The 72089-nt window shown below is 37.6% G+C and overlaps 2 long non-coding RNA genes across 2 annotated transcripts in view; both read left to right on the plus strand.

Moving 5' to 3' along the window:
• Positions 1 to 1943, plus strand: part of LOC118166696 — a 17242-nt gene extending 15299 nt beyond the window's left edge. Inside the window, exons 3-4 of the long non-coding RNA XR_004750672.1 lie at positions 348 to 525; positions 1739 to 1943. This is a non-coding gene — a long non-coding RNA (uncharacterized LOC118166696). The remainder of the gene's footprint in view (positions 1 to 347; positions 526 to 1738) is intronic.
• Positions 1944 to 13278: 11335 nt separating this feature from the next.
• LOC118166695 lies at positions 13279 to 43150 on the plus strand. Its single transcript, XR_004750671.1, has 4 exons — positions 13279 to 13334; positions 21057 to 21145; positions 30244 to 30339; positions 39904 to 43150. It is a non-coding gene; the product is annotated as an uncharacterized LOC118166695 (long non-coding RNA).
• Positions 43151 to 72089: the final 28939 nt, after the last annotated feature.

Below are 72089 nucleotides of genomic sequence, written 5' to 3' on the forward strand. Positions count from 1 at the left end.
AAGGCTTGAGAGGCATTAAGAATTCAGTTGGGCCATTTCCCAGATTCTTCTTTTAGGATGCCTAAATAGGCACCTAAATAGGCGCCCTGAAAGAAGGTGCAGCAAAACCTATGAAATAAATGTTCTACAGTCTGCAGTGTTCTGGTCCTCCTCTGGACGTGGACTCATGGCAGGTCCTCAAGCCCCCAGTGGAGATGAAGTCTATTTTATGTGTGGGCTCTGAGAACTGATAAACCAAGATTTAGGGAAAACACCTTATCCCCTGATCAATTACTCTTCCCTTACACAGCTCATCTTCCTGGTTGCAGTTTCCCTTCGTAGACAGTAATATTTGTCATTTGTTTCAGCAATGCTAATGGAAACTAAAGGAGACATACAGTGAGATAAATGCTGATAGCAGAGGTTCTCTGGATTTACAAAGACCTGTCCCAGACGTGCTCCTAACCCCCTCCCAAGAAATGTTTATAAATGTGTACCTTTGGAATGGGCTCAGACTCACATTTACAGCTACCAGCAGTGAGATAGGTGAGATACACTCCTTTCTTTTATATTTGTGCTTGTCCTTCCAGCCTTTGGGATGTACTATATTTGTTGGAGAATGGGCTTGCCCTTCTGGACTCAGCAAGGGCATTTTTGATCCCTTTCAGAATCAGGGATATTTGGCAGTACTTTTTATCTCTTTGTCATATGGAGGTGATCAAAATCTATAAAAAAGGAGACAAAACCAATTCCTCCAGACTGGGCAGCATATCAGAACCACTTATTGCACTTTATTGTGTCTGAGAAGAATGCTTCAAATCATAATCAAAATGACTCTCAGAAGAGTGAAAATAGCTTGGTTCATCTTTACACAGGAAAAATAAAAACAAGTAAATGATAAGTGTTAAACATAACACTGTAATTGCCTGTCTAGTAGCCTATATTCAGTCTGAACTCCCACTGTCTTAGCTTCATTTGTCATGCAATTTATTTAACAGGTCCATCACCACAGAAATGCTTTAGATACTAGGAAAGACAAGTCAAGAGATAGTGGTGGCCTTTTAAAAAGATTGTATAAAAACATGGCGAAGCCCCAAAAGAAATGAGTAATTTCAAGCAAAATCAAGAGTGGTATTTGCCTGACACTATAATTAATTATAAGTAAAATGGAATGCAAACAACATAAATGAATCCAGATTTCCTAAGCATAGAGCTCAGAGAGTTCGTTAAATGCATAAATATACTGTATCTTTATTTTGTGTACTTGGATCAGTAAGTATGAAAAGTATACTGTAGCTGGAAATTAATAGAGCAGCTGCTTGAATAGTAATACCTTTATTTTATTAATTTTTTTGAACAGTCACCATTCACCAGTCGAGTCACCATTCAAGTCAACACTTTTTTAACACTTTGCAGCTATGAGGCAATCTTTGAAACACTGATGTTGCTTATTTCTTGGGCTGGTCCTAAAGTAGCACCTCTGATATTGTAGTAAATTGTGGAACACATGAAGAGCCTCCTAAGGCTATATCCCCAAGGAAATTGAAGTTCTGGGAGATCTTCCATTGATTTAAAGGGGAATAAACCAGAATATTAATACCATTGATACTGAGAAATAATAGAAAGAAATAAGCAGTAATACTTCTGCAGGATTACTTAGTATAATTTAGTAGCTCACCTATATAGGGTTATGTTTTCTGTTTCTTGAACTATACTAATTACTAGTTATTGATTACTTATGTTCACCTTGTTATTGCAGGTCTGTGACAGTAGGGACAACAAATTAGAGTCCTTGAACACTGCTTTCAGAGGACCACTGCATCCTGCTACGAGAGGTTAAGCTACTGTAAGGAGCATCATTTCAGGGCCTCACAATGCATTTTTATAAATGTAGGTACACTTATATATGCACTTCATGCAGAGAACAAAACATTTCTCTTTTACAGGAAAACTCAAACTTTGTGAGGTCAAAATGCTGTTAGATAGCTCTACCCCCTAGCAAATGCATGTTGTTCTGGAAATGTTTCCAAAGCAAAATCCTGCATCCAGAAAGAAATCAGCCCTTGCCTTGGCCAGAAGAACAAAAAGCCATTCCCTGGACTGCTGAGCAGGGGGAGTCAATTGTTCCAACCCAAAAGAGTGAAGATGAGAAAAGGGAGAGCTACAGGCTGGTTGACTTGCAAGAAATATGTGCCCAGCCTATGGTATGTGACATTGAAAAGCTGCCTCTGAAGAGGATTATGATCTTTAAATTGTCATTCCATTTGCTAATCCTAATGGTGACCTCTATCATTTTCATTTTAGGCATACTGCATTGAGCCACAAATCTAAAGGTTTGATTGTCCCTCTGTGAAGAGTGAATGATCCATCTGCCTTTAGCAGTCTGCAATACAGGAAAAACTCTGCTTGCAGTTATTATATGGATTTATATAAGCTTGCAGTTATTCTTCATGGCAAGGAATCTGTATTTAGGGATTCAGATTTATAGTTCTTCCAAATGTTAGAGTAATTTGAGAGGTTATCATCTCCAGCTGCCTGTCCTTTCTCTCTGCCAGAGGTTATTGCTCCTACAGCAGAGACAACTGAAAGGCTGGCACATTATGTGCACTGCTCATTGCCTGGCACATTGATTTCAGCTTACATAATCAGCGGGCTGGGCTATGAGTGTAGGTGGCAGTAAGCTTTAATTTGTCATCCTTACTGGGCCTAGCAGCAGTAAAGTACTTATCAGCTTCTACAGGTGATAGCCAAATGTTACAGGTATTGAGGACAAAGCCCTAAATGCCCACCATGCAGGGTGCTGAGCATTGCTACAAAGCACCGTTTCCCACATTGCATGTCCCACTGTTTGTAAGGGGGCAGGAGGAAGAAGTGCTGGCTTCTAGTGTAGCCACATCAGATAACCCCAGGGATCAGGAGAGGGCTAGGCACATCAAGGTCTAGCTGGCCCAGGAGAAGTCAGCCCAAGAAGCTTTGCAGCTAGGAATTCAGGCAGCCAGAGTGCTAGAAGTAGCCATTGGGGAAAAGCCTGGAGAAGGATTTGGAAAACTTAATAATAAGTTCTGTGAAGCCTAACAGTATTTGAAAATATCGCAACTACAGTGGGCATCTAGAAAAAAATCCCAGGAGGCACCAAGTCAACCAAGTATCAGAAAGTGAGGTGATGGGCAAGTCCTAAATGGTAACCCTCCCAAGGCAGCTGCTTTCCCAGACTTGCCGTGGAGCCTGAGAGCATCTCAGTCTAGCACATGTTGTTCAAGTATTCACTTGAGTAATGAGAAATGCAGCTATAACACCTGTTCCAGTTCTGCAGGGGAAGGGAGGGAACAGTTGCATCCTAAAGGGACTAGTTTACCTCAGCAAAGTGCTATTGTGGAAATTGCACATCACTTCTCTTTTGTCTGAATAATGTGCAGTCTGAGAATGACTAATGTAACAGACTTTGGGGGGATCTAGTGTGTGAATACATCTGAAGCTGCTTGGCACGCCCAGGGTTCTGTGAATGCCAAACAGCAAGAGGTACTGAGGGACCATTTATGGACGCAAATCAGCAGAATTTAAGCACCTCGGGGCTGAGGAAGCAGTCAGAATGTCTGACATTTCTAATAGTAATTTAATTCTGAAAGTAGACATCTTGATTCACAAGTAGGATTTAGCTTCCTTGGTGTATTTGGCCTTTTTGATCTGCAGATACTTCAAAATGTATCTGTAAATCAGTTGGAGTTAGGGGCTTTGGTGTCTTCTGTGCCAGTTTCCTTCTGAAAGCATCTAGATACCTTTCAGTGTCTGGGTCATGAGGAATTCTGTGAAGCACACTGGCGTGTGAGGCTTTTCCACAGACAGAAGTAACCTTGCCTGAACAGAGATGTTTCAGCACAGAGCAAAATAAAATTTGCAGTGTTTAGTAACATCAGAAAGACCCTCTAATCTGGGCATTCCTGCATAGAAAAAAAAATGTAAATGACATCCAGGCATTGTTAATTATATTCAACCCATTAAACACAAGCATCATACAGAGCAAAATCATTTAGGATTGACAGGTTTTCATATTGCTACCCTTAGGCTTACCCCATGTTTAGAGTAACTCCCATCGATTTCTGTTGACATTAATGACCCATTAACAGTTACATTCAGCGGCTGGCAGGCTGCTCTTTGCCTACACCCATCCCCACCCCCTGCTCACTAAGCTCTTTTCTCTGGAGGTTGCTGCTAAAGCAGTGGCCAATGTGTGGGGCAGCAGCAACTGCAGCAGAACCAGGCCTTCCTAGTGTAAGTGGATGTCACTGCCACAGCTTTATCTTTGGGGCTGGTGGTGACAGAAAGACTTTTTCTCCAGGGCCAGTCTTCATCACTTGGCATTCCAGCCCTGCTCCTTTCCCTTCCTCCAGCCCAGAAGATGCAGCAGGTGGAGGAGGTCCTGGCTGCAGTGAAGCAGTAGGATCCTTGAGTCTCATAGGAGTGGAGGGTGGAGGCGTGAGTCTGAGTGAGACTGGGTGCTGGGAAAGGGGTGGCTGAGCATGCAGCTTCCAAGTCTAGGGTAGAAATTAAGTAGGCAATGATCCTGGAAAAAAAGGCATGGTGAAACATTGGAGAAGGGAGGGGAGAAAAAAAAAAAAGTGAATGAGACCTGCTTGCCCTGCAGGACTTCCAAAGCTCCCTGACACCTTTCCTTCATCCTGCTCAGAGCCCTTCAAACTTCACTGACTGCCGCTTCCTCCAAGAGGCTGAAGTTTCCACTGACCTGTTCCAGTCCCACCCGCATACCCATGAGGCCATTAGTGATCACCATCCTAGTCCTTCTGCTCAGTCTTCACCAAAGCCCTCCAGTCCTTGTGTAGCACCTGGCCAGCCCTTCCTCACCACCCAGTGGCCTCACAACCCAGTGACTACCCCAGGAGCCTGGGCTAGTCACTCTTGATTACATTTCCAGGAACGCCACGTGAGCTTGACTGGCTGCACTAGCCTTGCTCCTGGTGGGGAGTCTTTCATCACCCAACACAGCCCTTTGTCAGCAGGGCTGTTTTTGTGTGGAAGTGCTCACCGCTAAGATGAAGGAGTGCATAACCGAATCCAAAGTATTCTGCTCTGGCACTGTCATCTGCCACACTTCCCCCAGAGCCCAATCAATACACATTTACGGGTCTGCATCTAGGTGCTCTGCATACCTGGTAAAGATGACTCTTCTAGTATCTCAGTCTTTTTCACCACTACCACTCCTTGTTCCTGTTCTCCTATAGTGAGGAATCCCATAACAAAGACATACTGTAAAGTTTACATGAGGCAGTGTTGCTTCTGTATCTTGGTTTTCTGATACTATCTTTTATCTGATACCAGGCTTCAAAGTTGGAAAGTAATGTTATATTCAATGATCAGCAAGCATGGGGTTGATAATATACTTGTAATATGTGAAAGTTCTTTGAAATAAACTATTCTCTTTTGATGAATACCCTGATTAACAAAGGATCCATATATATTTTAGGTGGGGATACATTTGATTTTCAATACATATATCACCCTAGTCAGTGTTAGCTTTGCTTCAAACAATTTTAGCTATGTGGAACAGATGATAGCTGATTCTTTTCTTTCTTTCCATACTTCAGTTCCTCCTCACCTAAGTGATCATTTTGAGTCAATGAAATAAGTTGCTGATTAGAAAAATAGTTTTGCATGGGATCTGAGACTATGATACTAAAAAGATAACTACACAGAGCACAATGTGTGTAAATGAGACAATAAATAACAAGAGAACAAGTTAGTGAAAATGAAATTAAAAGAGAGAAAAGAAATAGAGAAAATATGGACATAAAGCAAAGAGTAGAAAATAGAACTTTGTTGCTGCTTTCTATTGTAATGGCCTTGCTAGAAATGCATAAACTGATCCGATTCATAAACTTTAAATCCCCTGCTCCAGATGAAAAATAGTAACAATGTAAAATTCATGGTATTTGTGACTGGTCTTTATCGACAAAGAGTAAATATCTATGACTCTTAACAGAGCTTCAGCTGCTGATATAACATCTCCACTAGAGGCTAATGCTAGAACTTCAGACTGCACAGGAAATATGTCACAGAAGCTTAAGAATCTCTTAACGTAAAGTGATTATTATATATCCTAGTCTTATTGGTCTCCCAGCTATTCATATTCAGTCTTTGAAGTGTCTTGCTTTTATTTGAGCCCCACCATCCTTTTTGCTCTTCCTAAGTTGCACAGAAGTTGTTCAGGAAATCAGCGCCAGTGTCTTTGTGACTGATACGTAAATCAAAAACAAGTGGGAAAAATATAACAAGCCTTTAGGGAAATGGAGGGGCTCTTTTTGGCACTTGCTTGATGCTCTAGCTACTCTAAGAGGAGCTATTTCTAAGGCTATCAATTAGACAGGGATGAGTAAGTGAGGTTATTAACATTAGAGCCATTCAGTTCAGGACTGTTATTTCAGCTCCCATTTAGGCAGGTAGTTCCTGAAACCTGTTAGCAGCGCAACAAAGCTCTGCTGGTCTCAGTCCATTTCTAGCAAATTAGGGCTGAGAGAATGCTGCTAGCATGAACTGTCTGTCTCGTTAAAGAGACCTCTTACGAAGACAAGACCTTGATATTTCTAGATGCCAGTTAAATAGCTCCAAAAGGTATCTTCAAGCACTGTGAGATCTGTTTGTAGTTGAACATTAGCAAGAACTCTAAAGCAAGGAAATTCTTACTTCTTATTTATGCTCACCTACAGACACAGTTTTCCCAGATGCTGAAATTAATTTGCTCTGTTTTGCTCAGAGGGTAAGAGTGGCATAAGTTTTGTTGGAGAAATAATGAAGTAAAAAATAAAAATCAGCAACAATTACACTAATGAACAGTTATACAAAATCCATTCATTAAGAAGCAGGAAATGAAAGGGATTATAAACCTGCAAGAATTTTAAATGTGGGAAAGGTAACACAGTGGATAGCTAGATCTGTTATTAGCTCAGAAACGATGCCATATGTGAGAGGAAAATCAGAGAAGCAAATTATTCCTCCCAATTTTCTATCCACAGCAGAAAAAAAAATAAATAAGATTTGCTTGTTATACAAGTACCTTTAATATTTCATCTCTAAAGAATTAGCAAAAAATAGGGTGTGACAGATTTCCCATCCAGCCACTAATCATTGCAATCACAGATTGATATATAGTTATTTAAAACCAGAACACAGCTTATTAAAGAACAAAAAACAGAGAGGCAAGGTGAAAATTGAAAATGCCTTGGTTTGCAGTTGTCTGTTTTATTTTTGTCATACTGTCCTTTTTCCTTCTTCAGTCAAAAGAAAGAAAAATGCAAAACCAAACCCAACCAAACCTAGATCTGGAAAAACAAAGGTATTTGAATTTGCCATGAGTTAAAGGACTGACTGAAATTTGGAAGAAAAAAATATAAAAATAAATCTGAATCTATTATGATGGATTACTTAACTGACAACAACAAAAAGTCTCTGTCAGGTACTCATTAACCTCAGCAGTATCAAAGCACAATGCAGATAAAGTACTAGTTTGCTTGCAGTACAGCAACAAAATTAAAAGTAGGGAAATGCAGAAACTTGAAACTATTTTTTTGCCCATATTTTCCTGTTTTTGCAATATAGTTTCCAATTATTGAAGGCTAACTTGACTTTTCTGTGATCACAGATGCACTATTAGTTCCTTAGTTCTTAAATCAATAATTGTAACAATTCCCTATGTACTTTCAAATCATGCTTATTACATTCATGAAAAGTATCTGAAAGTAATAATATTACAGCAGTATCTTTGTGTTGAGATTACATTTCTTACCAGCTTTGAAGTCGGTTCCTGTCTGAAGTCCTGTGCCCAGTTGTGTTAGATCATTAAAATGAAAATGATCTTGACATTTTATTTTAATAGCCTGATTTTGCTTTGGCCAAACATGAAACACTGATCTTCTAGAAAATGAACTTTCCGCACTAGTATATGTTTTGGGAACACTGGGCTAAAGAGGGAATAGAGAAGGAAAAAACAATTCAATCAATACCAGACTAATACCTTCTTACCAAATGAATAACTTTCCAAGATGGAGAGAGGGAAGAAAAATCTTGCCCTATTCTATATCCTGATATTTGTAAACATAAAAATTATTTACAGCATAATCCAGGCCTTTCCTGTTCAGGCTATAAACTTAAAGATTCCTATCTTCAGGACAGTCACCCTTTTATAAAACCAGTAATGCTTTAATAAAGCCTAAGCTATATAAAAGTAGAAAATGCATTTATATTAATAGAAGAACACTATGCACATGTGATTTTAGTGAAATATATTTGATTTTTTAAATTTATATATTTGTATGTCAATTCCTTATAGCTCAGAATTCACATTAATTTGACTCCTCCTATGGAACCAAGTGGAAATAAGGCAGATGAGGGAGACAAGGGTGATCCACTGAGTAAGAAGTTTGCTTCCAAGACAGATTGAAGGAACTGGCATCTTTGGAGGACAAGAAATGAAGACGGACTATTGTCCAGGTGCCATCTCTACCACATGAAGGTATCATAATGTGAGTAACTAGAGACTGGAAAGTTGGACGTACCCCAGGAGAGGAACCTGTATGTGTCCCCTCTACCTATCCACCTAGTACTAGCCATTGTCACAGACAAGTAATTTGACTAGATGGATACAACCAAAGAAAAGAGGTTCATGTCTTCTTATGGGAGATAGAGTAGAATTTACTCTTGCACACTATGCTTGTATATTTATAAACTTGTTTCCAATCCACAGCTTAGGAACTTTTTCCAAAGACATTGGCTATTGAAAGAGGGAATGACGTAGTGGGAAGGCTGAGAGAACTGAGAAGGGATTCTTATCAGCACTGCTGCCAGTAGGAGGAAAACAACAAGCTTACAGAACAAAGGCTTGTGATTTGTGTTTATACACCTGAGATTTGGAGTCAAAGTACAGGCTGTCGCCTATAGTTTTATAAGGCTTCTATTGCTAGAGGGTTAGATAATTCATTTTTCTATCAGGGTATTTGAGCTAGCCATCTGATTTTCCTTTTTTTTTTTTTTTTTGTTATAACAAAGGATCACATTTGATAAGGTCTGTATTAATTTTAGTAGCATAACCAAGTATTCTAAGGAATTAATGAAATGGAGAATATCTTTCTCTCCTCTGTCTTTTTTTTTTTTTTTTTTTTTTTTTAAACAGTATGTGTAGGGAAGGGTGATGCCAAAGAGTTCAGAATTTTGGGAAATCTCTGAAGTTCCCCTTGGAAGCATAGGTTTCCATGAAAGCAATCTGAAAGCTGGAAGCAATTTGCTCTGGAATTTCAGAATATATTTTTTGATTGAAAAATAATAATATGTGCTAGGAAATGGCTATTTTGGAAATGACTAAATATTATAAGAATATTTACCTGTGCATAGACCAACACAGTAATCTACAGTACAAGAGGAAGTGCAAATTGTCAACAACATTATAAAAATACATGCACTATGTGCAGCTGTGTCTTTCAAGACAGTCTGTTATAACTGAGACTTTTTTTTTCTTAAGAGGTAACAGTGAAACTTGCTCAAATCTGATCCCAGATCCTATGTTCTTTTCAGAGTAAATAAACATAGTCTGTGTTTCAAAACAGGTCTTTAGTGATCAGTGCTATCACATGTCATCTAAGGTTCCTGAAACAACTTGTTTAAATTATGCTGTCCTTCTGATTAAAAATTAATTGCAGAAAAGATAGCTTTAGTGCAAGTGCTGGGCCCCTACATCAGATCAAGACAGTTTTATGAAATCCTGTTCTTACACTACATGGGCAAGTGGAGTCAGGAAATTCTTAAATATTGCATTTTTTCAGCAAGGGAATAAAGTAATGCAAACTGAGTTCTCAGAGAAGAGGCAACAGTTGCATTTTGTGATTTCAGTGTGCTGCTCTGTGGGAAATGTAAAAAGTATGCTTTAAAAGTATGAAATAAAGTAAAGTCCAGAGAATTATCTCTTCTTAGCTAAGCTGCCAAAAATATTTATGGAACGAAAAATCTCAAGAGCATAAAGCAATTCATACTATGTTAATGTTTGTACTGGGAAATTTCCATTAGTAAATATATGAGAGAGAATAATCATATCCATCCATCTGCTTGGTGGCTGTTCAACCACGGAAGCTGCTACATGTCAATTATTAATCCTCCTGGGGATAGAAAACTTTTTTTTTTTTTTCCTTTTTTTTTTTTTTTTCCCCTCTGGAAAGCTGGTTTTCTGTTTATTTGTTCTTATTTCTTTTATGATATTTAAAAATAATCTTTTCATAACAGATTTTTACAGATATTGGCAGGTACATTTTCTTCTCAGTAATATGTTCCTTTTACATACATATCTACTATCAACCACATTACTTTTTTCATTAGAAAAATGAATGATCGGGATACATGAACCAAATCTTTTTCAACTTATTCAAGTTCTTCTGAGACTCTGACTTCAATGCCTTTGTTGCAGTGATGTTTGTTCCACCGATACTCATTAAGACATTTCAGCAGCCGTGCTGCTACCATTTTTCTTGTTCAGGTAGTGATCTTTCTAGTTTCTGGCACAGCAACAGACAGGAATGCAAGAAAAATATTTATAAAATATAAATCAGCAATGTCTAATCTAGATGTAGCAACAACAACAAAACAGTGAGCATGGCTTCTGGTACTACTATTTAAAAGCTAATCAAGCAAGCGATGTATATCATTGAAGAGAAATTAATGTCAGTGAAGGAGGGTCATTTGCTGATGCTAGCCACATTGAGAAATCATTGATTTCAGCTGGAATCAAGAAAGATTACTTAGTTGTTTGTTGTTGCATTATGCTACTTTTCACAGGTTGATTTCTGCTGGGACAGTCTGCATTACTAATGTCACTTTAATAGTATGAGAACATAAGTACATAGCATCAAAGAAAATCTTTGCAGTAAACATGGGTGCTAATTCAACTTACTTCTCAGAACTGTCAGAGAGTAAAAGCCAATTTACTCATGCTAATCATTGAATGTGACTCAACACAAGCAACTAAGTTGAAAATTAATGAATAAACAGGCAAAAACTAAGCTTCATATATTACAGTTATGAAACTATTTGCTTAAGTCATTTTAAGAACATGAAGAAAATACTGAGATTAAAAATTTCAATTTTAATTTACCCAGAAAGTCTTTTGGAAAAGATGGATAAATAGCATTGGGTGTATAGTCTGTACAAAAGGTTTGCCCACACAATATATCAGTGTTTCACTCTATCTTATTTCGCTATTATCTGCTAGTAACCAGAAAGCCAAGGGAATTACAATCCCTTTTTGCTGGGCAATGCCACGTGAATGTGTACAGCAGTGGACTGTCTCAGAGACTCCACACTACATACACAGTGACTAGAGGAAGGAAACAAATATCTTCCCTCCAGCTCACTGACTTTCTGAGTCCAGTCAATGACAAAACTCAGGGCCCAGGAGCACCCATAGTTGTGTGTATCAATAATATGTTTTAACTTTTGTCTAGCCCTGAAGTGGTCAAGCAGTTGGACTAGATGATCTCTTGTGCTCACCTTGTTCTACACCAGGGCTGAGCAGAGTGAGTAGCACCAGCTCCAGAGGACAGCACTGCCACACACAAATCTTTTGTGCTCACCTTGCCCCAGTCCTCAGTGGGAGTGATTATGGAAGTGAGAAACCTTGCTGGATCTGTGATGGTGTTCCTACTATGTTCTTCAGGCCTGCAGAGCTGGGAGGAAGGTAGACTTCAACATGGAGCTGCAGGGCATTATTTGCAGAGATACTGAGCAGTGCTGTTGCCTGAGGGAGCAGGATGGAAAGAATTAAAATAGATATCTTTCCAGATTCATCCTGCGGCTTTTTTTCCAAGCAGTTATCAAAGTCCTCTGGGTTGTCCATATCAAAAGCACAAGGTAGAAGTTCACATCAAGTGCTTTAGACATCATAAACCCTGTCCAAAATCCCTTGTGCATTTCTCAGAATATTTCCAGTTGCTCTGGTGTGCTTTACTTCAGGATTTAGGTGAAATTCTTTGCTGTATTAGATATGTATTTACAGTCTGTATTCTTTTCAAGTGTTATGGTTTGAAGTTCTTTAGCTTTGCTTTTATTGTCAACACACTCCTTTCATCTTATGACTTTCTTTGTCTTCTAAGAAAACTGATAGAGAATTGGACACCAATAACTTATGGGGATGTAGACAGGGAAAAATTTTACTCTCGAACGGGGCTTGTTTACATCCTGCGGGCAGAATTGTTTGGACATATTTCTGTCAGTAGTACATTGTATTTTTAATGCCATTAAGTAGTGTCCTTTTGTCCTTTCCAGGAGGAAAAGATTAGATCCCTGATTTCTGCTGAAGCAAGGTAAAACTAAATATACTGCTTTACTTATTACAAAATATTATTTCAAATATATTTGAATATTATCATTTTAAGGAAATTATGAATTTAGAGTGCCAGAAAAATTTCATAAATCTATTGTGTTACATATTGTGGTATATCTTATTTCCAATGGTATAAAAATCATGTTTGTTCTCCCATAACCTTATGCATTTTCTTCAGGCTCAAAACCCACAGACCCTATGAATAATATTCAGGGGCTAGGCTTCACCTGCTTCCATGTCAAAAGCAAAGACATAAAATGTAAAACTATGGCAATTTCAAAGCACAATCACAAAGCAGTCTTCCTGCTGATCAGTTACTACAGCAAAATTGACCAAGACTTGAGAATTTTTTCAGTTATGAACTGTGTGTCAAGTCTGAAATGAAAACCAAAACATGACAGATTTTGCCACACTTGGGACTGATAATATTTACACTGGATATGTATCTTGGATTTGAAAGATTCTTACCTTTAAGGAACTAATGCCTTCTAACCGTTTTCTCCCTGTTTTCTCTGCATGTAGAAAAAGTGTTGTTTTTTTGTTTGTTTGTTTTTCCTCTGCATTTAAATAAGTACCAACTGCAAAACTGGGATCCAAATCCCAGTTCAGACTTCTCCCAGTTTTAGAAGTTTGGGATCTACAGCTTTGGGCACATTTGTCCTTTCAGACTATCTGACACATCAGTTAAGCATTTTCTTAAAAAGTCAACACCCAGTCCATCACATACTCACAACTTGTCCTGAAAGCAGCTCACTACTTCATAGCATGCCTTACCTGCAGTCCCAGTGTTCTGATAAGGAAAACCAAGACTACAATGATACTTGCATACGTATTCAAATACCTTTATACTTATTATAACTTATATGTATATTAAAAGATAATTTTAGTATATATCTGATGCAATTTATTGCTTATCACTTCATGGTTAGGTTGAAGTTCTCAGTTTGAAGGATTTACCCAGCAAAAAACTTGAGGAAATAACAGGGTAAGTCTTACACAGTCTGGAGTGGTGAATGATATGTGTCTGAAAAAATGTTTATTTGCAATTTTTTACACTGAAATGCTTCTTAAGTATTTATCATTTTTCAAGAGCTTGTCCTGTCTACTTAATGTAGAACTGCATAATGATACCTTCATGAAATAACACATTAGACCAAAGTAACTTGATTTTCTGTCTCTCTAGTACTGTTTCTATCTGACAGTTGTTCAAGAAGGTATTTGACAGGGCTCTTTAGATGCTGTGTACATCACTTCACCCATCTGTGGCCCTAATATGTTTCAGTTCCATTTATACAAATTAAATAAATCTCCCACCTACCCTGATAGGACTGGGCCCTTTATTTGCCATTGCAAAGTCATAATGACAATTCTGCAGAGACATAGTAATAATAATAATAATTAAAAATAAAAATAAATAAATAAAACATTGTGAAATCTGGACGTTGCATAACACACTCCATCTCCAGATGGTAAAATTAAGTGTCTGTAAACACTTTCCAGTATTGCTGGGGGAAGGGACGTGGAGAAGAAAAGTCAGGGCTGTGGGCTTGTGCCAGAATTTAAACCCTTGCTTACCAATAACTTTGCAGGTGAAATCTTCTCATTGCTTTCCTTTCTGGCTCCTTCCCAGATCCATCATTTATGACTTATCTTACAAGATAGGATATAAAATTGCAAAGCATTAAACTATAGACAGAATTAGCTTTTTCACTGGATATCTCCTGTTACTGTGGCAATTGGAGGATCATATCTTGTGCACATCCAGCAGATCCAAGTATTTCAGCATGCAGCAAGGTAAAGCAGGTCAGGAACTGTCTCCAAATTGTACGGACACATCCAGGTTTCTACTTCTGAAAAGTTACAGTAAAACTCTGACTTAAGTCCCCAGTCAGGGAGGGGTGTTTGGGCTTGATTTTTTTGGCTTTTTAACATTTATGGAATACATGTCTTGAGTTCATATTTTGAGCCCACAAAAGTTGCAAATGTTCTACACAGTTCTGAATAACACATACTTTAATTTAAAAATTTTGTTCTTGTGTGAGCTAATGTCACTCTAGACCATAACATCATTTTTATCCTCCACTGCTTCCTAATGTTGATGTCTTTAGACCAGATCAACCTAACTGGATAGGTGTTAGCTGATGACAGCAAATTAATTATTGTCATCTGACATATAGAGGCAAAAGAAGCATGCAAGAACCAGAATAATAACTCTTCTATGTGACCCCACCTGAAATTATGTTCTGTCTCTTATCAGTCATAACCCCATCTCCTTGATGCTCCTGAACTACTGCTGCAGAGTGAGATACTCCAACAAATCATTTCAGTTAGTCATTCTCCAAAGTAATCATCATGCTGTCAGGAACTGAATCAGTCTGCTTATTTACTTTGATGGATCAGCATTGTTCCATAGTGGAAGAAAGCTAGAGAAAATGTTGTCACAGTGCTATCCCCTTGATCTTGGTGGAAGTGAGGTTCCTGCTTCTGCAGCTCGTCCCTTAGAAAAGTGATCAGGAACCTCAGGGCAAGAATAACCCCAGTCCTGTGTCCTGCACTTCAGCAGAGAAGACATTCAGTACAAATGTGTGCCTGTGCATCATATATTATAACTACTGATGTATCATTTAATATTTACTGTTAAATATTCTTCCTCAAGAAAAGTAACAACACAGGAAGAAGGGAGAAATATATATATATATTTAATCCTTCACTTCTTACTAGCTTCTCTAGAAAGTTTGAGGCCAGAACTTTGCTTACTCTGATAGTGTTGCATTTAAATCAACCCTTGTCATGAGTGGCAACTCCACAGTGCTGTGTCTGCTGCTCTGAATGCACTTCACTTTAGCTGTGGAAAACTGTAGGCATTTACATTAGGAGGTACCTGATCTGACTCTCAATCCCCTGCAAGAGACTGCTGTGCATTAATTCCAGCAAAATTCTTAGACCAAATAAGCTTTAACATTATCTCTCTTCACCATTGTACTATAGCAATGTCATCTAAATGTAAGTAATGAAAAACAAACTCTGATTTTAGAAGAATAGTCTTGGGAGCCTTGATTAGCTGTTGCATTCATGTTTCTAATACTTACATCTGCATAAAGCAGTGAGAAGAATAAAAGATCAGGGACAGAGTCAACAAAATTTTGCCAGGCTTGTCAAAATCTCCTTGTCCGAACTTCTTTCTTCTAAAAGCAAGCTCCTAGACTGCAGGGCTTCTTTCACTCTCTGCAGCTGCCTTCAGCATGATGTGCTCTGTGACACTCTGGCTTTTCCCTGCCAGCACCTCTTCAAGGAAGGTTACAGCCCCGAGGGCTTGATATAAAGGGTGAGTAAAATTTTTGCACTAACTGTAGACATTTGGGCTCTCACCACCACCTTGGATAGCTTATCCACCACTGATTTTGATGCTGGGCATATTTCATGAGAGAGCCCAGAGGATAAAGTCCCAGACAGAGTCAGGACCCATTGGCAGCACCAGCAATGCCCCAGCACACAGCAGGCTGTGCTGCACCGAGCTGGCCTATGAAGCTTCCTATGAAGCAACCCATAAGATATCATCTAATATCAGGTGTCCGTGTATACTATAAAAAAAAAAAAAACAAACAAACAAAAAAAAAAAACAACCTGCAGTGCAGTTCTGTTGTCTTTCAGAAGGAAATTCCAGGTTCCAAAATGCTGGCTGACATTTTGAAAATCTTTTCCCCTTAGAGCACAGCCCCAGCACACTCTCCCCTCCTCAAAGCAGGCACTGTTTGCCCTTCTGTGCTAGGAACATCAGGCTTGCCAAATGTGAAGTGCTTTTGACAGGAAGGGAATCTGCTGCCATGAACACGTCTCTCTGCAGCACCCCATTTCCACCATACTTCTGCTCTCTTCTAAGTCTTTGAACTGTGGGGTTCAGGACTATGCTGAAGAGCCCCCCAGATCAGCCTGTTGTATAAATTTGTATTGATTTTCCCTTAAAGTTAGAGCTCAGGCAGTGTTTGCAGATAACCTCCAGTAAATTACTCTTTATTATATCTGACTTGAAAAGTTTGAATTGCTTGAATGGAGTATCACTGAAAGCTGCCCTCGCCCCCAGTTTTTCCCTTTTCTCTGTCATGCTTTTTTAATCCTAAAGCACTAAGCCTAATATATGATATTGAGAAAGGAAATAACAATACAGACTTACTGTATGGAGCAACAGCTAGGGAAATTCAGGGAAAGAAAGCTGATAAATTAAATATACCTCTGACTTGGAAGCAGGCAAATTAGGAGTGAGGGAAAGTCAGGAAAGGGAAACGTTACTTAAATATAATTAAGCAGCAAAATGAGGCAGGATAGAATATCCTGGTTAGATATCTAGATTACGGGGTTGGGGGGGGGAGATAAGCTGGCAATAGAAATAAATACCACTATAACGATAATGAGAGCTATATTTACTTAAAATAGAAGGGAAAATACAATGATACCAATTTATTGCCAAGTTAAAGGAGATCAACAAAGCTCCAACATCTTTTAAAACATAGTATTGATAACTACAAGAGAAAGACTTAATGAGGCATTTCACAGCCCAATGCACTGAACTGCAGAAATTAATATTTAAGGAGAGTCTCAAGTCTTATTTCTTATTTATTGGTGTTTGTTCTGAGATTTCCTTGCAGTAGGGCCTTCTTACAGCCCAGTTTCTTGGCTACAGTTTATTTTGGATAATTATACCATGCCTATCTAAATACATTCTGTTGGTTTTTGTTTGTTTGTTTTTCTTTTTTGCCTCTCTATGGGTATTTTCTGCTATGTATGAGTCTGCGTGTCTGCGCAGGAGTGGAAAGGGAGAAGCGAAGACTTTTCCTTCCTTCCTCTGCTCACCTTCTTGGGCTCACTGAGCATCTCTGTAGACCCAGGCATAGCCTGCCTTGACATGTATTTAAATGATTAACAGTTGGCTAATACACATCCATTTTAGTCATATTTTATCACAAAATGTTGCATGATGTTGCAATACAGATAAGTGTTAACAGATGAGGACTATGTGCAAAGCGTAAGGGGTGTTTGTAAGGTGGTATTTGAAAAATACCAAAAGCCATAAATTTTGTAGTCACTATCAAGGAGCTCTCTTTCCAATGCAATATGCTGTGAAAAACCATGGAGAAGAGACTGTGATACCCATTACATGTGATGTTTGTGTACAGCTGGGAGTATTATAATATAAAAATAAGGTTATAGACGCTGTTGACAAATTGTCCTTTTTTGTGACAAATTAAAGAAGTTGTAGAAGAAATGAACTCACTGTGTAATACCACTGACAGCCTACAGAATAGTGCCAAACCTTCAGAAACCATGGGCTCTTTCAAATGTGCATGAAAATGTGAGCAACCTGCTAACATATTTGATCTTGAAATTGCTGTATTCCCAATAGAAAAACTAAATTGAGCTTTCCTGTCCAAGTCTATTGCTTCAGCATAGACTGAAGATAGGAAATGCAGCAATGAGTCACACATTCACATACATTGTACAAAAAATTAAAATGTTTAGCCTTTAAATTGCTTTGTGGCACCCTTGCCACACAGGATTCCTTTTATCAGTTTAGCAATATGTTTGTGAATTTAATAAGTGCATATAACATCATGACAGCTCTGAATAAGTATATAGCAGCAAAAAAAAATGGGTAAAACATGAACACAGAACAAATCTGTTACTGAGAATAGATGCGGACCCTCATATTATCTTACAGTACCTTCAGTACCTAAAGGAGGCCTGCAAGATAGCTGGAGAGGGACTCTTTATCAGAGAGTGTAGTAATAGGACAAGGGGGCAGTGGCTTTGAACAAAAACAGGGCAGATTTACCTTAGATATTTGGAAGAAATTATTTACTATGAGGGTGGTGAGGCACAGGATCAGGTTGCCCAGAGAAGCTGTGGATGTCCCATCCCTGGTAGTGTTCAAGGCCAGGCTGAATGGGGCTTTGAGGACTTAGAGCCGACTATGTAGAATATTTGGTATCCTTTTAAATGTGAGATCTAATATTAATTAGTTGTGAAGACATTGTGAAGAACTGTACATCTTGTAAAGAACTCTCTCTCCATGTTTTTCATGGTTCAGAAAAGTTGTGTTTCCATGACATTCGCATGCCCATCTTGCTGATTGCTTTTGTACTGTCCGGAGGTGCTGCATCACAATTATAAATAAACAGATCTCAATTCGGTTGCTGAATCATAAAGGCAGGGGATTTTTTATTTTATTTTTTAATGAAGTATAGGGATGAAATCCATGGAACAATTTAAAATATGATCACATGCTCCAATGAACCAAATCAGTTTGAGTGACATTTTTCTTTAAGAAATATGGAAAAAATATCAAGAAAAAAATGTTTGAAGTTGACCCAAAACATAGTTTAACTTGAAAGGAAACATTTTATTTAATTCTGATCAGCCTGGTTTACTTTTGGTTGTATGTTTTTCCATTTTGTCTTTAATATATAATCATTGCTAAATAACACATGAGATTTTGAAAATTAAAAAAAAAAAAATGTTTTAATAAAGCTGCAACAGAACATCTCAAGACTTTTTAAAAAATGATTTCTCTGTGGCCAGAACTGTTTGTTAAGTTTACTCTAAGTTCTCAAAATGTCTGGTCCTCTGAAATGACTTTTTCCTCTAAATTTCCTTATCTGAAAAGTATTTTCCAGATCTTCCAAACCTTCCATTCTAGTGGATTTATTTTTTCATTAAAACATGTACTCCAACAAGTAGAACAAATTGGTACATGTATTTATAATGTATGAGATACCACAGAAATTTCCTTGCTTCCATACAGTTGTCATGTTTCAGCTAGCTGTGGTTCTACAACCCTTTATCTCGTGAGAACCTAGACATGTGCTTGCAGAAGCATCCTCAAAGTAGGCACTGTACAGTTTAAACATGGGATTCAAAAGTGGTACTGAAATATATGTGAAGACAGAACAGGTACTTAAGTATAAGTACAACTCAGCATATCCCAGCTTTCACCATAGGTGTTTTGACAACATGTTCTTTGCTAGAGAAAACACCAAAGTCATTTACTGTTCAAACCTCTCTGAAATCAACCAAAATTTCTCCCTTGACTTTATGAGACTCATGTTTTTGCCTGGCATATGGTGAAGTCACAGGACCATATGGCATGTCAGGGGTTTCACATGCCATACCTTTACTTAAAATGCCAGGAATTTCACCAACAATGGAAAAATTAGGTCACCTGACAGTAAAGGTTGATATCACATTAGGAACTGTGACACTCCATTCAGTAAATCCAGGTAGAAAGAATATCAATGGATCCAAAACATGAAAGGCCAAGAATATTTACTCAAATATAAACTGTCATTACAATAGTTACTTTTGATTTTATCTTTTTAAAATATTTATTTAGTATACTTTTCTCTTGGATTTGGTAAACATAATGCTGTATTAGTGTTCCTGCAATGACTTATGCATGTGCATATAGTTGAAGTAATATCACCAAATAAATGCTCAAAACAGCTTTGCAATACAACTTCATGACTTATTCATGAGGCATGCTGTTTGCAAATGAGACCACAAATAACATACACCAAAGGAATTTTTTTTGAATCTCTTCGAGTGGTGCCTGATAACTTATACACAAAGCTGCATATGTTTATATGTTTTATATTATAATTGGTTTTGTACCAAACTATTTCTAGGTGAGTCAGATAATGAGCAATAGCAAAATACTTATCCCAAGCTTCACATTTTGCTACTATGTGCTCCTGGATATATTATTAACTATCGCTTTGCTCTTGGGATCTGTTTCTTTCTTCAAACACTAACTGTGATATTTTTATAGGGAAAATATTCATCAAGTTTTCATCCTTCTTCCAAGTTTGCATCCAAATTGTTTACAGAATAGAGTTACAGCTTGGGCTGATTTTATGTAGAAAAAGTATATATGTGACATTTGTCTGCCAAAGATAGGCTTATAAATGTAGTGCCAGTAAAAAAACAAAGATTTGTTGTCAACTGCTTCTCTGTATATCAAGGCTCTTCTGTTATGGTGACATCTGAGAATTTCTTGTGAAAATAACCTTACAGAAAGTCATTTTTCTTTAGGCGTATTATCATAACTGTGGAATTTCAAAGCCAGGAATCATTAGTGTACTCATCTGCATAAAAGGTAAGCCTGTTAAGGAAAGACCAGACTTGCTAAGGATTGGTCTTAGGAGAGCTAGTGATTTCCTATACCTGTATCTTCTAAATCTCTTTCTCTGTATAAGTGACTTAGTTTACAGTCCAAGGTTGCAAATAATAGTGAATGTTGATAACCTGGATTCTTTGGAAAAAGCAACAAATGAAAGGTAAATAATGTTAAAAACAACAAATGAAAGGTAAATAATGTTAAAGTCCTGCTTTTTATGCAATATGTTTTTTTTCTATTATATCCAAAATAATTTTGAAATTCTCATTTCATTCAAAAAAGGATTCAGAACTTACTTCCCCATGTCAGTTCACAAGTGTATAAGATAATATTCAGACAGCTTCATACTTAAACCATTGTTTCTCCCTTCCTGTTTCTACTTTGTTAGTGATCACTATTACAGTGTGTTTTCATACCATATCCTAAAGATACTAATTATTTTGTAAGTAAGATACTCCTCCATGGAGAGAGAAGGTTTAAATTTAAAAAGATGTTGACGTTGCACGATGTGACTTCCATGTGCTCCTTCTGTTGAAACAGTGCTGCATAAGTTACCCTACCTGCCTGCATGATGTTGGAGTTTTGGGCTCCTAAGAACTGGAGTCATGGAGGCCATCAAACTGGTTCAGGTGAGCCTCAAATTAAGTAGGTATGGCAACATAAGGAGATGGAAGTATCTGGCGAGGCTTCTTGACCATAAGTTATGACATAAGAGGACATGTCAAGGGCTTTCTTTAAGAAGTCAGAGATGGTGATTAATGCATTGTGGCCTCCCTTCCACCTTCTCATTTTGCTAAAGTTAGTGTCAAGATTAGCCGTAGGTGTTCCACGTTCTAGAAGGATGTCTTTACTACTGTGTGTTTGGAACAATGAGGTTTTTTGTTTGTTTGTTTATTTGTTATTTTTGTTGGGGGTGTTTACTTGTACAAATAATTGGAGATTCATCTAGTCAGAGGCTCAGACATGACTGTGGTATACAGACTCAAATTCTTCTCTTTTTCTGTTTTTATTTTATTTTTTTTAAATCTGGTTTAATGTATATTTAGTTACTGATGGAAAGTTAACTACCTCCAACAGGAAAGATTGTGATTGCCACCTCTTAGCACAACAGTCCCTGCTGACTTCAGAATTTTGCTAGTTTCTAGGAAACCTGTATCCAACTCTAATTTCTATCAGACAAAAAGGAGCTGTAAAAACAAGAATTTTCACACCCTGAGCCCTCTGACCAGTGATCATTAGCAAAAACACAATATATGCATGAAGAAGGCCTTGTATCTTCTGTCTTCTTTGTGAAACGCAGCCTGGTTCTGAGAATATCTAGATAGACCCAGTAAAACTGGGTCTGGAAGTGAGATAGGTAGGCGAAAGCCTGCAGTGAAATTTTTGCCTGGGCTAGGACATGGTGCTATTTGGTGACGTAAGGACAGAGCTGCTTTTGTACATGGCTACTGAGAGAAAGGTAATACATATGCTTACAGGGTATGTGACAGATCAGGATATTAGGATACAAGGATATTAGCAGCACCAAAGTGTCTGACATAGGTCTCTAGAGTGGCAACCACACACCTCAGTTTCTTTGTCAGTGTAGCAGACTCCCCTCAAGCATGGCAAGTTAGGACTAGCAAAACACTAGGCCAGGACAGTGGGAGGACTGTGATCATTAAGACTGTGTAGCTACTCATCAATTGTTAGTCTCTTGCGTCAGGTAAGTTTCTCTTACTGCTTCTTCTGAGGTAGTAAAATGTTTAAGCAAATAACTTTTGAGTGGATCCAAGAGAATAGACCTAATTCAACAAGACTCTCTAGTACTATATGATTGCTATGAGTCTACCCCTGACTTAAGAAGGGGAACTTTGAGCTCCTCTTTTCTTTTGTCCATTTAGTATTTCTTGAATGGTTCTCATTTGGGTGTCTGTAAATAAATAATTCTCAATTCTCCCTTAAAGTGTAACGATCACCATGTAGTAACTGAAAAACAGTAGAAGCACACTTGTAAATGAAATTGCAGTTTCCTTGTCTGGTTAAACATAGGATTTAAAACTGATGCTGTTATTCTGAATTTTACCCTCAAGATGTTTTTACCTCATCTACAGCTTCATACAGATACCTCTCTATGTGTACAATGGGACCAAGGAGTTTGTCCTTCAGCAGCTAGACCCTTGGAGGTTATTATCAAAGCAGAAGCAAACAGCCTGGAGGTTTATACTGACTTCCTGTTATAATAGACCTGTGTGACTATGTGAGAAGTCTGAATAATAATGGAATGCTGCTCCTTATCAGAAATTATTCCAGTGAGAAGCTGGAAGTGACTGAGTTGAAGGGGAAGTTAAATAAGGGTCAGGATAGTTGAGGTTTTGAATCAAAATAACTTTCTTAGAAACTCCCAAGCTTCATATAACTATTTCCATAGCTTTTTGTTAACAACATTTGGGGACAACCAAATGATCCCATCAATTTCCATTCAGCCACAGCATCTTAAAAAATAAGTGATTTGCTAATTCCTTAAAAGGCAAGACAAAGAAGAGCTCCCATTCACTTACTACGGATAGTGAGGAACCCCTGAGTGTGAACAACCGAAAACATAAGAGATACTTTTTTTACATCTCATTTACTATTAAATGTTAACTGATATTTTAGGGCAATTGAAGGGAAAAAGTCTCAGCCTGAGACATTTTAATATCATTCAGCATTGGGCTGCTATTGTTTTTCAACATTCTCAAGCATTTTCAATGTTTATAGATATTTACTTTCTGCTGCTCTTATTTTCCTTTTTTGTGGTTGTTCTTACTGCCTTTTTAGCTACAAGGCCAGTGCAATTTATTATTACAATTGCTTGTACTTCCAAGGAACCAAAATCTACCCATATGTAAAATCTTCTCCCCTAGGCTTATATCATAGCTGAATTGGGGTAAAAAAGTCATTCATTTTGAAGTACCATCAGGTGATAAAGTCATCCTTTATTCATGCTTAGCAACGTGTAGGGGAAGAGGTCTGTGCAGCCTCATGTGAATTTATTTAGATTGAGAGAACTCGCTTCGCTTTTGTGAAAGATAATTTCCTCTGTCAACACTGGGACTGCTTTACAGCTACAGATCAATGCTGGATAAATTTTACCTTCCATGAGAACCTCCAACAGTAACAACTCAGCAGGATGAATCCAATTATACAAAAAAAAATATAGTGTATTTCTTACAGAACATAAAAAAGTTTCTTGAATGGCATCTCAGTATTTGCTGAGTTAGAGATTAAGTGTAGATGAAGTTCTTCATTCAGCAGAGACCAGATTCTGTTGTCAGAAAACTGAACTCAGCACAGTTACCTGTTCCAGTTCGTTGGCTGATTTTCTGCTCAAAACCAGATGCATCTTTTAACAGAAGTTCAGTTAAGCAAGCATGACAGAAGCAAAGGGCAAACAGTAATTTTTTAGCAATTAAAGAGTAAAGAGAAAATATTCTGAATATAAATATTCAGAATGTAGGTATTGTGAATGACATTTTAAAATAACAGGCAATGGATTGTGATATCAACACTAAGCTATCTTTAGGAAAAGAGAGCAGGTCAGAGCTTCGCAGAGCTGCCCTAGCAACACAACACATTTCTGATTCTTGTCCTCAGCCAAATATCTTTTCATGCATAAAGTGAGATGGCTACTCAGGGAAATGGGAAGTGAAGAGGAACATGATGGAAAGGAATACAAAATACAAGGTTTTGATTTAATTCTAGTGTTATTAAATGAGTGATAAGTAGTAAGTATAGCAAAAAATAGTAACCTGAAACACATAAAAGTGATGAAGTTCCTAGTTTCTTCTTACACTTTTTTTCCTTATTAAGCCATTGGTACCACATTCCCTACAGCATTACCTGCCAACTTAAGACTTAATATCAAAAATATTTAAGGAAACAGTATATCATATTTGATAGATTCTCTGCAAGAGAATACTATGCATACAAAATAAATGGCTGTACTGGGAAAGCTAATGTTTTTTGGATTTGCATAAACTCCTAAAATTGTGCAAACGTCTATGATTTTGTTAATCTACAAATGCTTTAAATATCAAATGGAAACAACAGCAAGTCTTAAGGGTGTGTCTTTCACAGCCAAACCAGACCTATGAAACTACAGTCAGTCATTGCTCCAAGATTTGTTTTTCTGTCAGTCAGAAATGGGTCTTAGTGTCTTTGGAATAGAAAAATAGTGGGAGATTAAAAATCTATTAATATAGGTCCATAGGAATCAAGACTTCATAAAAACTACTTACAAGCATGGGTGAAAAACTATCAAAATACTAAAAGTCATGATAGATGCTATCCTTTGAAGCTTTGAGAAAAATGACAGAAATTGGTATAAAGTAGCCTATTCTCCCTCTTATCCCAAGCTGAGATAGATTTTATTTGTTCTTTTCCATGCCTCAGAGTGTATGATAGAAAATCAGATAGAGGTCAGTGTCCTGGGAGACAATGGCAGAAAAGTGCTTTTGCAACTCGGATTTACATGACCAAGATCTGATCAAAAGTTTTCTTCATTCACTAGGAATAGATTATGCCTGTAAGGATACGCTTGTATTGTACTCAGGAGATGTAATTACATTGGAAGAAGATATTTTTAGGCAAGTTTTATTCATGTATTTTGGTTAATGTCACTACCAATGCAGCTAGGGCACCGTGTTTTTCAGCAAACCTTTCTCTTAGCTAACAAAGAATACCATGACCATTGGAGGAGGAACAGAAATCCTGCTTGCACATTCATAGGTCATCTGTGGTCAGGGGCAGGAATCGGCACAATACATGAGGTACTTTTGAATAGTTCTAATTTAGCTCAGAATTCAGACCTTATTAGCTCTGAGAGGTAAATGTAATTTTCTTTTGAAAGATGCCTCTTGTAACTCATAACCTAGCTCTTTCCTGTATACTAAGTCAAAGAAAATCTTTATTTAAAACAGGAAGTACGTAACAGATGGTGGCTCCATGAGCAGTTACATTATTATTGAATAATTTTATTAAGGGACAAAACCAGTATCATTAGGCCATGCAAAGAGTAGAGATTGGTCACATCTAATTTATCGTGTCAAACACAACTGAGGAAATTATGTTAGCTATTAAAAATTAATGCAATCTACAGATAAAATTAAAAGACAAATTTAATGAGTGGGGACTGGATCCTCAGGTGGTTTTTCAATAGACTCTGCCTGCAGGAAGTAGAACTTCACCAATGGTCCTCAACTGAGAATAAAAGCTTCCAAACATACTATTTTTCAGCTATATTATGTAGATAAATTATCATTTATTCCTTCTACACACCTGTAATTTTAATAACTGAACTTATCTGAGTGGATTTCATGACTGCTAACAAAGTATAATGACTTGTGAATCAGCAGATAGTTGCTATCTCCAGCATAGCCTCTGATTTGCCAACTAGCCACAGGCAGAGTAACCTTATCGCCCCCATCTGGATTTTATCAGCTGTTTTGTGAGGTTAATAAAATAGTGGAGAGCTGTAAATAAAAAGTTATTATATGTGTTATATTACCTATAATAAGTAGCAGGTCTGTCACAAACTACAGAACATTTAAATGCAAGAGATACTCTATTGGTTCACTAGTCTCTGTAGAGGGTGGAGAAACCTCAGAATTTGCTTGGTCCGGGCTCAGGATGTTTTCTCCAGCCCTTCAGACCACCAGCACTCCTGCTTCAGCCACCTTGCTCTTGTAGCTTGCACCAGACAGGAGTACACAGGGGTATTAAGCCAAAAGGCACAAACAAGATCAGATAAAATGAGGTTTTTAGCTTTCACAGATATCAAAGCAATTTCCATCGGGTACAGGTATTGTAAAGACCCACCCACCACTCCTAGTAAAAGAGCATTACTATCTTTGCAGTGAAATATAGTGTGGATGTACCTGAGTCAGTCATCTCAAACTCCCAGCCAGTGTGATTTGGTGCAGGGTGGTATGCCTTTACCCACTGAAATCCAGGAACAGTTTAATGTCAGGTCCAAACAGCTGGTGTTGCAAACACACGGGCTCTGCCCTCAACTTAAGTTTCAAGCTCAGCTTGTAAATCACCAGTTTTAGTGACCTAAGTGTCTAGTGTATTCATAGCTTCAGGCCTCCAGTAACTCTGTTTTGGACACTGTCTATTATGCAACCAGCATCAGACAACAACTGAATGAGGGGCATCTGTAGCTGAAAGAACAGGGAACATTGCCAACTCCTGTGAAATTTTCCAGAGGGAGAAAAAGTCAGCTGGAGCTATTGATGTGATGAGGGGAGATACACAAACTCACTTAGAGAGTTGAGGCCCACATAAGAGTCTCATAGCTGCCTAGCTGACCACATCTCCAGGGTTGCAGACTCTCAGTTGCAGCTGCTCCGGAAAGCCTCCCTTCATCAACATAATTAGTCTTACCCTGACAGAAGAAAAGGGGAAGAGCAGACAGCATTTGCTTTGCCTAATTCCAGGGCATAAAGCTGTGGTATTTTTGTTCTTATTTCTGCCCTTTGCCTGTGAAAAGAAAATGAAAAATCTGGGAGGTGAGCCTGGTTTAATGTTCTGCAAGTAGTACTTTTAGCAAGTAGTACTTTTAGCAAGTAGTAGGCATGCATCAGTAGTAGGAGCTGCATCAGACTGCTGCATGGACAAGGAGCCACAGGTGTGCTACCCACTGTGTGTGTGCATGTGTGGGTAGGAGGGAAGTGCTGCTGATGCAACATAAAACCCAAACCCCCTTTCTCAGTAAGCTTAGGATCCTCCGTGATATTGGGCCCCTTCAAGGTCTGATTGGGCAAAAGGTTCATTCAAAACCTACCACCCACCCAAGGAATATGGCTGGTTTCTTGAGCTGCACGTGATCATTCATGAGGCTTATGACTCCGCAGAAGATGAGGCCTTAGTCTAAAGTGGCAAACTGGCAGGTGTGGCAAGTGACAAGTCCTCTCAGATCAGCATGGCACCCACAGCAGATGATCCCCGGCAGGCTACAGGAGTACCAGGATGCCGTGGGAGGTGTGTCTAGCAACACTTGCTAGACACATGCAAAAGACAACAGTCACTTGCAGCTAGGCCTGGATGTCATCCTTTTAGATGAAGGATGTGTAGTGAATACAGGTAGATGGGAATGGTATCTTCCCAAAGTTTCTGTGAATAGCTCATGATTAAACTTTCTCGGCAAACTTATAGCATGAAATGCATTTTCCTGTGAGTTATTCAGAGCCTATAAAGAACTCAAGGCTTAATCAGAATCGGCTAGTGCCCTCTGGTCTTGCCTCTTGGTTGCCACTTGGAGGCAAAGCAAGCACTCTCCTGTCTCCAGTAAAAATGAGCTTTCTGCTCACGTTTCCCTTTCTGAAATACATTCCAAGAGTGGAGAGGGAACAGTGTCTTCCTTGTTAATAATTTCTCTAGTTTTCTTTTGGGTCAGATGGGAGTATTATCTCACAAGTTACCTGAGGGCATGCAGTAGCACCCAAAACACACAGGGAACAGAGCCTTGCTACTAGAGAAAATATGAAGTATACATTTTTTTTCCTATAAACGCTTCACAAATATATTTGATGTTCTAACAGATTACTTTAAAGTTGAAAGAGATGTTTTCATGTTTGTTGACTAAATAGTTTTAGGATAAATCATCATGGGGAAGCAGAGGAAGGAAGTTGTATGCCTTAGAGACTACATGCAAATAAATTGACTAAAAACAAAAACAAAATGCCTAAATATGTTACTGACAACAATCCACAGAAACCATTAAACAAAAGAAAGTCTTCCAATTAAAGTGGGAAATAATGGAAAATATTTCTGGTACATGTGCCCCTTCCTTTTATTGACGAATGGAACTTTCACTTGTGAAAATGAGATCAAGTAACGTTTTGGTTTCCAAGAAAGGAGTGAAAATTGAATTTTGCCTGCAGAGTTGCTGTATTAGCAAGATTTGAATAACACTTTTATTTTACTACATCCAGCACAAACTTACCTGTTGTAGACAATCATGTAATGCCAGAAATGTAAAGGATTTGCCAAAAGTGATTCCTATTGCAGATGACCATCATTGCAGATATATAAAACAAGAGCTCACAGTGATTAATTAAAAGGTAAATTTCTGCTTGTGACAGGGAGAAGGCAAGCTCACAGAGTAAAAAAACTGTCTGTTGGTACAAGTGTCACTTACTGAATTCAACAGAACTGATTTCATTAAGAACACCAAAATGACTTGATTCACAAGTGCACATGAATTTGTATGAGAAATCTAAGACATAATATAGACTTACGGAAATGTAAGTACTTTTGGATGGATGTAGACACTTCTTACAATGATAAGGTAGCCTCTACAAACAAAACAAGCAGCGGTATACTTTAATGTCATTGACTTCAACCTGGACCCAGGCTCTGTTGGGTTCAAGGCATGAACCAAGTGCCAAGCTAGTAGAGAAAAATGGTTGACCCTAACAGCATGGCTTTCTGAGGAGGATGTTCAGGTTGTTTTAGTACCACTGTCTTCATAATCGTGAAGGTTTATTACATAATTGCTGTTAACTGGGTGAGTTTTAATCAGAGGTTTCTTATTCAGTGCTTGGACATCATTTGTTTGGTGAACTGGAAATAAGCAGTGCATGTGAACTACATTATATTCTTGCTCCTACTGACAGCAAAAACAGATTAAACAAAATGAAAAAAACAGATGTAATGTTGGAAGGGAAATGTAAAACATATTTTGGGAGACTTACAGAGGTGATTAGGATAAGGAAGAAACAAATCTCTTTCTCTGACTGGTCTGTAATGGAAATGTATGCAATCATAAGACAGCATATCTGAATTCATTCTGTTTACCCACATTATCTCATCCAGCCAAAAGAGAATTTGAGTTCTCTGATATGTAATCCACACTGCAACCCACACTGGCTCTTAGACAACAGCAGTACAGAAGTAATTTTGATATGTTTATACTTGTGACTGAGACCTTTGTGCTGTGGTACAACTCCACAGGAGCTTCCAGGGGAGAGACTGACAGGGAGGGTTACCCTAGCTGTCTCTGTGAGTCTTGTCCTCAGGGTGTCCCTCAGACTCAGGCCTGGTAGCAAAAGGGCTGTGACTCCACAAGAATTGTCGCTGCCATGTCTGTAATATGGTGCTAAAGGGACAGATGGAATGGCTAAATATGTTTATTAATAATTTGGTTTTGGGGTGGCTTTTTTTCCCCCCTTTGGAGTTATTGTACCACAAAATGTCTGCCCATATAGTTTCAAAACACTGTGTGGAATTAAACACACAATAGCATCAGTTCTGACAGATTTCCCAACCAAAATCTCACACAGTGCTCTGAAAATGTATAAGACATTCTGAAGAGTTTAGTAATCAAATGCAATAGATGGACAAAAGTAATAATACCTATAAGCTTGAATTTAGAAAGCTGCTTTGTCTACTTGTTTGTGATTCTTCTGACATCAGAGTTAAGTGACTTCCTAAACTGAGGTATCCAGTGACATTATAGATTCCCTTGAGTGCTCTAGCCATCTGTAAGGCATTGGCAAGTGTGACACAGAGCATATGGGGGACCTACTGCCTTCTGCAATGGCAGCTGTATGCCACGAGGCATTTCAAGTGGCGTTGGACACCTATGCTTAGGAAGCTCTGTCCTTTCCCTTAAATCCTGTATTTTTCCATTAATTCCTTTGCCATTAACTATAGGTGTTAGAACATGCAATAATTAGCTGAGAGTATTGTTTGTCTTTCACAGGTAAGAGAGGGATATATTATCTGTGAAAGTCTGGCCGTCACATAAATTAATCTGCCTTTGAAAAGTGACACCAAATGTTATCAACAAAGCTAAAAGGTAATGTGGTTGGATGCTTTAAGCGAGTCATGTGAAGCCCAGTTTCTTGTGACTACTTGATATGCATATTACGGGTAGGATTATTCTAGCTGTTTTTTGCCAAGGCAGACCAGCTTTATGAGAAGTGAGGGGTAAAGATATGATTGCTTGACTGGTCTGTAAGCGAGCGAGATCTCAAGGCTGGTTCACCACAATGGTATTTTGACAAGAAGCCTGCAAGGTTAGGCTGTACCAACAGAACTGCATTACTGATCTTCATGAAGAAGTTATATAAAGTTGTTTAGCCAACTAAAATGTAGTTGGGGGAACACATGGTAAACAAAACGTTTAGAAAGGAAATGAAGTAGGAGTATAAAGCAAATGCTTAAGGGGTAATTCTTTGGAGTGACTTTCCCTGGACAATATCTTCAGCAGCTCTTGGTTAGAAAAGAATAACCACAGAGTTCATTTGGCTGTATTCATCATTCATTTTATGCCTTGTTTTTGCTTTATTTTCTGTCCCAGTTGTACATAACTCACAGTAATAGCTTTCAGGTAGATGTCCAGATGTGCAAAGGGAATAGCTAAACAATTTCACCTGGCTCTACACGCAAATATTTCTCACTGAAAATGAACTTCAATTTGGAAAAATAGAATGCTATTTTGAAAATTGATCATTTTTCAAATACAGGAGAGGATTCATGTTTTAACTTACAATCTCTTTATTTTGGTGATGGTCTCTAGTTATGACTGAAATATATTTATCATTATACTATTTAGATAACTAAGACTCTGATGTAGAGGCTGTGGAAATCAGTAAAGCCTCTCACTTTAATTTAGTTGACATTTTATCATACTGTGATTTATTTAGCACCATGCAGGCTTATTATCCGTTATCTGATATCTGATCTATGGAATATGATAGGGACAGTGATGATGTGTAGGAATGTACCTGTTTTCCTTTTACTTCTGTGCTGACTCTTTGTCAGTTACCAGGGCTTAAACTTGTCTATGTAAAATGATTTTCAGTAAGTGTCTGGCACAGATATATGGTCACTTTTCACTTTAAGTGTAGAGACCACTGTCATTAAGAGGTTTTTAAAGACCAATTGGTAGATAGTGTCTGTTTGGTCATGATAAACATGTTAAGCTCTCACAGTTGAGAACAATAACTCCGTAACTAAGAAAAACTCTGAGAAACCTTACCAGCTTCTTCCAGGATTTGAGAGGTTTTTCAAATAGTGCTACAAAGATCTGCCAAAGCCTGAGTCTGTGGATTTGCAGAGGGTTTCGTACTGAAAGAGAATCAGATTTTTTTTAAAAAAAATATTACTTTTCTGAGCTGTTTATCAAAATTCAAACCAGAGCTAGCAATTTCATATATTCTTGCAAATTCACACTCTCATTCTGCAATCTGAAATGAAGCATGAGGATTGCTGGAGTTAGCATGTTCTTTTCACTGAAACAGCTGCTGTCAGAACAGGTTGTAGCTCTTTGAATCACTTTAACTATAGCACTAATGGCATTAAGTACAGGTGCATGGGTCAGAAGGTAGTACCTTCCATGATTTCCCTAGAGCTGCTCAGAATAATGAGTAATAATGCTCAGAATAAGGGAATTATCAAAGTGAGCAAGCAGCTTCAAAACCATCACAGCTCCATTATGGGTGGGAGCACTGTTGTAAGTTTGACAGGTCACAATCTGATTCTTCAAGTGCCAAATGGAATGAGTCTGCTATTGCTGGGCACAGAATCAGACAATGTGTTTTACAGAACAGCTCACAGCCTAAGTGATAGAAGAATTAGGCTTCAAGGGTGTTCAGGTCTTTTATAAAAAGTCTGGCAGTCTTCTCTAGGTTATAGCTATTAAAATGACTGCTACAGACAACTTTGAAAATAAAATCATTTAAAGCACTTACTGCACTCTTTGTGGCCGTCAGGTATGGTACATGATATACAGACTAGGCATAATAACAAAAAATAACGGACCTGGGTAATACTGGTCCCTACTTATGTAACAGAAGCATTTATAAATTAGTTCATTTTTTCAAATAATTGCTTTCAGACCTCTGTTTAATAATTTTTTAATATGTGCCAGTATTTAACATTTTGTACTTCCCAGGGTTTTAAATATCTGAGTTAATATTTCTCCTCAGAGGGCATTTTATTAAGAAGTGTAGTGGGGATGGTGCAAAAGACTGCTAACAAGTAGCCTTCTGTCACCAAAGGCTAATTCCTCAAAGGTAGTTTATGCATGCTTTGCACAGGGCTCCCCTGCTCCCTTACTGCTCCTAGAATATTAAGCATGTTGTCACCTATTTCACAGGCAGAAATTCAGGCAACTGCACTAGAGAGAATAAAAAGCTTTTTGTGTGTATTTAAGCAATTATTATACATCCAGCAATCAGCTTTCATATCTCTCTACAACCTTGTTTGACTGGACCTGTAGTGACACCAGGGGAAGGCTCAGGTCTCTCCATTAAAACATTTCCCCAAAGCATGTGTGTTATTTTCAGGTAAGTTTGATTCATTTAACTCCTAAAATAAGTGGGCTAGGCCAGCTTCTCAGGCTTTTTAGAAGCTAATTAGGACCAAAGATTTAAAACTTCGAGCTTTTTTAATTCTATTCAACCGTTGTTTTATCTCATTGTTATTTGAGGAGGAAGCAATGAATCGTATCTGTTAAATAATGAATGTGCTGTAATGGAACATATTCCAAAAGTTTTAACAGTTCATTTGCAGTTAATGACAGAGAAAGAAAGCATAAGGAGAGAGAAATGAATCTGTCAAGATGTAATATTGAAAGAATACATTATGATTATAGATTATAATACTAAAAGAATAGATTATTATCAAACATCCTATACAAGTTAAGTAACTTGTAACTTAACCGCAGCTGAGACAGTAATCATTCCAATCACAGCAGAGGAGTAGTTACCTGCAATATGTAGAGGTGAAAAAATTTCACCAGAAAGCAATTGTAGGAGGCATTTAAGGATGGAAAGGCTGATGATACCTGATAACTTCCAGCCTTTGCCATAGGCTATGTCTAACCTGAAGGACTGGGAGCACTGTATCTGGGTTTGGGTGATTATTACAATTACATGATGATTCTGTACTGATCCAGAGACCACTATATCTATTTCACAATTGACTGAACAGGACAGGTTTGTCTCAGTCAAGGTCTGGCTTTGGACAGCTGCAGGAACAGGACCCTGTTAAATGCTGAGAGCTCTCATGTCCTTACAGACCTCCCTCCTTTAGGTCACTTCATGCAGACAACTTCAGTTTCCACTAAAGGCTCTGCTGGCAGGATATATATAGCTTAAATGCATACTATATATTTTTTTTTATTATTGGCAAATGTGAACTAAAGTCAGCTGAAATTTAATGAGCTACTAGGCTAAGCATTAGTATGCTCACCACCTCTAATAGGACTCCCGGAGGCTTTCTGCTCAGGCAGAAAGGTCAGGCAGGTATCTGTCACTCAGGAAGATGGTCAGGCTCTGCTTCTTTCTGAAACAAGTCCTTAACATTGCTGAGTTGCCTTCTTCCATCAAATCTGTTTTCTTTCTATGAGGATTTTGTACCTCTCCTAGTGGTTTTGTTTGTTTGCTTGTTTGTTTTTATCTTGAATCTTTAGCTACTCATGATCATCTTAATTGCCTTGCATCTTAATTTCCTTAGAGGTCTGAGCCAAACTGATGGCTGGGCTCCATCAGAGGAAGGGCGGTGGGTCCTTAGAGCATAGATGAAACCTTAGAGCATAGATGATATGAGTGTGAAACCTTAGAGCATAGATGATGTGGGTCCTTAGAGCATAGATATAATAACTGAAACTAGGGGTATTTTTACATTAATTTTTAGAAAACTTGGAATTTCACTTGTGGAAGAGAGAAATGTATTGCCAGGTCTTTGTTCTCATTTTTGACCAAAGGACCCTTATGAGAGCCAACATGGGAGGGAGATGGAAGACAAAAAAACACTTGAGTATCACTCCCTCTTTAGGAACATGGTGTACATTTCTAATCATGAATGGTGATACATTTTTACTTCAAATCACATTTTTAAAAAAATATCTAAAATACATCCTTACTTTAGAACGCTTTCTTTTCAATTGCACATTTGAATAACTCCAGTTTCTTTTAAATATTATGCTGTAGCTAGTGAAGATTGTTTTCTGAAAAGATGAACAAACAGTTATTGTAATCGTTATGCCTCAGTACATGGAACAAAAGAAAGAACATGCAAATTTAGGGGCGGGGGAGGACCTGAAAGAAATTATAACATTATTCTCTTCTACTGTGTTAGTTAGCTGTAATGCACTATTCATCTGTTCTCAGGCTAGATCAGTTCCTGCATTATTTTTTTTTTGAAGTATTGAGTAGTTTACTAAATAGATTATGTATGAAGACATCTGGAATATTAAGATCTTTCTGATGGTTTACTAAAACTGCAGCCTCTATCTTTGTAGGTGTTTCTAAAGAACATTTTATCAGAATTGCAGGTCACTCTTTTGGCAAAGCGTGTGACATCTTTCCATACATCTAACCACACTGGGGAAGCAGCAACAGAATGGTTATCTAGCAGCAGTGATTGTGCAGGTGGAGCTAATGCAAGCAGAAATTTGTTCACCTGAAAGAGACTTCACCCAGCTCCTTATAGCCTGCTCCCCTGGCTAGGCTGCTATTCCTTTCCTTGCCCATCCATTCTACTCTTGGAGTGGTCAGGCAGTTGGATTTGATGATCTTTGTAGGTCCCTTCCAACTGAACTATTCTATTCTATGAATTTGTGAGAGTTGTCCAAGCACATGAGCTTCTACAGGATTATTTATTTATTTATTTTTGTTAGTATCTTTCAAGGCTTACGGTAACACATAAGACAATATTGCATGTTTTGTGACGGAACTTGAACCTGCAATGTACTGGATGGTAGAAAGGAGGAATAAGGGCTCTTGTTTTCACGTTTGTTTGTGTTTTTTCTTTTTTATTTATTTATTTAAATAAAAAAAAAGTTCAAAAATAATGCTATCAGAACATCTTTGTTAAGTCCTGAAGCATAGAAGAGGAATGCCTTATGTTGTACAGTGACAGGTTCAAACATTTTGTCAGTAATGTCCTTTTCCTTTATTGTCAGTTGATAAGGCATATTTCAACATGAATTTTTAGTCTGTAAGTTCTTGTCAATCTACTTATTGCAAACCATGAAACACTGAAGAACTGAAGAGACACAAGGAAGGCACTGAAACAAGGGGATATCTTTTTTTTTTTTTTTCCTCCTACATTTCAAAACTGTAGAGAATGCTACTGGTTCTGTAAAAATCCTCTCTGTTGGAGACACTGCATTGTCCTATGCTCCTTATATGAGATTAACTTCTTTCACCCCCTCTTTCTCAAGGAAATACTCTCTTCTAGTTTTCAGTAAAAACAGGAAAATTATTTTTATTCTGCTTTCATTGTGATTTTTTTTTTTTACATAACCTTCTGCCCTGCCCACAATCCTACTTCCCTGACATCAAGAAAACCCAAGAGCATAACATAAATATTCCCTCCAATACAGACAAAGATCTGAGATAAACCTTGCCTCATGTGAGGCAAGCATGTGTCAGCTCACAGAAAGCTTAATCTAAATCTATGTAAAAGCAACAAAACTATTTCCATTGGCCTCATCAAGAATTAGGTCATGTCTGTTGTATTTACCAGAACCAAAAATAATAATAATAAAAGGAAATATTTCCTAATATAGGGAATTTTTCATCACAAATTATGTGAGCTTCAGCATCCCTAGTGGATGAAATTATACCTTAAGGGGAGAGCAAATGAAGTTTTGAAAAGAAATGCAGGCACATACCCTAGCAGCTCTCTTTTGCATATTTAGTAACACTTTAAATTTGGTAACATTTCTCTCTCCTGTCAAATGCTTGTATCTCTGGACTTCAAGAAATAAAACATATTTTACTAAATAGCTGTGATACAGTGCTGAGCTTCACTGACCTAAGTAATTTAATGGCTCATCTGGCTATCAGATGCATGTGTTTATAGTATATATTTTTGTGTTCTAGTAGCTGACTAGGAGCACATTACCAAGAAAATGGATTTGGACCCCCAAGAAAATGGCCCCTGGTACTGGAAAATCCCAGGACAATCATTAATGCCCATAAATTGCAATTTGAGGGTGCAGATTGGATATTAGGAAAACCTTCATGCAGCACTGAAACAGGGTGCCAATGTGATTGTAAAATCTGTCCTCAGAGATTTTCAGACTTGATAGATGAAGTCACACATGACCTTATCTAGCCTGGGCCTAGTCCTGCTTCAAGTATGGTGTTGGACTTGATGACCTCCAGAAGTGCCTTCCAACTGACATCCCTATGAGAATAAAAGCATAAGGAAGTGCAGAACATGTCTCCTAAGTTTTTAAATACTATCTGGTATGTTTCATTTTCTTCAAGCCTTGGTATGAATCAGAATTCTGCTTCAGGCACTTTCTAGCCACATCACAAGATGGTGTCTACCCCATCCAGAGTGAGGAAGCATGCCAAGTTCAAAAGACAATCAATAACACTTTCTCTAGGGATCGTGCTTTAAAAGACCTTTTCCTTTAGAAAGATATCCAACCTAGATGGCATCATATATAATAACTAACCAGCTTGGATTTGTAGTGCAGGAAGGAAGGAACCTTTAAGATTTCTGCTCTGCAACTGCAAGGAGTGACCTCTAAGGAATGGAGCTCAATATAACTTGGCCTATCTCCTTCTGATTAACGATTTTGCTACTGTAAAAGAAATCTATAGTTGTTAACAAGACTGTCATGACTGCTTGCAAATATCAGTTGCTCTGTTCACTGAACTGTTTTTTTTTTGTTGTTGTTGTTGTTTTTTTTAATTCATAGAAGATATCTTGTTAATTCAGAAATTGGCAGCATAATAAATTAACTGCAGCATTTATCTTTCTAAATGCTATGGGATTGTGATACATTTTTCAAATCAGGTGCACTGAACTTTGACGTATTTTCTGTCTCCCTGAAAGGCCCACCTTCAACATAAGCAAAACTGAAGTGGAAAGTATCACAGAACTGGTTATGACTTATTTCCAGTATAATACTCAACACTTGACAAGCTACTAAAAACTCATTAAAAGATTACTGCGGTAAGAACCACCTAACAATACCACATGATTTACTTGCAAATACAAACTTAAAAGAAATGTAGGAAAATGAGAATACTGCAAATGAAAATATTTGACAGATGAAGGCATATGATGTATGACTTATTTCAAACATTCTTAGTAAGAGCAAAAACGTGAATGGAGCTTGGTTCCACTGTTCAGTACTTGAGCACACAAAAAGGTCTTTGGAACAAATCTCTTTCCATTTTGAGGAAAGGGACGAATTATTCATAACACTGTCAACATTCTAAGATAAAATGAAATTCTAAAATACATTGTCAGAGTGAAGTAGATAGTTTCAAAAGTATACCTAAAAAGTAGAAGACCATGACAAATTTGACAAGCAAATTTCCTTCCTGTGCTCAGCTTGTGATGACATCTATCCTTGTCTTCTTCAGTTCACTCATTTCAGCTTGGTCACAGGTTTAAAAATGCACCTTTTCATGCTTCCTGTCCCTGGTGACAGTTTGTTGTTGTTGTTTTCACCACGCTCTCAGTATCCACTCCTCTTCCTGTATTTTTCAATCATTGTATATGTATCATACCTCAGCTTCTCCTCTTAAAAAGGCCTGGATTATCTTTTCTTTCCAAGCTCCTCTACTACTTATTTCTCCTTGCAGTCTCAGATTCTGCAATGTTTCCTCACTCCAATGCCCTGCACTGACCTCTCCAGCTGCCTTACCTAATATTGAAACTGATCCCACCATGCTCTAACACCTTCTTCCTAGACAAGGCATACAAATGGCCATTTACCCCCACCTTATTTCTGTCTTTCAGTGTCTTGTTGACCACCAGCATCTTAGCTTCTCTGGCCTTGTCCGTTCTTGTTCCTCCTCCTGTTGCTCTTCCAAGGGGTTCTTTTCCACTAATGAGCAGGAATACTTTTGTTACAAGCAATCAATGTGTTTCATGTATTCTTTTAAACAAGGGTTCCTGCTAAATTTCTGATATCCCATTTCTTTTGTCTTAAAGTTGTATTGTTGTTTCTAACTGGTTAATATAGATTTTCTGTTATTATGAACATCAAAAGGAAAGTCTGGAGACTGACAGCAGTGATAATTTTACAATCAATAAACTGCATGTTTTGCCTCAGACCCCAATTTTATCTTTGTAATTTACCTTCTGCCTCAGAAAAGTGCTCTGCCAGTAGCTTTCATCCAGTTTGCTCTTTAATATTCTCTCCATCATGAGTAGCATCTCTGAAGTTATTCATTTTTTCACCTGCTTTCTGACCATGATCAGAAGCTATGCACTTATCTGAACTCCGTGTAGATAAGGACATAAATTTATTCCTCTTGTTAGGAACTCCTTTCTTTTTTGTACTTTGGTATATAGGTAGAAAAAGATGTATGTCCAGACATCCCCACTGGTATGGTAGGAAGGAGATACTGTTGTATCTGCATTTGCAGAGCCAGATGCCATTCTGTCACATGAGCCAATGGCCCACTCCTGATGACTTCTGGCATGTACCAGATGATGTAGGAGAGACCTCTCTGATGTTGCCTGGTACATGCTGTAGGACAGCATGGTCCAGCTGGCAGACTACAGTCTTGGATCCCGGCAGCAGGTTAGCTCTGTCTGCAGCTAGGACAGGGAAATGGAAATAGCATTTCATTTGCCAAGTTTTCCGTAGGGATGACAGGTTCACTGCAGCAGAAAGCCCCTTGATGACAGCAGCAACCAGTCATTTTATAGGGCTGCAGCCATGTGGACTGACCTCTGGAAAAAAAAAAAAAAAAAAAAAAACTTCTGTTACTGATGCTGATGTGGCTGAGTGTCCAGAAGCTTGGTCTTCCTAGCCTTCTGTAGATGTGAATGGGATACAGAAAAGCTTTTAATGGCTTCTTGTAGCCAGAATTGGTTCTAGATCAGTCTTTACTCCTGGTAAAAGGAGTAAAGTAGTCTCTGAGATGGTCCAGATAACTTAGTGCTTGTTCTTCATTCTGTCACTCTCATAGATAGTCAGAGGGATAGACAAAGGTTTCTTCTGTCCTGGAGTCAGAAGTCGTTGTCTTGCCTGCAACAGAGAGTTTGAAACTTCATTTCAAAGCATTTGGGGAACTTTGTGACACCTCTGTGAATTCTCCCAGCAGCTGTCCTCAGGCTGGGACCCAGAAACTGGTATAAAGCTCACTGTGGTAGACTGGAGGCTCACTGGGGATGTGGCAATAGAGTTATGCAGGAATAATGTGGCCCTGAAGAAGTGCAATTAGCAGACTAATAAATAAATATAGAATGAGGGAACAACAGCATGCAGAGGGTAAATAGGTGAAATAACAGTTCAATTCTCAGTAATAAAATAATAAATAAGCTGCATTCCATTTTCTTCTTCTGCATTCTTTTCTTTCATGGTGTGTCTGCTGTTTAGTGATTTTTATGAGCAGCCCTCAAAGGTTTATAATGCTCTTTTTTTTTCCAGTGTGGGTGGATCTATTTCCACTTCAAGTGTTGCCTTTTAATCACAAATGCCATTCAGCTGTGCATTGAGTTTAAGCTCTGTGCAAATCCCTCAGATGTACGAGAACTACAGTTTGTTTAAAGTGAAATCCCTGAGAACTCTATGAGGTGGAAATCTCTGCAGAACTTTGCTCCAAATTCATTTAGTGCTGTGGAAAACACCCCTATGTCTGAGCAGCAGTCAGCAAATATGGAACAAATGGCCTGGGATTCTTATCTTTCAAACCCTAGCAGCTCACACAGACCATAAAGATATCATGGACTCCAGGAGGAGAGCACAGCTGATATGCAAAGGTGGAGGGGAAGCAGGGAACTTAACAGAAGAGAAGAATGAACACTACAAACTCCTTATCATCCAATGTTAACTTCACATTCTTACCTAGCATATTGAAGAAATGGACAGAGTCATCATTCTAACTTTCCCTAGGGAAACACAGAAGCTGTTTCCAGCATGTTGAATCTGGGCTGGTTCCAGACTGTCCCAGATCTTGTAGAACAGTTTGTGTTAACATTGCCAAAAAGTGGCAGTTTCCAAAGCCAGGAGATGCCAAGCACTGAGACCACACATATGAACTCTTTATTCATTGCTGTTTGTGTTGATCTTCAATAAAAAGAAAAGAAGCTAAGATAAAATTGAATACAAGAGAGGTTTTGATGTTGCCTATAATAAAGCCATTTCATTTGGTATTGATGGGTCATCAGTGAATTAGAGAAGGAGTACAAAAAATGCACAACTGGTCTTGCAGTTTACTGTTCTAGTGCTGACAGACACCTTGAAGTACAGAAGAGCCAAAAATCTACTTAATACACCTAACAGCATCTAATAACAATGGGCTATGTAGCATGATCCCAAGTTCTTATTTGTCAACTGAATGAGACAGTCTTTCTCTGATTCTACCTCCAGGAAACTTCTACTTGGACGACTTTCAGTTCTGATGGTTAGGCTGCCTTCTCTATTTTTTGCCACTTTATTTGTGACTAGGTTGCACCCATCTGTCATTATGTTACTTTCTGTTTAAGTAATTCTTCTCCCTGTGGTGTTGCAGACATTTCCCATGCTTGTGACATGGCTTCTCTGTCCTCCTGGTCATCCTGCCATTTGTTCTAAATGTTATGTGCACAACGTAGAAATCCTAAGTGCAAAGTGCTGACTAGAAAGGGTTAGAGCAGGCTGGAACAAGTTAGGAGAGAGGTACAGCAAGGTGTATTATACCAGAACAACAGCACTGATGATTGCCAGGCTATCTGTCAATATCCAGCCGTCTCTCTCTTTCTTTTGGTAGGCATGTAAATGCATCCTGGAGCTGCATTGGCATGCATCACCCTGGCTTCTCATGGTCAGCCAGTGATTACTTGGCTCTTCCAAGACATAACACTTTTCTGTGTGTTTCCAACAGATAAGAGTGTATGTATAGAAAAAAAATAAAATAAAATAAAATAAAATAAAAATCAGTTTTGTTTCACTTTATATAAGACAATTGCCAAAATCTTTCCTTTATTTTTTTTTTTTTTCTTCTCCCCATGTTCTTCATTATTGGCAAGCTGTTTTTACAACTCCTCTAATGTCAGGGATCCAAAATTCTGTAGTGTGTGTTTAATCAATGTAATCCTTGCTTCTGAATGGCTTTTCTCTATGAACATCCATGTGCCTTTCAAATGTTTTTTAGAAGAATGAATTATGTTAGTTTTCCAGCTAGTCAAAAGTACTGAATCCTTTAGACTTCTGCTCCTGAAGTCTGAGTATAGCAGCTGATCTATAAAGTAATGTTTGTCTTTTCCCTCTTGTCTCTTGCTATTTTTTGTTGTGGTCTGTTGGCAGGTTTTCCAAATCAATTTTGAAAAGAATGTAAGACAGGACTTATTAAAAGATAATATTAAATATCCCCCACTTTAGCTTTGATAGCCTTTCAAAGAAAAAAAAAAAAAAAGGAAAAAAAAAATGTAAGCATAACTAGATTCCTTTGCTTGGTACCAATTCTGCTTTCCTTGCCTGGGTCTTCTGAAAGAAGAAATGACAGAAAAGTGTTACTTTTGCACCTATTTCAGTGGCATGAAAATTTGACATTGCCATCAGACTGCAAAGAGAGAAAGAGATACCACAAATATGTGTACCTCAGCAGCTGTCTCCCTTCTGGTTCTTCTCCTTGAAGAACTTAGTCTGTGTTGACAAGACATTAAGTGTTACTATATGTTACATAAATATATGATCTAGAATGGATAGGTTAAATTAGTCATGAACAAATTAACTAGAATCAAATAAATAGACCAGGGTAGATTGAATTATTTAAAGAGAGATTAGGTTAGGAGTACTGGATTAGGTGGAATGGATATCTCTAAGAACTATGTTCAGGTAATTTGAAGGACATTCAACTGTTCTTGGTTAGCAAAAAGAAATCCTTAACTCTGAGTCTCTAAGGTGGTATAGCCATGTTAATGTTAAACACTAATGAGATCCTGTAATACACAAAGGGGTGGCATTTCCATTAAGGGGGGGCTGTTAAAGATGCTTTAGATAAGTAAAAGCTTATCTGAAATACGGGTACTATAATTGTCATTCAAAAAACAAATTCAGACTGGAAAAAATAAAGAGAAAAATAAGTATGGATATGAGGGAAATTCTAAGTCCTGTTTATATAGAAGCTAGAATTGGCTTTCATTCACCGTAATAGGTAAAGTACATATCAACCAGCAGCAATATCAACCTTTTAAAAATACTTCTCTTATATATGACAATGACAGAGGCTTTCTTAGGGCAACTGAGAAACTCAGCCTAATATTCTTGATATATTTAATTGAAAAAACAGGCATATTTTTCCATAGTGATGAGATAATAGTCACATAATTTAGAATAGACATATGCTGAAATACAATAAAAACTTGTTGGAGGAGGGAATCAAGATATGGCCCAGGTTAAACAGAAGATACTCAACACCTTGCAGAGCTAAACACGCTATCGCAATCTCTACCATGGGTCATATCTGTGTTCTTTTCCTAACTCTTTTTTGTCATGTTTTTTTCAGTTTTCTTTGTTGGCCATTTTCATCAGTCATACTCCTAACAAAAAGAATGGCATTTTTTATTTATGTACTATTTCTGATTTTTTCCCTGGAGTTAATTTCCTAGACTCAGAAATGTTAATGAATTTTTCTAATTAAGAAAAATCAAACAAACCTGGCAGAAATAAGGTCAATAGATATGTTATACCATGAGTCCCTGTATTTTTTATCAAATTCATTATGAAGAGTAACCTCAGTGAAGAATGTGTTCACCAAAATCGAAATGAATTTTTGGAAGCTGGCACTTCCATGGCTGCTGATGCTGGCACTAACATATTTTGAATTAGTTTTCCACAGCTGGAGATCTTGATTCACAGACATGAAAAGAATCAGATTAATTTCCTTCCCTTCCCTTTCTTTCCTTCCTTGCTTCCTTCTTTCCTCTCAGCTTATAAACCCATTTGAATCTCAGTGTAAAATTGTGTACCAGCAGGAAAATGTTGGCTGTGGAATGAGGCAAATGGTCCACTGCACTGAAAAGGAGGCAATCAAATTTTTTTCATTGTTAATGTGGAGGCCAAATGGAAATGTATTTATATAGAGAGAACTGAGATGATATATACCCACTATTTAGAGTCTCTGGGGGTGATGCCGTAATGGCTGACATCTAGGTATCTGAACACCAGACTTCAACAAAGCATTTTAGCTTTAAGTTTTACTCTGAAATCAACTAGGCACCTAAATAAAAATTAAGAGTACAGATGTTGTATTGAATCTGGGCCACAGAGTACTTTTATCCCCTTATTCTCAGTATTGCTGAGGGTGACAGGGCAGAAGGCTCTCACTGAGATCATTTTCAGTCCTGTCAAATGCTGAAAAAGTATTGAAAATTACTGTATGGGTAAAATCAGTTCTAATTAGTCTCTGCTGGAGAATAAAATGGACAAAAGATAGTGAGGGGAGGATGAAAAAAGAAAAACATCAAACACAGGGCTGGTGTCTGCAGGTTGAATTCATCGTGTTTGGAAGGATGCTTGCAATACCTGTAATTGAGCTAAATACAGAATGTCAGAGGAAAAGCTATTTGCTATTCTAAAGATAAAAAGAGCTTTCTCTTGTATATAGGTGTGTATAATGACAGTAATAATTATAATTTGACACACATTATGGTAAGGACTATTTCAGTACTATGTGTCCATTATTTTGTTCACATCATACCCATGGCCAAACGAAGAATCTAGCATGCCTATTCTATAGTTCCTGCTCCTGTTAACACTGGAGAGAAAGCATTTCTTCTGCAGAGCAGAAAATCTGTGCTTTCTTAGCTCCCCCCTTTCTGGAATAGCTCCCTTCACCCTTCTGTGAGGACCAGAGACGGGGAAGACGTGAGCATCCCTCAGACACTGTTCTGATGGATGGAGAGGGGAACCACGGCCGGGATTTATTTAACACCTTTTTTGGCAGGCAAAGGGCAAACACAACTCCTATACATGAAACAACCTTTCGGGTTTATTTTAAGGAATATTCAACACTTACAAGGACCTGGCCTCAAGTTTGTAACTTTAAAGATCCCACAGTTTACAGAGATTAAATCTTCTGTTCCTTTAATGACAGGGATGTTTGTCATGCTGATGTGGCAGACAGGTAGGCGTTCTTTTTGCCTCAATAAGGTGAAGATTTATCTTAGACTTATGAGAAAGCTACAGTGTAAAGATACATCCTGAATATATTCCTCAGCTTTATCTTGGCCCAGCATATGGCAGTATAGATTTAGACTGGTTAATCAAAATTCCTCGGGAACTTAGTCCTGTCTAATACCAAGATCATTAATCTTATGTCTGAGAGATACTCTGCAGATCTGTTGTCACTGGCACACATTAGCTATATGACTGCCTCCACTAAGTGAGCAACAATAATGAGTTCATTTCATTTGCAGCATTTATTTCCAGACATACATTCATCTCATCTGATGTTTCTCACTGAGCCTTCCCAACGCTAGGAATATCATAGACAACATTTATAATCTACTTTATTTTGTAGGAAAATTAAAAGTATGAATATTAAAATCCAAATTATGCCAAAGACTGGGATCAAAGTTACACTTTGTAAAACAAAATAAAGTTTCATCTTTCTGCCAAGAAACCAGACATTTCAATAGTCTGCTTAATTATAATTTACTAAGCCATTAAGTTATGTACTAACTCACATATATGTTGCCCCAGCTGAATTGTTGTATGCATTGCTAAAAACATTTTCACATGCTTATACAGAGCATGCACCTACACGAAGATGTGTTTAAGAAAGGTAGAATTGGAACACATTTTCTATCATTTTAATCTGAACAGAAGCAAGCTTTGTACCTTGCAAATGACTTCAAATTTGTATGCCAAAAGCATTGCATTGACCTATCAGCCAGTCTGCAAACATTTCACTTTTACTTTCCCCAAGAACCCATGAACACTTTCCAGCAATGTCAGGTTCAAAAATTGAATTTGTGGTTCATTGCTGAGCTGGGACTTGTGCACCTCAAAGCTTTTCCCCAGGCTCAGAGCTTCTTGATCACAGAGAGTTACTCATTGGAAATGAAGAGGGTAACAATGCTTACATACTCCTAGTTGTTCATTCTGCGTTGCTCTTCCTCTCAATTTATTGATTTCAGGCCAAGTTCTAAGCCAAGAAGCCAAAAGAAATAGTTCTGTAACACTGCCATAGCTAAAATCTAGCCAGACATAGGATAAATAAATTTAAAAATAATAATAATCAAAAGTTGCTGGGATCAGCCTACTGTGTTAAATTGCATTGTATAAGCTCATGTATCTTCCTGCTGGCAGAAAGTTTATTACAATGCTGATGGCCAGAATGCGATTGTAACTGGTTCTGGCATCATTTGGAAAAGGAGGATAAATCTTTTTGAGTGTCAAGGAATGATACAGTTATAATCCCTTATAAACCAAATAGAGATGAATTGTGTTTCTGGTACTGAGGGCTGGCAGGACACTTGATCAAACATGATTACCAAGTAAAAAGGTAAGGTGTACTCTATACCTCCTTCCAATCCAGGACATGCTAGAAGTGCATCTCTCGAGCCTCCTTTAAAACATTGTGGCCCTTTGCCATAGGTAGCTTACAGATAAATACACTGCTAGAATCTTAATTTCAGGTGCACCATGAGTATACTAGAAGTTAATAGGCTTCGTGGTACTCAATTCTTCCAAAACTCTGTTTATAGTTTTCCAGGGCATTTATGTTAGCAAGGGAAGATCAGAAAACAAAGTTATACAAATATTACAAAGATTATAGTTGTGCACACACACACATTTACACATTCAAGTTATTTCATTTGTATATTCAAGCATGCTCAAATTTTATAAATGTGCAAAATGGATTTCCTTTAAAGGACTGACATTCTCCAGCCAGCTTGCTATATCAAACCCAGTTTACCAAGAGCATGCAATTATCTCTATCAGAAGGCATTACATTTTAAAGAACTGAATCAGATACTCTTAGATTAATATGGAAACACAATATGAGCTTATAATCTTCACTCAGACAAAGTGTTGTGATGTTCATCCATCAGACAAAGTGTATCTGGAATAATTGAAAAGCAAAACATTAGCATGATTTAGAACAGTTTATATCATATAGCTGCAATCTGTCATTTGCCAAATACATTTGCAATTTAAATGTCATATATTGATCACAAAGAAATAGCTACATAGAAAAAAAAGGACATCTTTTGGGGAAACTCTGAAAAGTTAGTTCAGTTTCAAAAAGAGCTGTCTTGCTGAATGCAAGTTCATGATTAAGTTTTTTTTTTAAAAAAAAAAAAAGAGGGAAGCAATTATGGCAAAGGAACTGTTCATATTAAATTTAGTAGATGTGTCAATGTATGGTTCATTGCATGTCAATAGGTAACCAACAAAAGGTTAATTAAATTACTTACCACAGTTCTTACATTCCTGCAATAAATTTAAAATTCTAACTATTGTATTAAGTAAATCATTTTCTAAAGCCCTGTCAGAAGAAGAAAATTCTTATTTTGATTATATTGTAATCATCCTAATGATATTTCCTTTTCACATCATTAAGCAATAATTCATGATGCAGTGCAAATAGTTCAGTTTCATTCTAAGAATGTCAAAATCATTTACCTATTTTGAACATGATACATGTTCCTGTGTCCTGGAAGCAGTGAAGTGTGTTTCTGTTTGATCTCTCAAATGTAACTTTTAATCCAATTTCAGTTTCCACCATACACCCCTCCTCTAGAGTTACACTGACAACACGATCACTGAGAATTCACCCCTTTGGATGAAAACTAATGGCATGTGCTACCATAAAAACTGGATAAAAACAAGTACTCTGGTTTTGGGGTTTTGCGTTTTTTGTTTGTTTGTTTCAGATAGGTTTCCTGATCTGAACTTACAGACCCCATTAAACGCCTCTAGACTGGAAACACGAAATATTTCCTTCACTCAGTGTTCAGAGACTGAACAGTGCAAGAGGCATTGGGACTGACAGTTGTACAGGCAGCCCTGTCTGACCAACCTATCTTGAAAATACATTCTGAGGAATGATTACATAGAAAATAATGCTGCATAAGGAATAAAGTTCAGGGAAAATACCATTATACTCAGGGTTAAAAAATGCAAAGCAGAGTCTGGAAGACCTGCAGTCACTGCACTTTAAAGTTCTCATGTCCGGTCAGGGACATCTTTCAAGGGTAGAACTAATAAGTGGCAACATGACCATGTAAAGGAAAAATCACTTAAGCTGCTTGCAAGCCATACAGATATAACATTCAACAAGTGCAGCTTATTTCATCTGCATAAACATGTGGGTTGACCCCCTTGCTCCCTGTGGGATGTCTGCCCTGCAGGATGCTCTCTTGGTAAGCGCAGTGAATCAGCAAGCACAGTGTGTGTGCTGGTGCAAGTAGCTGTGCTCTTTTTGAGAGGCACATATAGGTGCCCCTTCCCCAGTGTCCCACTGGACCCCCAAAGCAAGGTTCCTTTGCTTCCTTATGGGAGAATAACTGCCCACTTTAAAAAAAAAAGTGCATAACTGGAGGTAACTCAAAGGAGTCTTTCTTAAACATCCAGCAGAAAGATGGTACAAGTGAAGCAAATAAGCCAGTCATGCTGTCCCTCCTTGGGAAAACGGCAGAGGATTGATTCTTGTTGTTTAGGGGCCCGGATTCAGTTTTCCAGAGTGCCAGATACTCAGATACACTGAGGTGCTTATGGCTCCTGTTGCACTTCAGCAGTTCCAAACCAGTTCCACAGAATGACTGGAATTGGAAGGGACATCCAGAGATCACCTGCTCCAGCTCCCCTTTTATCTCTGTGCTTTTAACTGCTATAATGCAGATTACTTATATCTGTAGCACACTTCTAACATCTATTAATAATTTAACTATCTTCCATAAACTATTTATAAATCAATTCCTAGTAGAAAGTGTAGCCAAAAAATCCAGTATTTTCCCAGAGGTAAAGCAGAGCTCTAAGAATATGGCCCCAGGGGTAGGTACAGAGCACCTAAGTTTTGGACCCAAGCCACAGGTCAGTAAAAGCCCCTTCAAGCAACCTGAGCATGCTCTCATAGTCCATCTCTGGATCTCAGCAGGATGAAAGCCTGGCAGCAGAGCACATCAGCTATAAGGTCTTAACTAACCCATAGTACAAGATTAGTATTTTAGTAGTGAAGTTAATTGAATATTATGCTTAATAGATTTCACTATACAGATACACATAATTGGTGCTTTGTGTGCATAATTAAAATAAAGGCACTCCCTAGATTCCTAGATTGCCTTTTACCTATTTTGTACCTCCTGATAGATCAGTTTGGGTAAAATTCTGGCTGATTTTGCTAGAATGAGTCATATCAATACAAAAAAAAAAAAAAAATGGTTTAATTTCATTTTACATCATTAAAGAACCCATCTGCTACATAGCCTGGTTTTGAATCTCCTGCACCTGGGCTGTAGATGAGCAGAGTTATTTGATTATGGATGGCTCTGAAGATTGCAGTTTCCTAGGGCTACACATGTCATGCTTTCCATGTCCAATGGCATCTCCCCAGGGGTGGTGTGGTGGAACACCACTTGCCTAAGGGAAGCACTCCAAGTAGATATTCGTACCTCATTCTGCTGAAATAATAGTTTCTGTTTGTTCAAAATATAAAATTTTCTTTGCTTTGGTTACTATTGAAGTGTACTGGTGTGTTTTACTGAACATTTTAATAGACAAAATTTAATCTTTCAGCAGGAAAGGAAGCCTGGTATTTTTTCCAAAGTAAGTATACACTGGTACATGCAATATTTTAATACCCTATCACGCTTGACTTATATTCCTGTTTGATCATTGCTCCATACAATGAATGCTGTGGTAAAATTAACTTCCAAAATTATCAGCAAGAGAGAAAATTCATAGCAGGCATGTTTGCTATGTTTATTTGGATTTATACAACAATTTGGATTTATACTTTTGAATTGATATAATCACTTAGTGACTTTGTTGTTGTGAGAGACATAAAGCTCCTTTGAGTTAATCTTCTATAGCTTTCACCGAATTAGAAAAGAATAACGCACACTTTTTTTTCCATCTCACCAAACATTCAGTTTTCTTAAATTGCACATCATAATCATCCCCTCCACTCAGACTCCCCAGTTCCCTGGCAGCCTTCATTCACCTTCTCTCTTGGTTATCTCTTCTGCAATGGAGATAGAAACTTTCTCCAGTCTTTGGGCTGATATTACTCTTAGATGGGTACATGTCACTTTGGAGTGAAAGTCTTCATGTCTTAATGGAGAGCACTCCAGGTGTTTGAGAGATTTCAAGTTACTCTTCCACTTAAAGTTGTACAAAATACATGAACCATGTGCTAATAGCTTCATCATTCACGATAGACAGGCCATGCCTCAGAAAACTTAAACCAGGCAAGGGGGAATGTTTGCCTTCAATATTGAAGACATTCTTCTATCTATCAAATATTTAAATACTGCACGAATAAGAACTTAGACCCAGGCCTTTAATCCCTAAAGATGGAGTTCATAAACTACAGACCCTTAGCATTTTCATAAACCCTAAACCCTTTGTGAAACATGTTCTGAGCATACAAAATGCAACTTTTGCCTCAATCGATAAAAAACCCCAACAAAAATTTGCAAAGAGCAACCATTTTGTACTCACTCTCTAAATGGCACTATTTTAATGGCAAAAGCATAGAATACAGTAAGCACCATGCCAAACTAATTTGTCTTGAACAAAATAGGAACACATTACTCTGGGGGGAAATATTCATTAGAATTTTTTCCATTGTACCTGCTTCCTCAGGTACCTCCTACATAACCAACTTGGTGTTTTGCAATTAAGTCAGGTTGTTCAATGCAGTAACTTTCCTTTTTCTCTCCTCCTGTCAGTCAAATCATATTATAAAAGCTTCTTCTACACTCAGCCAGACAGCTTGTTGTAAAGTGCTCACTTTTCTCTTAAAAAATAGACATGACATGCAACCCACTGCTCTGTACAGCCTGTCATCAAATCATCTGTGTGGCATAATCCCCACCCTGTTATGTCAGAAAGGTAGAGTGTATTCAGCTGTCTATCACTTCTTTATGCTCGTTAAACCTTTGATGAAGTCAGTGAGCCAAAATAGAATGTGAAAAATAGACGATCCTTTGAAAGCTATATGAAAGGGTACTCAGACATGCAGCCATTTAAAGGAAAATATAGTATGTAAGTATTAAAAGAAAAATAGGTATCATAGGAGTGCATGCTATTTTTAACTTCAATTCCCATTAAAATAACAATCTGCATTGTTGGTTATATATTAATGAAAATAACTTTTGTGCAGCTTAATGGCAACTTTACTGTAAGCTTTAGGCAGATGCATGAACTTGAAACAACTAAAATATCATTATCCTATTAATTCATTTAAAACATCATGAAAGATAGACAACTCTGTATTTCTTACCTGTGGGAATAAGACAATAAAATGTCATCTTGGCTATCTTGGGTATCTTGGCATAATCTACTGATAATATACATGTTTTTATATGTGTGTATAAATACACACTTTAGATTTATGTCTACATTTATTGCATGCATTAATCAATATAAAAATACAAACCCGATGTCATACCAAAAACTGGTGTTCTTAAATGAGGCTCTGCATGATGGTTTTGTGTAAATTGTTATTTAGTGTGACAGATGGAGGTTTGATATTCCCAAGAGGTGAAGAAAAATCCCTAAATGAGGTGTCTTAAACACCCATGGGATTTCAATCTTAATTAAATATACAGATTTTGTGTGCTCCTTGATTTTGAATCTCTAGGTGCACTTTTTACATGGCTTCAACTATATTTTTCTGCAGCCCTGAGAATTAGAAAATTTACTTCCTTATAATGAAGTGTAAGGCTGATTAATTTCATGACTGTACTGGTTGTCATAAATGCACATGGTTTGCAAAGCTGCCAACAAAATCTTGAGAACTGGCCATCTTTACACAGCCCAGTTTGCTCAGTGGTCTAACAGGCCAGCTGGGGGCCTGCTACTACATATTCATAGGCAGCAAACCTCCCCTTCAGCTAATTATCCTGCTTGGATTTTGAAGTCAAACTTAGAAATATTTGGCCTCTGCATGATTATTCTCAATAAGAAGTGAGTGTGGCATGTTCTCCTGATAACCTCTGAAGGTCAGCATCTGAAGAAGCAGCAATTTTAAGCCACTAGAAAACTGAGACTTTAAGTAACTTTATCTACAACAATGTTTAGGATTCAGGAGAGAAGATGCAATGAAAAGTTGTCCTCTGTCCTTCCTACATAAAGAGCCTTTGATAGCATAAATAATCTTCCCCTTTTGACTTAAATATGCTTTTTCCACCACATAAAAAATAAAATAAATAATAAATTAATGTCCACCAAAATACAAATGCAGGTAGCCATCAGTGAGTAGAATATAACATAGATTTTAAACATGAAAACTACTTTCATTTTAATGGTAGAATTCAAGATGGCTTGAAGAACCCATTGGCACATGCACTGTTAAACCTATGTACAGCCTATGAGTATGTGTCTTTGCTAGCCAGTAGTGCTGAAAAGCAAGAACAAATCTCTGCAATGCAGAGCAGTGTGCAACAAATGGGGATGATTGGAGATTTGCTTTAAAAGCACACTTCTGATCTGAACTAAAGTGCTATTGAAGAAGTTGCCTTTGTCTCCTTTGCCTAAGGACCTCAGCAGTCCTTATCCATAAGGATTAGAGGAGGTGATCAGAGTATTAGAGAAAGAAGGAAAAAAAAAAGAAAAAAAGAGAGAGAGAGAGAGGATGCATTTGTTACTTGCCCTACCTTCAGGCAAGTAATAAAAAACAAGCTAAAAACCATACTGAAGACGGATGATTTTTTCTCTGATTTTTTTTTTTTTTTTGTGCAGCCAGTATCATTGCAGAATGTTTTGCATTTCTTCACTTGTTGGCATACAGATTTGACTAGGAGATGTGAGCATTTATCATCTAAAAAGTGTGATGGCAGGCATGGGCAAATGCAAAGACAACTGGAGTGCCCTTTCCCACCACTATATTATGTTTGTTTGGTCATGCGCGTAATGACTTAGATGAAACATGTCTGAAGTTTGGTGGTTACACTGATATACCCAAGGCAGGTAGAAACAAAGAAACTGAGTTTTATAGCTGGAAGAGAAAGGTCACAAGTGTTATATTTTGAAGATGAGAAGATGAATTAAGAGGGGAGAGTAAGGCCGCCGAGGCTGAGGCAGTGAGGCAGTCACATGTATGTCATCTACCACAAAGTACAACAGCTGCTGTTCAAGAAAGTTGTTTTTTTTTGCAGTTAAGATTATATATGCATTGTTTGTTTGTTTGTTTGTTTGTTTCAGTTCTCCAAATGCAGTACAGTAAATACCATGTGGAAATGTATGCAGCTACACTCTGTCACAAAACCTCTGTTCACTGGAAATTAGTTCAACTCTTCAGTTACAGCAAACACCATCCGAAGAATTATACTGATTTTCAGAGCAACAAATATAAACTTTTCATAGAAAAAGGCAAATTTATCTAGATTTATTTAACTCTGAAGCATTCAGTCACAAAGAAAACTGCCTTCCTCCACTGCATCCTCGTGGACAAATCTGTATCACTGTTTTTTTCCTACATCAGTCACAGTTCCTTGCTCTGCAAAAATCATACTCTGCAGATAATAGAGGAGCCAAAATGCCCAATTACTCCATGTGTATTATATCTTTTTAGGCAACAAGAAGAGGACAAAAGTACTTCTTATTATGCTGCTAATTATCTATGTATATGCAGACAGAAATAGGCATAGAGCATGAGGAAGACAAAAAACAAAACAAAACAAAAAAAAAAAAAACACAAAGGGATGTGTATAGTATTCCTTTCCCTCTTCTATGAGTTTGGTATGAAAACAAGAACTGCATAATCTGATATGCCCTCTGTGAAAGTCATCACTGTTTTATGATTCAAAGTAATATAATCAATTGCTTTAGCCTGTCACTTGTTTTAACTCTGGATTGTTAGCATCTAATGCAATTAGAAAGCTGATTACAGACTCACAAATCTACCCATCTGCTTCCTCAAAATCATGATGAACTATCCTCATAGCATTCATAGCATGTGTTTGCCATGCATTTCTCATAATGGGGATTCAGCTATCTTCCCAGGCTACGTACATCAATGCTTTTCTCTCCTTACTAGTAGAACAGCTTAATGTGTGAGCCAAGTCTTGTCTGTTGCAATTAAAGCCCATCTCATCCTTAGTGAACACAAAAATATTTTATTTTCTTCCTACGTACTGCAGGCCCTTTTATACCTAAGGATTGTTCTCACACCCCTTTCCCTCTGCTTGGACCTAAAAATTTACACGTGGAAATTTTAATGGCTGTAACCTAGATATTTCCACTGAGTTTTGAATGGCAGTATTTCTCAACTGACATTTGTACTTGAAGTTTTGCTTCTACAGACCTAAGATCTGTACTAAGGCCTTTCTGAAAACCTGCATTTCAACACTGAAAGTCTTGCATGGCAAGTACCAAGCCACAAACCTGAGCCAGTGAAACAAGGCATTTCTAAACTCATGCATAAGAACTGAAGCTGATACATAAGGAATGACATGAAGGCAGACAGAATAAGGCAGGAAATTAGAAATGGATAGACTGGTTCCATTTAAATGAAGTTCTTACTAAAGGGAAACCAAAATTAAACATGCTGAAGGCTCAGAAAAGAATCATGTGCCACTCTCCAGCTCATCACTCTTCTGTCAGCAGTTTTCTCTTTTGGAGAGGTCTGCTCTTCCAGCTGCCAGCAGGTGCTTTGCAGATACTGCAGAGATGTGCAAAAAACTTCAGGCAACTTGAGGAGAAGCATTCTGACAGCCCCACAGGTTCTGCAAGAGGACTGATCAGGGCAGAGGCTGAGGGGCTTTGCTCTCAATTGCAAGCACACTTTGCTTACAATTTACACACTGATGACAAACTTGGGCAGAAATAAATTCCCCACTGACTGTCTGGTGGTGATTATAACCAACCTGCCTTTTTTTTTCTTTTTTTTTTTTTTCTTTCTTTCTTTCTTTCTTTCTGTTGGTCTTCACTCCTCTTGCTTTATTACTTTAACAAAATCCTAAGCAAAGTGTCTGAGACAAGATCCTAGAATTCACAACCACTTTTTAATTCATTCCTAATTCTTCAGTAGGAATAAAAGACTGAAAACAAACTGCATAGAAATTGGATAAGAAACTTAGTACATGATTTTTTTTTGTTAGAGAAATATCTTAGCTTGAAGATTCATGAAGTTATGTTTCTACAAAGATTTAGTCATTAGAATTACAAGGGACAAACAGTCTCTCCATTGAAAGCAAGATTTTTTTTAACATTGTATCTCATTGGAATATGTTTTTCCTCCTCCTTTAAGTCACCACCAGTTCAATCTAATGCACAATTATGAAAAAAATATTATTCATCCCTCCATTTACTGTTACATTTATGGATGGAGAAATTCAGTGGTTGATTAAAAACAATTCCTGAGCAATAAAATAATTGATTGTATTTCAGGGGAAAAACAAATGTGTAATTTTTTTTATTTTTTTGTGTGAGCCTGTACAAATGATAAATAAGTAACCCAAGGATTAAATTCTGAAAATGACAGAGCTGTTTATCTGAGCAATGCAAGCAGCCCTAGGTGTTAAGTAAATAATTCCAATATGAATTGGAATGGTTCTGCCTGTAGAACGGTTGGTGTAGTGCTCTATATATACGCCATCTCTGTAAAAATGCTGTCTGAATGGTCTTTTCTACTAAAAATTTCCCCTAACCTTAGCAGCATTGCCCCCTCTTGAGGGACATACCAATTATGAATTAGAGCCTTCTAATTCAGTTCAGTTAGTGCCAAAAGTTGGAGATCAAAACAAAGGCAATGGATAGACTGTCAAGGAGGCTGGGTATTGGGGTATCACCCAATTCAATGGAACAGCCAATAAAGGGAAGCTATAACAGCAAAAGTGTCAAGACATAACAATAAATAGAAGATAGCTTAATGAGGCTGTCTTCACCCCAATTATGTTGTGTTTCATCAAGTTCTCTAATACTCAAAGCTTTTGCTCTAGGTAATCACTGAGGGTGCTTTTGAAGAACAATGTGCCCTGAAAAATGAGAACAGATGCTTAAGCTGTGAGATCTCTTCTTAATTCACTAGAGAAGGAAGAAGAAGAAGAAAAAAACAATACTTTCTAGACAAAGCAGAAACATTAAATCATTAAAGATGTATGTCACAAGGTTTTATGTATTGTCAGATGACAGCAGCTCTGGGCATATGAGGCCACATTGCATACAGTATTGTTTAAATATAGTTTTCTTTCTCATCTCCCTCTGCTTCTTTTCCAGATATATTATTATTATTACTAATATAATAATATTATTTGTATCATTTTTAGAAAGAGGACGAGCAACTAATCCACTGGAGATCAAGACATGAATAATCAACATCAAGGGAAAATTTATAAAACATTTCCTGGTGTTACTACACCCACTCAGGCTCCAAGGAAAATGATTATCAATACTTCATACTGAACTCTTATCAGTTGCCTTAAGGACTGTGCTGTTATGCAAAATTACAAATAATTTAAGATCAAAAGAAGCATATTAGCATGTAAAATTTGTCTTTCTGATAAAATTAATAATAACAAAGATAATTGACCTGCTTATGAAAGATAACTGCCTCTGAAGAACAGTTAATGTTATATTTATTAATAGTAAGCACACATAAATATTACTAACTTAATAAGCCAGATATGAACTAATATATTGAAGAAATTAGGTAAACATGCTATGTTCATATTTAGATTTTATTTTTTAAGTTTTCTAGGTTTCCCTGTGATAAATAAAATTAAAATAAATATTCATAAGTTGGCCATATTTTATTAAATCTTCTGTATGTGTACAATACTCATATATTATTAACAATATTTAATAATCTGTTTTAAAACTCGAGCCATAGCTTCATCAAAGGAGCTCAGTTATCTCCCAATTGATTATCCATTATCTTTCCAAAATGAAAGAAATTCTTCAAGAATTCATTCAAGAATTTCAGTTCTTCTGAAAGAAATGGTTGCCTTAAGAAGTCAGCAAATCTATCCCATAGCCAAAAAAAAAAAAAAAAAAAAAGAGCAAACAATGAGCAATGTATACCCTGTAGGGTAGAAAAGAAAGCCTACTGTACTAAGCAGTAGGAAGAAAACAATTATGAGGTAACTGCTCGTCAAAAGCTTTTTTCCTACCTTGCCAAATTCTGCATTACCCTGTAACTTTCTGACCTTATGTGGCACTCCCAATTGCTCAGTAGAATGGCTGTGCAAAATGAGGATAAATGGCTTTAAGGCAGGGCAGCGTGGAGAAGTTGCCATTTGTGCAATAATAGAAGGAGCTTTCTTCCAACAGCCATTTGCAGAGTCCTGGGCTGGGAACCAACAGAAAGCATACGTTTTGCTAAGACAAGGAATTTATAAAGTGCTGCAAAGCAGCTGAGGACAAAGAGAACATCTGGTGCTAAATGTAACTGGGAGTTAACAGGACAGTCATCACCATGCTCACAACACGACATATCTTTGCAGCTGAAAAATGCAAATTTCAAGAGCTTAAGACAAGGCTGTCTCTATGGACACTGTGGCATTGTGCCTTGCCTGTGAGTTGCCAGAGGAGGGTACCCAAACCTCTCCACCTGTAGTCAGGCTTTCTCTGATGGCAGGTCGATTCTGTCAGCCTGGCACGGGCAAAAAGTGAAATGCTTTTTCCATCAGTGCACAGAGCTTGTGATGTATTTGGATACACCAGGGTGCAACTGTAGGTGTGATGTTTTAGTTTTCCAGAAAGACTTGTTAAGAAAGTCTGAGCTCCTGTTAATGGAGCCTTGCTAATGGCCCCCTTGCACCTGACACGAGAGATGTCTTGCCCTTTTGTTGTATTTTGGGATTTCCTGTAAAAGGTTCTGCAAGCATGAGATATATTTTGCTATATAAGGTCCACCTAGTGGAAAGGAATAGCCAGGCACACAGATTTTCTTGGTTCCCCAAAGTCCTGTGACTTTCTCTGTTACCCACTCAGCGCAACACATGGTAGCTCCCTGGGAGAGGTAAGAACAAGATCTTAAGCTCAGTTTCATGTTGTCTCACTCCAGCCCTTTAACCTCATGCTCAATTTTCTCCATGGATTGCTTCAAATGTAATTTCCTTTGCCCTCACAAAACCTTTCAGAACTTGCTCCCATCCAACCTCACGCTCCTCACTGCTACTTCTGACCAGCCTCTGCCTGACACAATCCTATCTCCATCATCTCTTGTCACACATCCTTAAAAGCATTTTCATGCCTTTCCCCATGCTGCTTCTCACTTTCGGAGGCATTCCCAATAAACACTAACACAGATATGCCATTATCCTGTTTATCTTCCAACTTAATTTTTTTTCTTTGTCTAGATGCCAACAATGTAATTAGCAATAGTTATGCTACTAGCATGCTGGTGGCTATCTGTCTGGTTGATCTGATAACACTTTTTCTTATACCATTTCTCCTATTATTTTCTCCTCTGCTGTCTTGGTACATAATAAGCTGCTTAGGACAGGAACACACCTTTTCTGTAGATTTTGTTCTCTGCCTAGCACAGCTGGGTCTCTATGCATAGCCTGATCCCCTTGTGCTACCCAAATACAAATTAATATATTGCCACAATAACAATCACTTTTAAAAATAACCAATATTGAAATAATGCATGCTTTCACAACAACAATTAGCAAATCTTCATCTTTTCAGAGTAGTTATGTTATTTAGTTATACATTTAAATTATTATTTAATTATATATATTTTTTTATTTGCTATTTAGTTAAATATTTATATTACATAGTCATATTATTTCTCAGGAGCTTGATGAGATGCTGGTGAGGTACGACTGGTACCAAAGGCCAGTTTGATTGGTAAGACCATCACTATTTAAACCACACAACAACACTGTAGAGGAGAGTTGTCACAGTACCAAATATTTCTGTCTTGTGGGAATTTAATTATATCTCTCCTGTTTCATGGAAACTGTAACCTAGATACAGAGCCACCAAACTGATAAACATAACTCAATATTTGGCATGTTATGAACAACCATATTTCAGAGGAAATTATTTGAATTCACTCATATAGATCACAAGCCTTGAAAGTAAATTACAGTTACAAATTTTGGTTCAGCAGAGTTCTCTGAACTGTAATAGCAAAGTCTGAGATAAGGTCTGTTTTTTTTAGACTTCCAGAAAACAGAGTGAAACTGCTTTTTTCTTGTAATAATGTTGACCCTACCACTGTACATCTGAGCCTATGGTAACATTTTAATTATAAACCTAATTTTCAGTAAGTTGGGCTAAATGAAAAACAAAAGTGTTTCAGGTTGAAAGGAATTGCCAGTTTGGGAGCAAATGATAAACAGGGGTTATTCAGTTATTTTATGCAAATGTAAGAAGAACAGATTAAGACTGACTTGGGAATGCCTTCACTTTCCTTACAAAGTTAAAATTTGACCGCTTCACACTTTTTGTCTTTTTTTTTTCCAACCACTCAAGGTGTTTTTCAATGAAGAACATTAAACATTAAACCTCCATTTTCATATGCAAATACAACTGGTAATTCTAATTTTAGAAAGTACAGCCTTTTTTTTCCCAGCATCCTCACAAGAAAAGTAACCTCCAGTCTCTCTGGTTGTTAAATGAATAGTGAAATTAGCTCATTATGCCTCAACAAGGGAAAATGTGTGATGTAAAAATCTCAAAAAGAGAACCAAATTTTCAAATCAAACATTGCTGTAACCATGACCTACCTAGAGATACTGTAGACTTACATTTGAACCCCATGCTGATTTTGACTATTAACAGCTTCACAAGCAAAACAATACAAGCTCAACCTGGCTTTGAAACTGTTGTTCTTATCAAGCATCTAATTTATTCTTATGCAGCATCAGAACGCAACAGGAAAAGGGCATGGCATAATAAAAGCATAAACTAGAGCAGAAAGTCAGTGCTGCTCTGCTTAAAGTTTTTGATTATGTCACCAAGGAACTTACCATAATGTGTGGATTTCTGAATTCCATTGTACAAATTACATTTTTATTCTTAAACATTATATGACATTTAAAGGATTTAAACTTGTTGGATTAAATTCCCATGCTCAGCTGAGCTTTACTTGAAAGAACACACAAGATAAAAGTGACTTTTGCCGTCTCAACCTTCTTTTCTTTGTCCTGTCTCTGCCAGTTTCCAGAGTAGGTTTTGAGTGCACATTTATATCAAGGTGCTTCAGACTTCAGCTGTACCATCTTCATTTATCTCCAGCAATTATACACTTATCAGGATGACTAAAAATAAATCAAAGGAAGACTTTGTTCCACTCTATTAAGGAGTATATCTGATACAAGTTATGCAGTGATACAAGCTGTGTTATCTCACAATTAATTATTCTATTTGCTTGTGTAAATGATGCATGAAGTTTTGTTACCAAGAGAAAGGAATAGTCCATTATTCACTGAGACATTAAAATTACTAGGCATTTAGATGTGAAAATGTACACTTAATTAGGATTACCACTTGAATTTACAAAGCCAAGAAATTAAAAAGTTGATAATCATGCTAAAGTACCTGATGGAATTTTCTTGTCTGATTGAGCTTGAAAGAGTAATATTATTATCTTCTAATTTATGGCCTTCGTTGTTTTATTATTTTTCTGAAAAGGTAATATTTTGTTTAGCTTTAGAATTAAACGATACATAGTCACTTGTCATCTTGCTCCACATTTTCACTTTGTTTTATATGAGCGTTCTTAAGATGGCCAAACTGATACCTGGGAGTGTAGAGTGTCAGAATAATGAATTTTTTTAGAGACAGCTACCAAATGCCATCGATATGGATCAAACATGGTGGCTGTGACTGCAAGGTAGGAGGTTACTCACTCCAGTGAGACTGCAAGGTAGGCTAGAAATCAATTCTTGTGTTGACAATTGCTCACCAAAATTCTCTCAGAGAATTTTTGAAGTTCTTTTGAATCTTTGTCCCAGTGCCTTAACTGAGAGGAACCTAAAAATAAAAATAAAAAATAACATCTGCAAAGAAAAATAGCTAGGTTTTGCTCAGATTCTTGACAAGAGCACAGAAGTAAACAGTATTTCCTACTCCACGAGATGTTGCCGTGCTTTTACATACAGCGGAATCTAATTATTTTGTACTTCACTAGTCATATCTTGATTTAGCCACATGATCAAAGCAGCAAAATTTAACAATTTATTTCCATATCCAGCACAATAATTAAAAGCAGAAGCTAAAGGGGTGTTTTATTTCCAGTAAATCATAGGTTTTACAGAAATAAAATTTGCTGTTTTCACTTGTCTGCAAATAATTAAAACTAAATACTGGATTGCCAGTATTAATTAAAGCTAATTCCCAGATTTCACTGTACTTCAAGATAAATATACTGTTACATTCATCAAGAATGCATTTTCTTTTCAGAGGAGGAAGAGGTATAATGCTGCCAACAATATTTCTGTGAAGCTCTTAATCTTCCCCTTCCATGGGAAAGTATGTAAACAGATGAGTGAAATGGAAATTGTTACATGAAACACTGAATCATCCAGAAAGATTATATATTTTTTTTCTTTTTTAGTTCATCAGCATGAAATAGTATTAATATGGAATCCAACCAAGTCTCTATGTAAGCAAAACTAAGGATCAGAGCAGTATCTCCTTCAGGATGGACCCGTCCTCAGTGCTTTCAGTTTAAAGAAGTCGTGCTATTCATGGGGTCTAAGGATAGTATAAGCCAACATTTCAGAATAAAAACTAAGTGGAAACAAATGATGTGTGGCAGATACAGAAACAACATTTAATTAAAGATATGCAACATTACCAGATATTTAACTCAGGTTCTGAACAACTGTTTCCTGTTTGTTCTTTTTATTTATTTATAACCCATAGTAGTCTTGGCTGGGCTGAGAATGCCAAAAATTGAAAATTAAACTGAGTTGCATTATATAAAATAACAGATGGGGAAATGAGTGGTTTATACACAAAGCTAAATCCCACTGCTGAAAATTAAGCACAAGAGAAGGAACAAAAAAAAAAAACAAAAAACACTTATTCAAAGGATTAAGTCCAGCAACTGAATAAGAAGAACAAGAAACTCATAAATATCCTTCTGTACAACACTAAAAATAAGAACACCTGTTTTGTTTTACTAAAATTATTACAAACCTCCAGGTTTAGCACAAATAATGTTGTTTTTTATGTACAAGCCCATCATCCTAATCAACAAAAGAACAGCACTGCAAAAGTGGGATACAGCCCAAAGGTTTTGTGGAGCTTGAAATCTTGCAGGCTTTTCACACCTTTGTAGTTTAATTGGCAATGAATATTCAGGTTGCTGCTTTTTATCCAACTTCTGTCTGTGGTCATACTTGCATTTAAAAGATTTTTATGTTAATTATTTGGTCCCACAAGAAATCCAGACAAAGGTAGAGTGACAAGATTCTCATTTTTGATTTTTGAAAAACATATAAAAATAAACAAACAAACAAAAAGTTTATATGTAGTTAGGGACATATTATAGGACCTCTACTGACCTCTACTATCTCACATATTATGCATATTATATCACATATTTAACACTGCTTATCTTTCCTGATCTGGTGCTGCTTTTTCCTGAGAGTGTAGGGAATAGCAAAATGGCTGCTCTTACTCATCCCACTTCCAAAATATCTGTAATGCACTCTGTGCCAATGTAGAATGCATGGCAGAGGTCTGTTGTACTGTTCTGGCTCTGACACTGTGTCTTCACTTTCTCCTAGTGGCATGGCAAACGGTTGAGCATCTCAGGGATAAAGCAGAGCTCTTCCTGCTCTGCGTGAGAGTGTCACCATCACACCAGCCCTGGGGAAAGGAAGCAGAAGTCAAACAGCAGATACTCCTTCTGGTCCTCAAGACTGAAAACTGCATCCATCTGGCCCAAGTGTCCAGCTTTTTTCTCCAGATACCTGAGCATGATAAGGAGCTTGACATATATTGCATTTACAGTGAAACTGATATTTGTCAACTATGGTACTATAAATTAAAATTGAAAGTAAAATGCAAAGCATAAGTTCTTATCTTGTCTGCAACTGTATGAGTAGGAGCACATGGAGCTGAGCAAGCTGTATGGAGGAAATAGATGGAAAACTGATGATTCAGAGTGAGCCTAATTCATCACAGGCACATGTGGAATTGTCTGCTGTTCTGGCATTTAATTAGGACTCTTGTGCTCAGGAAAGTAAATTGAAAAATATTCTTAAGGCAATCCTCCAGATGACAGGAAAATCAGTGTAAAAACATCTTGAAAGTTTTTAACATTGTGTTTTAATTTGTATTTTAGTAGACAAAGTGAGGCAACTTACACTGCAATTCTGTCACTGACAAGTGGTACTTTAAAAAAAAAATAAAAAAATAAATCTGGTTCTGAATAAGGTTACGATGTAGTTAGCAACCACCAGCCAGCTTCCTACCTTATTGGAAGTTCTTTGAACATATCCAGATTAAACTATACAATAACACAAGGCTGATAAACTTTCAAATACTTTCCTTAGTCTGGAATAGATCAGAAAAAGTACAAGGACAGCTTCTCATCACCAAAAATCATTCAATACCTTTTGTTCCATCCAAAGGAAAGTGAAACTGTTTTTTAAAAAATTGCTGAACTTTTTCATTGTAAAGAAGAATTGATTGGAAAGTGTCCTAGTTTTAATCTAGTTGCCTCAACAATTTAAATATATTTTCAGCTGTCTCAGATATCTGAAGTCCCTCTTCAAATCCCTTCACTGGGTTTCTTTCATCTGCCACAATAGATTTTGTCTTTACAGATGAAGTCCTACTCCCCTCCAACTGTTCTCTTCAATAAGGATGCAGTTCCACCTTTGAAACACCTGTTTGAAAGTGAAGCCTCAAACTTCTTACATTCACCATGTCCGGATGGTCTATTCCTTTCTGCAGAGCACTTACGGCCAACACACGGACCCATCTTGTGTCCTCTCACCCTGTGTGTGCTGACCTTACTCCTCCCTCTCTTTCCACTTTATTGTTTCTCTAAGAGAAGCTTTTTTCCTTCACATCTGTGCAAAGAAGTGCTAATCTAACAAAACAGAAGACAGCAGGATTACGATAATCACTTTTATTAGAATCACCACTGATATTATATGGTCGTATCTATTCCTTATATTGCAGATTTTTAGACTATAAAACCATAAATCTCTTTGTCAACAAAGCTCCTAAGACCAGTGGGTCATACAGGAGCAGCAGCAGCGCTACTGAGCCAGTCATCCATCAAATGTTACAGTTCCTGCTGGCATCAGCCACAATGTCCTGGTCTTGCAAAGCTGCAAAGTGGCATTACATTGAAGTGTCTCCTCCAAATAAATATACCAGTTTGTATGGCAGAAGCTTGCTAAAGTTACCTTTTGACATGAAAGTAGATCCTGGACCTCACTTTTAACAGCCTTTGCATTTAAAGAAAATAAATAAAATAAAATAAAATAAAATAAAATAAAATAAAATAAAATAAAATAAAATAAAATAAAATAAAATAAAATAAAATGCAACACGTGGCAAGCCAGTTCTGGCTAGTTGTAGAGAATTTCAAGAAAGTATCTCATCTGCCAAAGCTCAGAAATGTTTGTTGGACAATGACCCTGTTAGAGTTCTTAACTTATGATGCTGGCAATACATAAATAATAATAAATAATAATTAAAAATTAAAAATCACAATGCTCTCACATTCCAGACAATTGACTTTATCAGTTTATCAAGCTATTGCAGCAGATAGACAGTGTGCCAGTCTATATGTGTATTCAAAGTGATTGAACTTTGCCTGCTAACTTGCTCTACAGTTAATTTCAGAAAATATGTGCTGGTGGGTGATTTAATCTTGCATGAAACTGTATAACCTAACCCTGCATTTGAAAGTGTTTTTAAAATAATGTATTCCTTATGTCATCAGAACTAATATTTTTTTCTCATCCATACTTAGGCTTCAGCTTAGAGTAGATGTGTTTCTTGATTGGATCTTTTGTTTGCTGGTCTCTGTGAGACTGCAGAGATAGAACAAGTCTTGCTGTGAGGTGAGTCACTGTTGTCATTTCAATTACCAAAGAATTGTTTTGCCAAATAATATAAGCATTTCTTGTTCTACAGCATTTTGTATTTCAGAGTGTATGAATATAACTCATCAACATCACAATCTTCTGTGTTGTTTTTGTTCTCCTCACACTCAGTGTACAACTAGTAACACTTTTAGTGACAAATATCTTCCACAGCCCCAAATTGCTCACACTGGCAGAGATTCTGCTCTCTTTCCTTGTTACAGCACTGTAGAGTGGTGCATCAGCATGCAACACATTGCAGCTACCCCGCTTGCCAGAAGACCTTGTTTCTTTCCAGAGTTTGCTTGTTTTCCTTCTGAAACTAACTTCCACATTCAATATCCCTTGGTAAGCTGCTAAAGAGACTCCCAGAAGCTTCTTCCCTGGTGGAGACCTTGTTGCCTACCTCCTTTCACAAGGATATCCAGAAGATATCAGGTCTAAGCGTGCTATTACGTTACACATGACACTGAGTCTACATCAGGTTCAGCTAAATTTCTGTAACATCCATACTGAAATGCATTTTAGATTATGGGTAGTATTTATAAGTGGAAGAAATGAACAACACAGAAAAGAGTAAGCAGATTTATTGGTACATGATGCAGCTGTGCCAGGGATGGGTAGTAAGTGAACAAGAAAATAGTGTCAGATGGTTTGGGTGAGGTAGTCTATTTTCATTTTTTGACTGAAGTTCCTTGCAGCTGAACAAGGACTGGCCTTGAAAATGTTCTCTTGACCAGCAAATTAGGAGGAAAACTAAACCTGTCTGTGTTACTGTGTTTCCTGAATTAACCTAAAATGAGTTTTTCAAAATACCATACCTCTAAACGTGAATAGGGTACAGCAGGATTATCAGGTATCTTCTGTGACAGAGGAAGAATGTAATGCCAAGGAATTTACCAATGTAAATATCAGCATTGCCAGGTTCTTAAATAATAATAATAATAAATATAATAATAAACATAGTATGTATATTTGGATATCTAATACAGGAAATGTTAAAAACATAAATACCACCAACCTTATCTAACAAATGGTATTTATTTGCTATTCAGAGTGGGTTTTAGGGATTCTTCAGAACATTCAGATAAACAGCCCTATTGGCAAGTATCATGCAAACAAACAAGCAACGCAAACTGTGAAAGTAGCTAATCCAAATTATATCTCTTTACTTCCCTTTTTTGACAAGTACTCACACTGGAAAACTGCATAAAGGCCAGGGAGGCAGATAATGCTTAAGATGATGTTGTTTCTGTGTGCACACTGATTTTCTTCATTGGTCCCAACAGATTTCCTACAAATCTCAGTTTAAAAACTTTTCTGTTAATGAATCATATACAAAATTGCTCTACCAACCTTACAGCTATGAAGCAACAAACCCAATGGGGCACGGTGAATCATAATATTTGGCAACTGAAGAGGTAACTCACAGAAAAAAAAAAAAAGAAAAAAAAAAAAAAAAAAAAAAAAAGAGAGAGAGAGAGGTAAAATTCAAAAGCACAGCTGCAAAAGTAAGACTCCTGACATTTCCCCCTCCCACTGTTCTCCAGCTGTACCAAGTGCAAATGACTTAAGGTCAAGTGCTCACTAGGCAAAACAGTGTATGCTCAGTGTAATAAAAAAACCACCACTGTTATTATCACAAAGCCTGTTTACAGTGAGAAAATGAAAAAGGTCAATAAGCCTATTTTTCCAGAGAACAAATTTTAAGAAAGTTCAGGGTTGAATAGTGCTGTTAGAAAAATGATAACATTTGCCTCAATAGAAGTAACTTCTCCCTGGACTGGTTCATTATCCCCCTTATCTGTTGCTTCAAACCTCTTATTTACCCTCAGACAATACCACTTCCCCTCTATCAATTAGAAATTAACTTCAACTAGTTCTAGCAGCCAGAAAGAAAAAAAAAAAAAAAAAAAAAAAAAGGTAAATGTTTCCAAATAAATTCTCAAAAATATGAAGCTCATTTTCATTCTGAAGATTTACAAATTAACCACTTTTGCTAATTTATTTTTACTGCATTTTTAGCTAAGATGACTCCACTGGATTTTTTTCCTTCTGTGAACTCTGTGCTTTTTTGTACTTCATGGAATCTGGGTGGATGTGAAGAAAGTGCAGAGCCCCTGCGTAAGTGCTCAAGCACCCTGGTAGTACCCATGAGGGAAGAAATTAACTATGTTCCCCAGCTTCCCTGGAGTCTATTACAGAAGTCAATGATTTCTCTACGTCACTAGCAAGTGGTGTTTGGGGAAGAGGAACAAACTCTTCAGCTTTGCAGCTTAGCAGTGAAACATGTTTCATAAAGACTTTGTTCCATATTTGAGATTTATCCTGATTACTTTTTTTCACTCTGAAGTTCCTGGAACTTCAATATTTATGAAAAAAAAAAAAAAAAAAAAAAAAAAAAAAAAAAACTCTTCTCCCCTCCTGATCTGATGTGAATTACTAATAGGTAGCGTGAGAGCTACAGAGAAGAGCTTGGGCTTTTTATATGTCTGTCTCTGCCAAGAGCTGAGGAGAAGGGCTCTGGCTCTGGCATTTCCTGGCAGAAGATGACAACCAGCTCCCTGCTCCTCTTCCAGTCTGAGATGAGCTGGAACAACCTAGCTGAATCCTCCCCCTGGCCTGCTGACTTCCCATCCCTCACTTCAGTATTCAGATACCCAGCTGCTGTGATAGCTCAGCCCCTGCTGTCCATGACATGACATACCTGAGCTTAGGAGCTTTGTTTATACAATTCAAAAGGCACACACTGTTTCAGACCCACAAGCTAGCTTCCCTGGTTTAGATGGATAAATAAGGTCATGTTGTACCCTAGCCCCTGCAAACCTGAAATAACCATATTCCTCAGAGGAGATGCCAGGATGTTTCAGAGGACCTGCTTCTTAAAATTCTTTCCAGTTTTCACATCGTGTGGTAAAAGTGATCTTACCATCATAGGCTAAGAATGAATGGCAATAACATTCTCATTTCAACATCTGCCCAGGAAATGGTCTTGTTAGCAAATTCTTTTTGCAATAAAATATGTGATAATTGGACTAAACAAAAAGTGTAAAAGAAATGGGGAAAAAGTGTGATGCTTACATCAATAAATAATAATAATCATAAATAATTCCGTATGATCTGGAGATACTCCATTATCTCAAAGATAATGAGTGTCTTTTGAAAGGGAGTAGAGGGAATGGCTTGTCTAGATTTTTATTCTTCCTTATATGATCAGTAGAATCCAGGATTTTTGTTTGGTTCTTAGCTTTATAAGTAAGAATTCAGGGTACTCAATAAAACATGACGTTTAATTTAGGAGAAGAATGATTTTACTTTAGCAATGAACCCAAACCCTTTTTTCTGTTGCACACATCACTGCAGTTCAGCACCCTGAACCTATCATTTCTGTGAGGGGTCAGTGAGTCAGGCTCCTGTGTAGAATACCACTGGGCAAAAGAGGAATCCTTGCAGTTTAAATCAGTTAGAGACCCTCTGGGGGATGGGCCAAGTCCTATCCTAGACCAGCCATGAAAGCAGGCCTTCTTTGAATGCTTATGCCTCCAGCAGAAGCCTGGATTGAGCTGCTTAATGCAACGGATTCAAATACATCAGGTATCACAGCAGGGACTTAAGCACAGAGAAATCACAGAGGTAGCAGGAGATAGTTTCAGTGGATGGCATCTCAGCTCAAGCAGTGACGTTCATTAAAGGTTCTGAAGGTTTTATAAAGGCCAGCATTTTTCCTGTCACTTTGCCTTGCTTGCCTTTTTTTTTTTACAAGATTAATTACTGATTACCTGTTGGAATGTACATGCTAAAGTGTCAAGCAGTGTACCTGGGAAGGCCGCTTTGACTGGCCAAATAAGCACTTTCCCAAACTGTGGCATGCAAAATGGAAATAAATTGTATCTTTAACAGAAGTGCCTTCTGACACACCAAATGCTTTCCATTTTTCTGTGTCAGGCTGTTGCTTCAGAAAAGGTGAATGGTAATTAAGGCACAATCTAAGCAGAAATGGCCCTGAACTGACTGGATATCGTGCTCTGAAAACCTTGCAGCCAGGAGGCTGCCACCCTGGCTCTGTGAGAATATAGCAGATAATATAACAGACAATCTCCATCACAGTGCTGTGCTGCATTTTCCAGGGCTGGCTGGCACCAGGCAGTCTTGACATGCAGGAAGGACTGATGCAGGGCTGCGCGCATACAGATGTAGATGTTCATGAAGTCACCTCAAATGTCTCTTTCAAGACTGGCAGAAGGAGTTTTGGAGACTTCGATTTCTCCTTACGGGCTTTGCTTCTTGGTAAAACATGGAAGAAGAGTGCAACAAAGGCAGTAAAACAGCTTCTGTATAAACCTATTTAGCTATATTTATTATTATTATTTAGCTATAGGTAAGTCACTTATAATCAAATTGGACAGACTGCCTAGAGAACACGAAGTTATGACTTTTTAACTAAGAAACTACATTTCATCAAACAATCTGAAATACTGTCTCAGAAGTTGGTGATTCATACCATAAACATTTTTTTTTTCCTAAAATGTGACATTGAGCATGTCTGAGGTCCAAAGGGAAGGTTTTCTGAAGCCATTTTATCCAACCACCCAGATCATCTGTTTCACTATGACTGGCATTGTCATGAAGTCATCATACTGTGTCATCTCCCACCTTGCCGAAGGGAGAGTACTGACCTTCAAAAGAAACATACTTGATGTCACCATGGAGCAACATTTTTTGTTAGGTAAAAGGCTGAAGATATCTTGATTCAACAGAGACTTGCTTATATCCAGTCTCAACATTTGATAATTTTATTCAGTTAAAGAGCTTCTGCTAGTGAACTTGCACTGGAAATTTTTAATTGTCATCCTACCACATATCTATGCCCTCTTTTGGATTATTGCATATAAAAATTTTGCAAGGAATGGGTAAGCTTCACTTTGAATTAGCCACCAATATTTGTGGATGTGTTATCTGCCATTTGTGTTTGCAAGACTGTGCTGCTGAGTGGAAATAAACTGCTAAGTCTCCAATACAAAGGGCTCAGACAAACCTCCATGCATGCTGAAGCTTTGTTCCTTACAAAGAATATTTCAGAGAATAAAGGAAAAAAGCAGATATTTTACTTCATTCAAACATTCAAACACCTCAGCAGAAGGAAAAAAAAAAAAAAAAAAAAAAAAGATGATAAAATCCACTAAAGAGTTTTATTAATAATCCTCTTTCATAGTGTCACTTCTGAAAGCCTGTGGATGCCATAAACACTCCACAATTATTGATAGTGTCCTTTAGAATCACAGTACCTTTTTATCGCTTGGAACACTTTTATCTGAATGCTACTAATCCTTGCATAATTAATTTTTTATTGACAAAGAATTTGTCTAAGTAAGAATCAACACCGTGTATCAGTAAATAATTAGACTACTACTCAGCTACTCCCTACTGTATTGATTAGACTAATTCCTTGACTTTCACTGGCATCTTGGCCCTTTATTTACGTAGAATCATAGAATCACAAAATCACAGAACCACAGAATGGTTTGGGTTGGAAAAGCCTTTAAAACCCACCCAGTTCCAACCCTTTGCCATGGGCAGGGACACCTCCCACCAGATGAGGTTGCCCAAAGCCCCATCCAGCCTGGCCCTGAACACCTCCAGGGATGGGGCATCCACAGCTTCTCTGGGCAGCCAGTGCCAGGGCCTCACCACCCTGAGGGAAGGATTTCTTCTGAGTATCTCATCTAAATCCAAACTCTTAGTTTAAAGCCACTGCCCCTTGTCCTATCACTATATTTTTTGTTGTTATTCTATAAACAAACAAAAAAACGGTACTGAAGAACATGTGTGTGTATGCATGCATGTTTACCCCTAACTTGGATTAAAATTGCCACCATAAATAGGCAGTCTGCAGTGATGGCCTGCACAAAGAAAAGAAACAAGAATTATGCATTGCAAAAGCAGTCACTTGAAAAAACTCACAGGACAGATCAACCAAAGACCAAATTAAGCCCTTAGGACAGATCAATCCATCCAAGAAAAAGCAGTGACATTAATTATTCCTAATGCAGTCTTTGGAGAAGTTAGACAAGCCAGAACCAAAGCTATTGCATGCCCAACGGTGGGAGGGGGGCATTGGCAATATGTCCTTCTCTCCACAGAAGACATCAGAGATGGATCTTCTATGGTCAGTGTGAAGCTGTCAGCAGCAACTCCATGCTAACACAAACTTGGCAAGGAATTTTTTGAAAAACAGTTTGCAGGAGGAAAGAATGCAAACAGGAAAACAAGAACTGAGGGGGGCTGAAGTGTAGGCTTTCAAGACTTTTTGTCCTAGAACAAAATCTACTGCTTCAAAACATTTCATAAATGCCGATGCACACACTGTTCACTGAGAAAAAAAAAAAAAAAAAAAAGTGAACATCAACAACAAGAACAGTACCTTGGACCCAAGAAAATTTCTCAGCAAAACAGCATTTTCCAGCAATGTACCTGTCATTAATGTGTCACAGCTTATTCCAGTGCAGAGCCTTGAAAATGCATGTTTCTGAAGTCAGCCCACACATCACATGCGTTCTGCTGCCTGATGCTCAGGCCATGGGGTCTGGAAAAACAAATTTAAGTTTCTGAACAGGATGAACATTGGTCTTTCTAGAAGCAGCGTAATTGCAGCAACTTCTGATGAGGGTCATAAAAAGCAACACTGACAGAATCGATTGCTGATGGAGTTGCTTTCTTTCATGTATTTTACATAAAGAATAAGCTCTCTAACATGACTCTGAGAGAGACTTTGCTGCTGCAATCAATCTTGCCATTTTAAAATATGTGAAGTCAGGTGTGAGAAGAGGAAAACAAAATGATTACTCTATCCTTGTGTTCTCCCTGGTGGAGAAAAACCTTACTGACTTCAGTGGCAGGCAATTTCTGGCCAAGGATTTTTAGATAGCCAATACTTTCATCAGGTTCTGGCAGGCCCGGTGTGCAGACCAACCAGAGAGCTAGTAACAGAGTACTCAATGTACAGCCTGTGGTTCTATCTGAATGCTTGAAAATTTAGCACATTTTTTTGTAAGGGTTTGCCAGGGTTGTTTGCTTCCTCTGGTGCCATGGGACTGTCCTCACCCTGGCTCACCTCCCTGGGGAGCTGCTCTGCTCTCACCACTGTGTGTACAAGATGATTATAAAACATCCCTTTAAATGTCAAAGCATTTTCCCCAGCTGAATATGCTGCATGGTGACATGTTATTTCTTGGCCCTTTGGTTCAAGGCCAGACAGTACATTTTATGGTCACTGTGGGAAAAAGAGTAGGATCTTTTTCCTGGTTTGCAGGACCTCTGTAAGCAGAGCAATTGCTCCTATGCACCAGAGAAGGCTTCTTAGCCATGGTATATCCCACAGGAGAAGCGTCCCACAGGAAGATGTTTTTTGAGTGTTCAGTCAGAGGGCTCCTCTCTGATCACTGCAAT

Source organism: Oxyura jamaicensis, chromosome 4 (assembly GCF_011077185.1).
Source record: "Oxyura jamaicensis isolate SHBP4307 breed ruddy duck chromosome 4, BPBGC_Ojam_1.0, whole genome shotgun sequence".
Lineage (NCBI taxonomy): Eukaryota > Metazoa > Chordata > Aves > Anseriformes > Anatidae > Oxyura > Oxyura jamaicensis.